Raw genomic sequence first — 72,089 nt, forward strand, 5'->3', positions numbered from 1 at the left:
AACTGGATCACATCATTGGGAGAATGATGTGATGGACAAGACCCAAACTATAAACGTAGCATATGATCGCGTCATTTTGTTGCTATTGTTTTCTGCGTGTCAAGTATTCATTCCTATCACCATGAGATCATGTAACTCACTGACACCGGAGGAATGCCTTGTGTGTATCAAATGTCGCAACGTTACTGGGTGACTATAAAGGTGCTCTATAGGTATCTTCAAAGGTGTCCGTTGAGTTAGCATGGATCAAGACTGGGATTTGTCACTCCGTGTGACGGAGAGGTATCTCGGGGCCCACTCGGTAATACAACATCACATACAAGCCTTTCAAGCAATGTGACTAAAGTGTTAGTCACGGGATCTTGTATTACGAAACGAGTAAAGAGACTTGCCGGTAATGATATTGAAATAGGTATACGGATACCGACGATCAAATCTCGGGCAAGTAACATACCGAAGGACAAAGGGAATGGTAAACGGGATTATATGAATCCTTGGCACAAAGGTTCAACCGATCAGATCTTCGTAGAATTTGTAGGATCCAATATGGACATCCAGGTCCCGCTATTGGATATTGACCGGGGAGTGTCTCAGGTCATGTCTGCATAGTTCTCGGTGACGTTTCGGTATAGTTGAGTTATAGGTGTTAGTGACCGAAGGTTTATTCGGAGTCCCAGATGAGATCACGGACGTCGGGTTTCCGGAATGGTCTGGAAACGAAGATTGATATATAGGGTTGTTTCATTTGGCCTCCGGAAATATTTCGGGTATTGCCGGCAGTGTACCGGGAGTGACGAATGGGTACCGGGTTTTTACCGGGAGGGGGCCACCCACCCGGGTGTGAACCTAATAGCCCATGGGTGGCGCACCAGCCCTAGGTGGGCTGGTAAGGCCAGACCAATAGGGCTATTTCGACCAAGAGAAAAAAAAATCAAAGGAGAAAGAAAAAAAGGAAACAAGAAAAAAAGAGGAGGTGGGAAGGAAGGAAGGGACTCCTCCCTCCAAACAGACTTGGAGGAGGATCCCTCCTCCCTCTCGGCCGGCGCCCTAGGGCAAAGGCCCACCCCTTGGCTCATCCTATATATACTCGAGGTTTATGGATTTTTGAGACACAACTTTGCCACGTGCAACCCTAAACCTCAACTTCGTAGTTCTTCCTCTAGATCGGTTTTCTACGAACCTCGGGCGGAGCCCTGCAGGAATAGATCATCACCATCATCGGCACGCCGTCACGCTGCCGGAGAACTCATCTACTTCCCCGTATCTCTTGCTGGATCAAGAAGGAGGAGATCGTCATCGAGATGTACGTGTGCTGAACGCGTAGGTGTCGTCCATTCGGTGCTAGATCGGGACGGATCGTGGGACGACGGTGATTTGAATCATGAAGCTATTCCACTACGTCAACCACGTTTCATAAAGCTTCCCGCTTAGCGATCTACAAGGGTATGTGGATCTGATCTCCCTCTCGTAGATGAACATCACCATGATAGGTCTTCATGTGCGTAGGAAATTTTTTGTTTCCCATGCAACGTTCCCCAAGAATAATTTGAACCGAACCAAAGAAAACACAACAATTTCGCTGAATTGATAAACATAGCAACATCGCACATGATCCTGCATCCAGCAGGAGGTTGCACGCCCGTGGCTAGAGATCTGATGGAGCCGACAATGGGTGAGGGCGCTGGATCTTGCCACGGACGACAGTGAGTGACATGCCGGAGTGCTCACTCGCGCCTTGAGATCAAGATGAACTGCACTAGAGGACAACCGGATCGCTAGTAACTCCAAGATGAACCTCGCCCAGGTCAACAAGGGAAAGGGTGGTCGCGCCATCGAGGCCAACCACCACGCTTGGGTTTGGTTACCGGGGGCAAGTCCCCTATTGTTTGTCTCCTGCAGGGGCAGATCCGGTAGGATCCGTCATAGGGGAGTTGATGGGGGCGGTTACGCGAGGGGTGGCATGAGGACGGGGGTGCGGGACTTGGGGACGTCGTTCCACAGGGTGTCGCGCGGCCGTGTACCCGACGATGATAGGGAGAAGGTGGCGGAGTAAGGGAGAAGAAGGTGGTGTCGGCGGGGTTGGCCGTGGCACTAGGAGGTGGTGCAGCGACTGACATATGTTGGGTGTCAAGGGCAGGGAAGGTGTGGCTCCGGTGGGGAAAGAAGCCGGACAGGGTGTGGCAGCACCGAGAGACGATGGAACAAGGTGTAGGTGGTTGCGGGAGGGAGGGAGGTGGTTGCCAGGAGGGAGGGGTTTGGTTTCAATTTTGTTTGTCTCACGCTACGTGGTGTTAGCAGAATAGGAGATTTTTGTTATTAGAATAAGGTCTTAAGAGGTGTTATTAGAGTAGATAAATCCTATATATATACACACGCACACGCACATAACATATTATTCTCATCCTGGGATGATAATAATATTCTAATCAAGGGATGAGAATAATATTCCGATCCCGCGATGACTCATCCGAGCAGTGGTAGTTGAACTTTCGTGGGTCCACCGCGACCTGCACACTCCATCTTCTCCCCGACGCCACTTGTTGCCCTCCTGGCCTTCACGTTCTACTGATGCGATGAACTACTTCACTTGGTGGACGTGTCATCCCTGCTAAACTTCTCGAACTCTCTACTCACGTGTACTATATATGCCTTCATGTTGTTTGTGTTAATATCGACAACATTTTTTTTAATGTTCGATGTTTATTTGAAAATGATTTTTGGTGCTAAAGTCCAACTAGGTTGTAGCCTAATCTGTGAATTGTAATGCTCTGCCCTGCTCAAACTATGTAGTGCTATAGCCTTTAACGGAGTTTGTTGTATGTGGGTGTGTTTTGTAATTTTCAAAAATTGTACTGCTACAGGGTGCAAAAGTGCAATTGTTCTCTTATGTACTGCTAAAGGCTGAGAAGTTCAAATTGAAATAACACAGAAGTTCGAAGTTTGTGAAAAAATCAGATTTTTTTCTCGTTATTAAAGACTAAAAGGAAGAAGTTTGAATAAAAAAGTTAAGAAGTTCAAATTAAACTCGTGATATTCCTTACAAGGAAAAACAGACCAATTTTATTTTCCGTGTTTTTATAATAAATACATAGAAGTTCAAAATTAATAAGGCGAGAAGGTCAAAATAAAATAGCGGAATAGTTCGATGTGTAAAGCAACCCAAAATAAAACAAAGTAAAGTTTGAGTACAAAAAGCTGAGAAGGTCAAGTACTTCTCGTGGTGCATTTTCGAAGGCTCCGTTTCGTGATAAAGGCACAACACATGATCTTGTTGTTTTCGAAACTGCTTGAAAAATGATAGGAATCATAGAAAACCATCTACATGAAATATGGTCGCATTTTCCGTATCTTTTGAACAGTATATTATTTGCCCCATTTCGATAAGGTTTGAAAAAACTACAACCGAAAAATGTGTTTAGCCATATTTAAAACTGACTTAAAACCACGAGGAACCGCCAAAAACAATCAACGTATAAAAGTTTCGCATTTGTTCAAGTTTTCCAATGCCATATCATTTTCTCCATTCTGAAAAACAGTTGAGAAATTAATGCAAAAATACAAACTTGGTATAGCTTCTGCCGTTTTCTAAGTTAGTTTTAAACCGTTCATAGTTGGGAAATCTTTTTATATGAAAAGCTGCACATTTTCATAAGATTTCCAACGTAATATCATTTGCGTTGATCCGACTAGCCATTTTCAAATTAACCTCGAAATTTGAACCCGGTTGTTCGGTTTTAGAAATTCCGCCATTTTTGAATTTCCTATTTAACCGTAGGGAATTTGGAAAAACTTTCAACGTATCGAATGAGGGGATTGGCAGCAGCTATTGAACACCATCTCATTTGCCTCTTTCCAACAAACGTTCTAAAAAAAGGATCGAAAATACAATTCACGTTTTTTGTATGAACAAAAATGGTTTTCAAAACTTTTCTTAAACAATGAACATTTTGACAAAAATTAACTTAGGCTATTACTAGGGTGTCCATAGCTTTCAAACGGTACGTGGTTTTAGCAGAATAGGAGATTTTTGTTATTAGAATAAGGTCTTAAGAGGTGTTATTAGAATAAATACATCCTATATATATACACACGCACATAAAATATTATTCTGATCCTGGGATGATAATAATATTCTAATCGTGGGATGAGAATAATATTCTGATCCTGAAATGACTCATCCGAGCAGTGGTAATTGAACTTCCGTGGGTTCTCGGCTGAACTTCTATTAAAAGTGTCCAAACGGGGATTGAGATATACCGTTTGAAAGCTATGGACACCCTAGTAACAGCCCAAGTTATTTTTTGTCAAAATGTTCATTGTTTATTAAAAGTTTTGAAAATCGTTTTTGTTCATACAAAAAACGTGAATCGTATTTTCGATCATGTTTTTAGAACGTTTCTTGGAAAGAGGCAAATGAGATGGTGATCAATAGCTGCTGCCAATCCCCTCATTTCATACGTTGAAAGTATTTCCAAATTCCGTACGGTTAAATAGGAAATTAAAAAATGGCCGAATTTGTGAAACCGAACAACCGGGTTCGTATTTCGAGGTTAATTTGAAAATGGCTAGTCGGATCAATGCAAATGATATTACGCAAATGATATTACATTGGAAATCTTATGAAAATGTGTAGTTTTTCGTATAAAAAGATTTTCCAACTATGAACGGTTTAAAAGTAACTTAGAAAACGACAGAAGCTATACCAAGTTTGTATTTTTGCATTAATTTGTCAACGGTTTTTCAGAATGGAGCAAATGATATGGCATTGGAAAGTTTGAACAAATGCGAAAATTTTATATGTAGATTGTTTTTTGCGATTCCTCGTGGTTTTAAGTCGGTTTTAAATATGGCTAAAAACATTTTATGGCCGTAGTTTTTACAAACCTTATCGGAATGGGGCAAACAATATACTATTCAAAAGATACGGAAAATGCGAAAATATTTCATGTAGATGGAGTTCTATGATTCCTATCTATTTTTCGAGCAGTTTCGAAAACAACAAGATCATGTGGTGTGCCTTTATCACGAAACGGAGCCTTCAAAAATGCACCACGAGAAGAACTTGACCTTCTCAGCTTTGCCTACTCAAACTTTACTCTGTTTTATTTTGGGTTGCTTTACACATCGAACTATTCCGTTATTTTATTTTGACCTTCTCGCCTTATTAATTTTGAACTTCTATGTATTTATTATAAAAACAAGTAAAATAAAATTGGTCCATTTTTCCTTGTAAGGAATATGACGAGTTTAATTTGAACTTCTTAACTTTTTTATTCAAACTTCTTCATTTTAGTCTTTAATTACGAGAAAAAAATCTGATTTTTTCACAAACTTCGAACTTCTGTGCTATATCAGTTTGAACTTCTCAGCCTTTAGCAGTAGATAAAAGAACAGTTGCACTTTTGCACCCTGTAGCAGTACAATTTTTGAGAATTATAAAACACGCCCACATACAACAGAGCCCGTTAAAGTCTATAGCACTACATAGTTTGAGCAGGGCAGAGCATTACAATTCACAGATTAGGCTACAACCTAGTTGGACTTTAGCACCAAAAATCATTTTTAAATAAACATCGAACATTAAAAAAATTGTTGTCGATATTAACACAAACAACATGAAGTCATATATTGTACAGGTGAGTAGAGAGTTCGAGATGTTTAGAGCATCTCCAACAGCCGCGCTACGCGCCGCGTCCAAAAAATGCATTTGCCGCGCGCGCTTCGGCTCTTTTAGCGCGGGGATAGGCGCCGGCTCCAACAGCCGCGCTATAATGCAGCGCGGGCGCGCCACTCCAGCGGTGCCCAAAAATGCAGCGCGCGCAGCAAGCACAAACAACATATAATTTCAAAAAATAGGAGAAAAACCATCAAACAAACAAAATAAATCAACAATAAATAGTTATTACAACTCAAACAAATAGTTTATCGTTCAGTACAACAAATACAATAAACACAACCAATAGTTCATGAACAATACAATACAAATAATGCAATCAAATCATGTTCTTTGTCGTCCATGCCATGCCCACCACTCTTCAATCAGATCCTTCTGAAGATCATTGTGCGTTGCGGGACGCCGAATGGCATGATAGGAGGCAACAAAACGGGCTACCCTTTCAGCCCTCCATCGCACTCGCACGGGATGTCCCAAGAGCTCATACTGTGAGTAGTCTAAATCTTGGCCACGCTCATTCTCGATAGTCTAAATAGGCGGTCGCGAGAGTGGAGGAGGGAGCGAGCGAGCGCGGGAGAGAGCAGTGGCGAGCGAGGGAGAGTCGCGCGCGCGCGAGCCGGCGCAGCAAATAACAGGCGCGGGATTGCGTTTCGGCCAGCGCGCTGAATTGAAAATGGCGCGCGCGCCGTTTTTGCGCGTTCGCTGGAGCTGCCCGCCGCGTCGCGCGCGCGCTAAAACGGCCTTTTTTACGGCACGGCGCTTGTATAGCGCGGCTGTTGGAGATGCTCTTAGCAGGGATGACACGTCCACCAAGTGAAGCAGTTCGTCGCATCAGTAGAACGTGAAGGCCAGGAGGGCAACAAGTGGCGTCGGGGAGAAGATGGAGTGTGCATGTCGCAGTGGCGCTCTGCTGCTCGTATCGCCTTGTATAGTGCAGCGATACAAGGAGTATGCAATATGAACGATCTCATATTGTTCTGCAATTCCATGTAGCTCATGTAATGTAAACAAAGAGTATAATTACACGGAGCTACATGGTATTGCGTTTTGCTCGATAGAATTCTTCTACTCTTGCCGACATATTACTTAGAAGCAGTTTGGTCAGGCAACAAGATTTGTTTTTGCAGAACAACATAGTTCACCTACTCAAGAAGAAATAAAAAACGTTGAGTAAGTCCATGAAACAACAACATCAACATAGTTCATGAATGCACATCACCTGCTCTTCGTTTCATCGGCCAGCAATGTACTCGAACGACCGCGTCCAATCCTTCGTCACCACCATCCTTGTCCCCTTTTGTGCCAGAAGCTTACCAACAAGGACACGTTGGACTTACGCGATCAACACACTGTAGTCGGACATTACGAACTACTGAAGAAAATGGTTTTCTACAAAATATTGAGAGAGATGGACAGGGAAGATGAGTTATCCGGTGGCTAGGCGGCAAGACGACATCAATCATGGAGGCACTAGTTTCGTAGCCCGTAGGCAGCGTGCGGTTGGCTGCGACAAGGGACAAAGACTTTTTGTCGCGCGGTTGCAGGATTCCGATGAGGGGAGGTTAGTTGGCGGCCGCTGCAGCGACGCCGCCAGATGGGGTGGTGCACTTAGCCGAAAGATGGGGTGGGCTCCCCGCGGCGCTGTGACGGCCGGATCCATGGGTAGGGGTGCTGCAACTACCGGTCCTGCGGGCAGGCTGGCGCTATGGCTGACGGCCGTGCGGGGCAGCAAGGTGGTCGGGGTGCTAGGGTGGGGCGGTGCGCTGTGATGGCCGGTCCTGCAGGTGAGGTAGTGTTGTGGCCAGTGGCAGGACGGGGGGACGCGGTGGCCTGGGTGCTGGCGCAGGGCGGTGTGCTTCAAACGGCCGGTCCTAGTCGTGCGGACATGGTGGGGCTATGGCCAGTGGTAGGGCAGGGCGGTGCGGTGGAAGGGGGTGCTGGGGCGGGGCGACGCGTTGTATTCTCTTGGCGGCGGGGCCCTAGGATTAAGCCGGCAGCAGGTCCACGGGGGGTGGAAAAGAGGGGTTTGGTCCATTTGATGAAATTACATTAGACCTGGTTCACTCACGAATGGGGACCCATGTGGGCATAGGTCCCGGTTCGTGAGGCCAGGTCGCCGGTCGGGCCTCGTGGTTCATTTGTCATGGTTCGTTTGTCACCTTCGGTCCCGGTTCCAGACACGAACCGGGGTCAATATGGGTCGCTCCGGGCCGAAAACCAGTAGTCCCAGTTTGTGGCTGGAACCGGGACCTCAGGTTGTACTTTAGTCTCGGTTGCAGGCACAAATCGGGACCAACGGTTGGCCTATACATACCCCCGCGATCAGAGCAGTGCACTGCTCTATTTTTCGGTCGGCCGTGGGAGAGCTTTGTGGTGCTTTATCTCACCTCCTATGCACATGAGATGTTCGATGAAATGCCCGAGCCACACTTAAGCTTTCTCCTTTAGAAGCTCCTTGTCGAAGCTCCATTTTGATCAAGATTTGTGTAGTTTTTAATACACTTTATTATATAACACACACAGATAAACCGTCAACAGATGTACGGTGACCGATGCACCTCCGAGTATATTAATGGCCTGCATAATTTTCTCGAAGCGGCTAAGGCAAACAAGCAGAATGGTTCCACGCATTGACCATGTATTGTCTGTGGGAATACGAAGGAATTCTCCGACTATAAAACCCTTCACTTCCACCTGCTTCTGAAGGGTTTTATGCCACACTATAATGTTGGGACCAAGCACGGAGAAAGAGGGGTTATGATGAAAGACAATGTAGTAGAAGAGGATGATGACAACTACCCGCCCCCTGAATACGGTGATGCTGTAATGGGGGAAGCTGAAGATCAAGAGGAACCAGACGATGTGCCCGATGATGATCTTCGTCGGGTCATTGTTGATGTATATAGAGAATGCGAAAGTGAAAGGGAGAAGTTGAAGTTCGATCGCAAGTTAGAGGATCACAAAAACTGCTAAAACGCAAGCACACACTGTTTAGATGACACCGACAATATATATTTGGACAAATGCAGGAACAATGTGTACCTGAGGCATCGTCGATTTCTTCCGACCAACCATCAATGTCGAAAGAAAGGAAAAATTTCAAAGGTGAGGCATATCACCGGAACAAGCCCGCTCTCCGTACTGGTGATCACATACTTGGTATGGTCCATGATTTAAAAGTAATCTTTGGAAAGGGTCCTGACGGATTATCTGTTCTGAATGACGATGCGGGACACGCACCCATGTGGAAGAAGAAATCTTTATTTTGGGACCTACCCTATTGGAAAGACCTAGAGGTCCGCTCTTCAATCGACGTGATGCACGTGACGAAGAATCTTTGCGTGAACCTGTAGGCTTCTTGGGAGTGTATGGGAAGACAAAAGATACTCTGGAGGCACGGGAGGAACATTAACGTGTGCATGAAAAAGACGACATGCATCCAGAGCAGTATAGTATGAACGTCCTGCCAGCTATGCTCTTACCAAAGAAGAGAATGAAATCTTCTTTGAATGCCTGCTCAGTATGAAGGTCTCGTCTGGATTCTCGTCGAATATAAATGGAATAATAAATATGGCAGAAAAAAAGTTCGGGAACCTAAAGTCTCATGATTGCCACATGATTATGACGCAACTACTTCCGGTTACATTGAGGGGGCTTCTGCCGGAAAATTTCAATTAGCCATTGTGAAGCTATGTGCATTCCTCAATGCAATCTCTTAGAAGGTGATCGATACAGTAATCCTGTTAACGTTAAGGAGTGATTTGGTGCAATGTATTGTTAGTTTCGAGCTAGTGTTCTGACCATCCTTCTTCAATATCATGACGCACGTCCTAGTTCATCTAGTCAACGAGATTATCGTTCTGGGCCCTGTATTTCTACACAATATGTTCCCCTTTGAGAGGTTCATGGGAGTCTTAAAGAAATATGTTTGTAACCGCGCTAGGCCAGAAGGAAGCATCTCCATGGGCCATGAAACAGAGGATAACATTGGGTTTTGTGTTGACTTCATTCCTAACCTTAATAAGATTGGTCTCCCTCAATCGCGGTATGAGGGGAGACTGACTGGAAAAGGCACACTAAGACAGTTACTGATGCCTTATCAAGCTTAATGGATAGCAGAATAAAGTGGAAACGGCGCACGCATATATAACTCATCAATTACATTACTTAACCTCGAGTAAGAGAAACCGAGTATACAGAGAAGACAACAACACTCACTTGAATTTGTAAGGAAGGAGTGTTTCCTTCTTGATTTGATGTATAAGTAACGACTTTAGCAAGTTCTCCTCGGTCTCTTTGGTTGAGTGTTGTACCGTCCATTCATTTACGACATCTTGTGTAATGAACCCAACGTCGAAGATTCCTTCTTTTCTGCATTCGACGATCTTCAATCTGCATAATATATATAGTGAGGATAATTATAGATACATGCAATGAACGAGCTGAGCTAGAGACTTAACAATAGAAGTAATACTTACAAACAGTAGAAAGTCAGGAGTTTCTTGTCGAGGGCCAGTTGATTGTATAACTGAAATAACTCCAAAAATTCAATAGGCATCACGAGAAGTCCAATGAATTCATGCTCTGCTTTCACTGCCACATACATAGTGTCTCTCCCAGACTCCCTGCAGGTTTTCATGTACCGGTCATGCAGTTTGTGCTTCATCGTTGTTAGAGGAGGACGATCAGGGGGGACGAGAGGCTTCCCGTGCACGTATTTTTATTGTTCTGTTACCTCAGCCGTTTGAAAAATTACATCATCCCCCAAGTAATCACAAGGATTTGTATCGGGCACCATCCCCGTAGGATTAGCGACGATATCGCTAGACACCTTGAGCGGGGGGCACGATTGCTTCTCCTGTTCGCCGAGCTGGGGACTTCTTCGTTCTGCTAACCTTGCATTAGTGGAAGTACTTCCCGGCAGTCGCGCTTCTGCATATGTCTTTTTAAGAAAGAGGTCATAGTTGGAATCCTGCGGAGGCGGTGGTGGACGCTTCACGGCATTGATAGTGGAGTTCACTTTCATTGGATCTAGATTCACCTTAGGAGGTGAAGTTTTCTTTGCAAAATGTTCCCTCAATTGGGCACGACATATGTCCTCGTTTTCCTCCGCAGTCGTCTCATATGGTATCTTTTCCAGAGGCTTGAGAGATGGAGCATATCTTAATTGCCTCCCGTCTCTGCTTGAACTGCTAGCCGCAGGAGCAGCGGCGTCTTTCTTCCATCGTTGCTGACGAGGTGGAGGAGGAGACGGACTGCTCTGATGTGCCCGAGGAGACGGAGCGGCGGCATCTGTCTTCCTCCGTTGCTGACGAGGCGGAGGAGGAGGCGGGCTGCTCTGACGCGCCGGAGTAGGCGAAGGAGGAGGAGGAGTGCCCTGACGAGTTGGAGGAGTAGGAGAAGGAGGCGGAGTGCCCTGATCACTCACCGGAGGAGGAGGAGGAGGAGGCAAAGTGCCCTCACTCGCCGGAGGAGGAGGAGGCGGAGGCGTTCAGTTTGGAAGCTTGATGTACTCCTTCTCCCATAGACATGTACTCCTCAGAGCACGAACAACCGATTCTCCCCTTAACCTGTAGGGCGGTCAAGCTCAAGCTCCTCCAACCCCTCCATTCCTTGATCCACCATCAGAACAGCATAGCCATGTGGAATCGGAAGTCAGTGAAAACTTTCGTTGGGTTGAGGAGGTGCAACAATGCCGACAACCGCCTTGAAAGTGAGGTTCCGGCATTTCGTCGCAAGCTCACAATGTTGAGCCTCCATGATAGTATGCACGGGGTAGCTAGGAGCCGTGAAGTCAGGCTGAACTGGCTCCGTGGAAGCCACGTTGCTTCTTTGCTGAGATGGCGTGGTACCTTGTGGGGTAGCTTCGTGCCACTAAGATGGTTGGTTGGCAGCTCGCTAGCTCTCAAGTTCCTCTAGCTTTTGTAGTCTTGCTTGAATCTTCTGCATGTCGCTCAGCTCCGCTTTCCTCTTTCTCTCCCGGCTTCCGTAACCGCATGTCTTGGGAAACCCAACCTTCCACGGAACAGAGCCTGGTGTGCCTCGTGTTCATCCAGGGTGGTCAGCATTCCCTAGGGCGTCAGTCAGCTCGTTCTTCTCTTTGTCGGGAATGAACGTCCCTTCCTGCGCTGCGGTGATATACTTCTAAAGATTCTTGATGGGTATTGCAAGTTGCTCGTCCGTCCAATGGCACTTCCCTATTTCAGGGTCCAAAGTTCCTCCAAAGTTCCCCCAACCCCGAAGAGCTAGTTCAATGTGTGTGGTTCGACTCCTTTGGCAATCAGGTCATTCTCAACTTTGTCCTAGAACGTCGGGCTTTGAGGTAGCCACCTGACCCCGTGTGATGGTGATACTTCTTCTTTGCAACATTGTTCTTGTTTGTCTCTGACATTTTCTTACTCTTGTCTGATGTCTTGTAGGCCACAAATGCGGGCCAGTGATCTCTTATCTTCTCAAATCGGCCGATGAATTCTGGAGTCTTCCCTTTGTCGACAATATTTGATTTCAACTGCTTGTTCCACCTCCTAAATAGATCTTCCATCTTCTTAAGAACAGATGCATTGTCCATTAGCTCTATAACTGGCTTATTCGGATCCTCCTCTGGCGGTAGGGTGAAATTTGCCTTAAGCGCGGTCCAAAGACCATCTTTATGTCTAACGGTGACATAATCACCTTGAGGGACGTCGTCGCTCTTTGGCTTATTCCATTGCTTGAGGCTGATCGGGCTGTTGTCCCTAACAATAGCTCCGCACTGAGCGGAAAATGGATACTTCGTCCGCTTGGGTTGAATCGGTAGGCCATCGCCCGTGAGTGCTGTGATCGTGAATCTTTCATCCTTGCGCAACCTTCTCTCGGGCCTCATCTCGTTACCGAAGTTTGGCTTGATCCCAAGGGCTATAAAAGAAGAAAGAAGAGATAATATATGTACATACCAAAACAATTAATGCATCAATTAGCTAGTAAGCATAGGCTTAATTAATATATATACCTCCCCGCACTTTGCAACAACTCCCTCCTCCGTTCGGTCGCCGGAGCCCTCATCATTTTGTTCTTCTTACTCCGGCATTCGGTCACCGGAGCCATCATGATCTTGTCCTTCCTTCTCTATTGTTCGATCACCTGAGCCGTCATCCTCTACTTCCGGACCATCGGTGTCGTTGAGATACGAGAAGACATCACCTCCGGCGAGGGTTATCTCCCCCAACAATTGTTCTTGTTCCAAGTCTCTTTGATTCATAGTTTCTGCAAATATTTCAGCTCCTTGTATGAATAACCGCATTACAAAAACTTCTATGTTTTAAACATGCACAAAAATTGTTGAATAGTTCATGGATGTACGTTATAATATATAATGCAATAGATCTCAAGAGGCAAAAAGGTTCTCTTTCAGTTACAACCAATAATCAACTTAATACATCTCCAATTTTTTCGAATATAATCTCGAATATACATCTCAAACTAATCACCAAAGAGCTGCCGTCATACTGAGGCGCGGGAGGTGGAAACCCACAGAGAAGGAACCATAACAGGATCATAGATCGCGTGAGATCCCTGAAGAACCTTCCAAGTATTGGAGAACCTGGCGTCCAGCGCAATGAAGTAGCGACGGACGTGCTCGTCCTCGTCCCTCACACGGCGAATTACCTCCTCCTTGGGGGTCGGCTGCCTCCGCACAGAAAGTGGCCCACGCGACCACCACCAAAGAAGCTCCGTGTGGACGAGGGAGCCTTATTCCTCACCAAGATGCGCACCCCAGAAGGTAGCACCTCCCAGTGCCAGCACGGCGGAGCCCAGTGCCGCACATGCTGGTGCCTCTCAAGCAGGTGGTCGCCACCGAGTCAACGAGGAGGATGCGTTACGGGCATCGGCGACACCGAGAACAATTTCTACAACTATTTAAAGTCCTACTATTTAAAGATAGCTTTTTGAACTGCAATGGCTAAAGATTTAGTGCAAAGAGGCCGAAAGTACGTACATTGCATGAAGTATGTATATCTAAGTATCAACGTAAACCTAACATTTCAAATGCAAGCAAAAGGTTAATTGTTACCGTTTTTGTTCAAAGTTCACTTTATACAAATACATAGGGTACAAACTACTTCTATACTTATATCTACATAGGTTTGTGATTTTTATTTAAGTATCAATGTAAACATAACAGTTCTGGTACTTACATCTACATAGGATACAAATTACTTATATACTTAACAACCTATGTACTACTCCCTCTATTCCCAAGTATACTTCTATACTTAGAGGTGAAAATTCCTAAAATTCCTAAAATTCTCAAAAAAAATTAAAATTCTAAAGATTCCTAAAAAAACAAACAAAGTTATATAATCCCTTCGTGAGACAACAAAATTCCTAAAATTCCTAAAACAAAGCTATGTGTACGTACTCACCGGGGGCGTCGACGGCGAGGCGAGGCGTGGCGACGGTGCGACCGGGCGATGATGAGGGCGAGGCGACGGGGTGATGGGGCAACGGCGAGGGCGAGGCGATGGGGCAAAGCGGCGACGACGAGGGCGAGGCGACGGGGCGACGGTGAGGGCGAGGCGACCGGGCGATGGCGATGGCGAGGCGAGACAACGGGGCGACGACCAGGCGAGGCTATGGGGAGGGCGTCGACAGCGAGCTCGGGCAGCCTGGCGGCATCGATGTGCTCGGCGTTGCCGGGGGGAAACTGAAACTAAAATCTAAAAAGACAAGCTTATATAGATAGAGCATTTATCGCGGTTGGTGGCGTCAATCGGGTCCCGGTTGGTGAGGCCAACTTGGACTAAAGGGTGGTATTGGTCCCGGTTGGTTCCTCCAACCGGGACTAATGGGGGGTATTGTTCCCGGTTGGTGCCTCCAACCGGGACTAAAGGGTGGTGCTCCCGCGGCCAAATTTTTAGTCCCGCCTCGCTAGTAGAGGTGGTTCACAGTTCTTTATAAGCTCCGCTGCCATTGCCACTTCGAGCTCCTCTCTATTGCATGCAGTACTTGCCTATCTGACGGCCTGTTGGGCTTGTTGGGCCCGCAGTGCTTCATCCTGGCACATTTACACATGGGTTTCTAGTCGTATCGAGGTCGTGGTTGCCTAGTAGGTGTGCAATTTTTTTGATTTTATGAAAACTTTTTTAGTTGACATTTTTTTATTCATTTTAGTTCATTGTTTTTATTAATGTTATATTCGATTCTTTTTAGTTCATTCTTTTTAGTCCATTTTTAACAAATAAATACTTTGGTAATTTGAATTCTTAGAAATTTGTGTGAATCACTAGTTTGTGAATAACTTTACTTTAATATTAGAGTTTTGAGTGATTCTTTTTTCTACTATTTAATATTAGTATGTTTTATCCTTATATTGAATTTGGTAATTTTTAGGTTATGTTAAATTGGTGTTTTAATCAAAAAAAGATTTTTTATTTTAGTTTGCTATTAAAGTTTCTAACAAAAAATTACTTTATGAAAATTGTTTTTGCTATTAATGTTCTGAACGAAAAATACTTTGATAATTTTAGTTGCATAAATTTTTTATAATTTTAGTCTAAAAAATAATAGAGGTTTAATTATAAATGCTTTTTAATTGATTCTTTTTGCTATTAGAGTTTTATAAAAGCTTTTTAGTTGTTTTTTTTTGCTATTGAAGAATATTACAGTTTTGTTTTAGTTGATCATAACAGAATATTTTAATGATTATTTTTAGTTCATTCTTTGTGCTATTAGAGTTTCATAAAAGTTTTCTAGTTCATTCTTTTTGCTATTAGTTCATTCTTTGAGCTAAATGACCCTTAAATTGAAAAGCACTACAAATGAATCTCTGGAAAGGTTGAAAGTTGGCATGGTATCATCATATCGCCCACATTGCATGTGTTAAAAAGTTGAGAGGATTACGGCAAAAACTGGATGCACTTCGTGTACAAATCGGACAATCTCTTTGGAAGTATCAGGGTTTCGTACGAAAACTCATCTGTTACAAGGGGATTTCATTTCTTGAACTTATTTGAACTCCAGACTTTTTATGTGTTCAAAATGCACCATTCAAAGCCACGTCATCAATTTTCAACCCTTTGTGACTTCATTTGGTATTTTTCATGCATTTACTGATTCATTGAGCTAAATGACCCTGAAATTGAAAAGCACTACAAATGAACTCTGAAAAAGTTTTAATTTGTCATGGTGTCATCATTTCACCCATATAGCATGTGCTAAAAAGTTCAGAGGGTTTCGGAAAAAACTGGATGAACTTCGTGTACAAATCGGACAATCTCTTTCGAAGTATCGGGGTTTCACATGAAAACTCATTTATTACAAAGGGATTTCATTTCGTAAACTTATTTGAACTCCAGACTTTTTGTGTGTTCAAAATGCACCATTCAAAGCTACATCATCAATTTTCAGCCCTTTCTGACTTCATTTGGTATTTTTCATGCATTTACTGATTATTTAAGCTAAATGACCCTGAAATTGAAAAGCACTACAAATGAACTCTAAAAAGGTTCAAAGTTGGCATGGTATCATCATTTCACCCACATAGCATGTGCTAAAAACTTGAGAGGGTTACCGCTAAAATTGGATGCACTTCATGTACAAATCAGACAATCTCTTTCGAAGTATCACGGTTTCATACGAAAAATCGTCCTCCAATCCCATGATGTCTCTTTTTCCTGAAAGAACTATGTGGCACTTTGGCTCATCGTATGATGTATTCGCTTCCTTATCTTCTCTTTTTCTCGGTTTGGTAGACATATCCTTCAAATAGAAAACCTACGACACATCATTGGCTAGGACGAATGGTTCGTCTGTGTACCCAAGATTGTTCAGATCCACTGTTGTCATTCCGTACTGTGGGTCTACTTGTACCCCGCCTCTTGACAGATTGACCCATTTTTACTGAAACAAAGGGACCTTGTAATCATGTCCATAGTCAAGTTCCCATATGTCTACTATGTAACCATAATATGTGTCCTTTCCCATCTTGGTTGCTGCATCAAAGCGGACACCGATGTATTGGTTGGTGCTCTTTTGATCTTGGGCAATCGTGTAAAATGTCTTCCCATTTATCTCGTACCCTTGGTAAGTCAATACAGTTGAAGATGGTCCCCTGGCCAATGAGTACAGCTCATCATAAACAGTGTTGTCACCCATGAGATGTTTTTGCAACCAACTGCCGAAAGTCCTCATGTGTTCATATGTAATCCAGTCGTCACACTGCTCCGGGTGTTTGGAGCGCAGAATATTCTTGTGTACATCGACATATGGGGTCACCAAGGTAGAATTCTGTAGAACGCTCTAGTGTGCTTGAGACCAAGAATGCCCGTCTATACATATTATTGAGTCCGCTCCTAGCATGCCTTTTCCAGTCAGTCTCCCCTCATACCGCGATTGAGAGAGACCAATCTTACTAAGGTCAGGAATGAAGTCAACACAAAACCCAATGACATGCTCTGTTTATGGCCCATGGAGATGCTTCCTTCTGACCTAGCACGGTTACGGACATATTTCTTTAACACTCCCATGAACCTCTCAAGGGGAACATATTGTGTAGAAATACAAGGCGCAGAATGACAATCTCATCAACTAGATGAACTAGGACGTGCGTCATGATATTGAAGAAGGATGGTGGGAACACGAGATCGAAACTAATAAGACATTGCACCAAATCACTCCTTAACCTTGGCAGGATTTGTGGATCGATCACCTTCTGAGAGATTGCATTGAGGAATGCCCATAGCTTCACAATGGCTAATCGAACGTTTTCCGGTATAAGCCCCCTCAATGCAACCGGAACAAGTTGCGTCATAATCACGTGACACTCATGAGACTTTAGGTTCTACAAATTTTTCTCTGCCATATTTTTTATTCCCTTTATGTTCGATGAGAAGCGTGACGGGACCTTCGTACTAAGCAGGCATTCAAAGAATATTTCCTTCTCTTCTTTGGTAAGAGCGTAGCTGGCAGGACCTTCATACTGCTATGGTGCCGTCTTTTTCATGCACACGTTGATGTTCCTCCCGTGCCTTCGGTATATCTTTTGTCTTCCCATACACTCCCAAGAAGCCTAGCAGGTTCATGCAAAGATTCTTCGTCATGTGCATCACGTCGATTGCACAGCGGACCTCTAGGTATTTCCAATAGGGTAGGTCCCAAAATATAGATTTCTTCTTCCACAAAGATGCGCGTCCCGCATCATCAGTTAGAACAGATAGTCCGCCAGGACCCTTGCCAAAGATTACTTGTAGATCATTAACCATATAAAGTATGTGATCACCAGTACGGAGGGTGGGCTTATTCCGGTGATCTACCTCACCTTTGAAATGTTGTCCTTTCTTTCGACATTGATGGTTGGTCGGAAGAAATCGACGATGCCCCAGGTACACATTCTTCCTGTATTTGTCCAAATATATACTGTCGGTGTCATCTAAATAGTGTGTGCATGTGTGGTATCCCTTGTTTTTTTGTCCTCAAAGGTTGCTGAGAGCAGGCCAATTGTTGATGGTTACAAACAACAACGCATGTAGGCCAAATTCCTCCTGCTCGTTCTCATCCCACACACGTACACCTCTTCCCTTCCATGGTTGTACAAGTTCATCAACTAATGGCCTTATGTACACATCAATGTAATTGCCCGGTTTCTTAGGGCCTTGGATGAGCACTGGCATCATAATGAACTTCTGCTTCATGCACAACCAAGGAGGAAGGTTATAAATACATAGAGTCACATGTCATGTGCTATGCTTGCTGCTCTGCTCCCCAAAAGGATTAACGCCATCTGCACTTAAACTAAACCATACGTTCCTTGGGTCACATGTAAAGTCGCTCCACTTTCTCTCGATCTTTCTTCACTGCGACCCGTGAGCGGGTTCTCTCAACTTCTCATATTTCTTACGGTCTTTTATGTGACATTGCATCAACTCACCATGCTTTTTGTTTCTGAACAGACGTTTCAACCGTGGTATTATAGCAGCATACCACATCACCTTGGTAGGAACCCTCTTCGCGGTGTGCTGGCCGTCAACATCACCAGGGTCATCTCTTCTGATCTTATAGTGCAATGCACCGTATACCGGCATGTGTTCAAATCCTCGTACGCACCATGGTAGAGGATGCAATCATTAGGGCATGCATATATCTTGTGCAGCTCCAATCCTAGAGGGCCTAGAACCTTCTTTGCTTCATACGTACTGCCGGGCAATTCGTTATCATTTGGATGCTTCTTCTTCATTATTTTTAGTAGCAAACTAAATCCCTTGTCAGATACACCATTGCCTGCCTTCCATTGCAGAAATTCCAGTGTGGTACCGAGCTTTTTGTATCATCTTTGCAATTTGGGTACAACCCTTTTTTGTGATCATCTAACATGCGATTGAACTTCATCTTCTCCCTTTCACTTTCGCATTCTCTCTGTGCATCAACAATGACCCGGCGAAGATCATCATCGGGCACATCGTCTGGTTCCTCTTGATCTTCAGCTTCCCCCATTGCAGCATCACCGTATTCAGGGGTAAGTAGTTGTCATCATCATCTTCTTCTTCGTTGTCTTCCATAATAAGCCCTCTTTCTCCATGCTTGGTCCAAACATTATAGCGTGGCATAAAACCCTTCTCAAGCAGGTGGAAGTGAAGGGTTTTAGAGTTGGAGAAACCCTTCGTATTCCCACAGACAGTACAAGGACAATGCATAAAACCATTGTGCTCATTTTCCTCGGCCGCTTAAAGAAAATTATGCATCCCTTAATACTCGGAGGTGCGTCGGTCATCGTACATCCATTACCGGTTCATCTACGTGAGGTATATAATAAAGGGTATAAAAAACCATTACAACACATCATGAATAGAGAAGTGACCAAATTAATAGAAATTAATCAACACATTAAAGCCAAAGTACAATAGTGACCAAAATAAATACATAACGTTCATACATAGTTCTCATTATTTAACAACATATAGCTCTCTACAGCATCTAATTACAACATACATTGAAACTACAAAATTTAAATGCAACAATAAATGTGATCATAACCGCAACTAAGGTACCAATTGATCCAACGGCATAATGATACCAAGCCTCAGTATGAATGGCATATTTTCTAATCTTTCTAATCTTCAAGCGCATTGCATCCATATTGATCTTGTGATCATCGACGACATCGGAAAAATTCAACTCCAGTATCATCTTCTCCTCTTTAACTCTTTGTAATTTTTATTTAAAGTAATTGTTTTCTTTTTCAACCAAATTTAACTCCCTAACAAGAATTTCTATGTCGGTTCGAATTTCTGGTTCACATACCTCCTAGATTAAAAAATCTATGTCACGTTTGTCAGCATAATTGTCGTAAACACTAAATAAAACAATAGTTATAGAAGATAATATATACCACATCCGAATCATACACAGGACGAAGGACGATGGAAGCGGATAACAAAATAATCGCACTATATAATAACAAACAAAAATAAAAGTAAGAAAATTACACAAGTTTCTACCTAAATCATACAAGTAAGAACATTTTATCTTAGAAAGAAGATAAGAAGAAGAGGCTAACCACGGTGGTGCTAACGGCGAGATGGATGCGGGCGATTGACGGTGGTGAGGACGGGGACGGGACAGGATGGACCACCAAACCTAGACAAATCTTGAGGAAAATGGAGCTTGGAGAAGGAGATTCGAGAGGAGAAAGCTTAAGTGTGGCTGGGACATTTCATCGAATACCTCATGTGAACAGGAGGTGAGATAGAGCACCACAAAGCTCTCCCACGGCCGGCCAAAAAAATAGAGCAGTGCACCACAAAGCTCGCAGGCCGGGGGTATATATAGGCCAACCATTAGTCCCGGGTTGTGGCTGGAACCAGGACTAAAGGAAACCATTTGGTCCCGGTTCTAGCCACAAACTGGGACAATTTGTTGTGGGCCAAGAGCGAGGTCCATTGGTCCCGCTTCTTGTCTGGAACCAGGACCGAAGGGGTCAGAAGAACTGGGACCAATGGCCCACAAGGCCCAGCTGGCGCCCTGGCCTCACGAACAAGGACCCGAAGCCCTATTTTCAGACCTGGACCGGTTCGTGAGTGAACTGGGACTAATGGGATTTCAGTCGTGGACCGAAGCCATGTTTTCTACTAGTGACCCGAAGACATATATTTTTAGGGGCCTATATTCTTTGAATAACTCAAACTCCTCAGTGACTTATAAGGCCTTTGTACACTCACAAACACATTAGTCTCTTAACCTATAAGTCTTCAATCCACCAAAATCACTAAGGGGCACTAGATGCACTTACAATCTCCCCCTTTTGTGTGGTTGATGACAAATAAGTTAAGTTTTCAACGGGGATAAAAAATATGAAGTGTAAGTATAGAGTTTGAATAACTTGAATGCAAGATATAGAGAAACTCCCCCTGAAGATGTGCATATTTGAGGAATTTGCTTTGGACTACAAATGCACACTGAGGATCTATACCCTGGAGATCTCTCCCTATATCTTATAATTCATACACGCATTTAACATATAGTATGAGGAATTTGTAATGCATGATGAAAAGTGTTGTCTGACGAATTTAAGCATGCAATGATTTAATCAAATTGAGGAAAAATGTTCAAAGGTATGAGACCGCCACCGAGATTAAGTTTACAACTCACTAAAGCAAATACTTTAGAAGAACGAGAGTTGTAACTTAATAAAAATTATAATATCCCATAAAGTAGACCCACTTGAAGACTAACTTAGATTTCTCCCCCTTGTCATCAAGTGACGAAAAGGGACAAAAATTGAGGACTAATGCCCCTGAAGAATATCAACTTGTTGATGGAGAAGTGCCAACATTGTTGGGTTGGTCGTCGTAGTTGGGCCTGCAACAGTGTCGTTGATACGTCTCAAACGTATCTATAATTTTTGATGATTTCACGCTGTTATCTTACTTTCTTTGTATGTTTTATGAACCTTTTTATATATTTTTGGGACTAACTTATTAATTCAGTGCCAAGTGCCAGTTCCTGTTTTTTTCGTGTTTTTGAATCTTTTCAGATCTCATTTTGGAACAGAGTCCAAACGGAAGAAAAACCCCGAAATGATTTTTCCTGAACGGAAGAAGTCCAGGGGGCTTTTGGTCCAAGCCACGTGCGCCCTAGGGAGCCCACAAGCTCCCACTCCGCCACTAGGGGGAGGCGGCGGTGGGCAGGCTTGTGGCCTCCCTGGCCGCCCCCTGACCTAGGTCTTTGGCTTATAAATTCCCAAATATTCCGCAAAAAATGAGGATAGCCTCGAAACTACTTTTCCGCCGCCGCAAGCTTCCGTTTCCGCGAGATCTCATCTGGAGACCCTTCCCGGCACCCTGCCGGAGGGGACTTTGGAGTTGGAGGGCTTCTTCTTCATCATCATCGCCCTTCCAATGACTCGTGAGTAGTTCACTTCAGACCTACGGGTCCGTAGTTAGTAGCTAGATGGCTTCTTCTCTCTCTTGGATCTTCAATACAAAGTTCTCCATGATCTTCATGGAGATCTATCCGATGTAATCTTCTTTGGCGATGTGTTTGTCGAGATCCGATGAATTGTGGATTTGCGATCAGATTATTTATGATATATATTTGAGTCTTTGCCGATATCTTTTATGCATGATTTGATATCCTTGTAAGTCTCTCCGAGTCTTGGTTTTGTTTGGCCAACTAGATCTATGATTCTTGCAATGGGAGAAGTGCTTGGTTCTGGGTTATGTCATGTGGTGACCTTTCTGAGTGACAGTAGGGGCAGCAAGGCACACATCAAGCAGGCATCAAGGGTAAAAAGATGGGGTTTTTATCATTGGTTTGAGATTATCCCTCTACATCATGTCATCTTGCTTAAGGTGTTACTCTATTCTTATGGACTTAATACACTAGATGCATGCTGGATAGCGGTCGACGTGTGGAGTAATAGTAGTTGATGCAGAAATTATCGGTCTACTTGTTTTGGACGTGATGCCTATAGAAATAATCATTGCAGAGATATCGTCACGACTCTGCACAGTTCTGTCAATTGCTCGACAGTAATTTGTTCACCCACCGTCTACTTGCTTTCATGAGAGATGCCACTAGTAAACACTATGGCCCCCGGGTCTATTCACATCCATCATTTACAACTCCGCTTTTACTTTGCTTTGTTACTTTGTTGCTTTCAGTTCTCAATTGGCAAACAATCTATAAGGGATTGACAACCCCTTCATAGCGTTGGGTGCAAGCTTTTGTGTTTGTGCAGGATCTTGAGATACTCCTCCACCGGATTGATACCTTGGTTCTCAAACTGAGGGAAATACTTACCTCCGTTGTGCTACATCATCCTCTCCGCTTCGAGGGAACACCAACGTAGAAGGATTCCTGGTATCGTCAACGTGCCCATTTCTGGCGCCACTGGAAGGTCTTTTGTGTAGTAGCATAACGGACATCAGAAGCATTTTTGGCGCCGTTGCCGGGGATACACAGGAAACATCAGTCATTAAGATCTTCATTCTCATCAGTGGAGTGAAATGAGGAATATCAACTTGCAACAAGTTGAGGAACTGGGATCTTCTTGAATTTCTTCTTGGGCTGGCCAAGGCCAATCAAAATCTTACTCGAACTCCATTTCAGCGAGTTCCTCACAAATCTTGAGGTGTGATAGGATCGCCCAAGTGCGATCAAATACTTCATGAACATAGTAGTGATTTTTCTTCACGACATTATGAGTTGCATTGAGGGTTTTCACAATGGCACCAAACTAACAATTAACTAACTTATGGTTTCGATCAACTTTCTGATGAAGACTAAGGAGAATCTCTTGGTTAGTCATCACCCGTGGGATAGTTGGGCTAGGAGATTTTGTTTTTCCTTCACACTCTTGTAATGTAGGGTCATCGTTGGTAGAATATGATGCTGCCTTACGAAATTGGCCATCCAGTGGCCGATATCCTTCATGAATTATATATTTTCCGTTGCCTTCGATTAGATCAAAAGGTTTCTTGAGGACTTCAAGAGGATGCAAGTAACTGAGCTGATTCGGATAATTAGCCAGATAGGGTATTGAGGATCTGGTCCTCATGAATGTCATTATCCATGGCGCATATATCTTCAGCTCAAATGGTGACAAGGCATTTGTGGCCAAAGTCCTCATAAAGGAGCCGTGAAGATTTATTGGGTTCCCATGAATGATGTGAAAGAGCATGTTCTTCATGATCCCCACAATATCTTCTTCAGAGTCATGACCTTTGATAGGAGTGAAGGTTTAATACAAGATTGTGTATATTATTCTGTGCACATATATCAATTCCTTCGCCAGGAATTGACTTGTTGGAGGCTTGCTAGGAGCCAAGGGCTTCATGAGTACTTCCGTTAGATGATTGGGCAGTTCCTTCTCATCATATAAACACCTCCTAAGGGAATTGGAACTCGCAGTGCTCGAAGTAATTCCGATGCTCGAGCAGTAAAATGAGTATTTTCGGTCATCCACTCCAAGACCCAAGAGTTGATGTCTTTGGGGTCACCAGAGATATGTAGCATGGTATAGGATTGAAGAATGATCTCTTCATTCCAGACATATATGTCGGTGCAGAATTGAAGTAATCCTCCATCATTAAGAACCTATAGAGCTAGGGTCAAGCATGGAATGTCTTCCATATCACCATGAGGAATTTGTCGATGGTGGAAGATCTTGTTCTTCTCTACTAGCGCAGCACCATAGAAATTAGCTGAGTTCTGGTCCAGAACCTCTTGCGCCTGATCCGAGTACTGTCATAAGGATTTGCACCAACAAAGAAGTGATGTTCATCATAGAATAGTTCTTTCTAAAACTTTGGCCTTTTGGAGTAGGGATGAAGAGGCTTTGGCTGAGGATTATGAACCTCCGGAATTTCAGCCACAACAACTGCTGACTGAAGATATGCGACATGCGGTTCCACAACACTTTCTTCACTTGGAGCAGGTGTAGCTTCTTCAACCACACGGCCCTCAGTCTAAGGAATATGTTGTGCAGTAGTGCTTTGTGGTGCATCAGTTTCTTCAATTTTGTCATTGTCATCGGCTGATGCGACTGATGCTTGCTCCTGGAGTTTGTCTTTCATTAGACCCATTTTTAATTTTCTCCAAAACTGAAATGGACTGAAGATCGAAGATCAGTGGAGTGGTGAGTGCGGTGTTTGGATCAGCTTGCTCCGAATAGTCATCATTGATGACTAGCGTTGTGCTTCCAATGTCCACATCTTCATCAAATTGTTCATCTTCCTTTTTATTTTTTTGTTGTGGTTGGGGAGATGAGGCTTGAGGAATTGAAGGCTAAGGTTGAGCTTCAATCTCTTCATCCAGCTGCTCTATGGAAGCAACATAATGATTTTCTTCCATTTCTTCATCCTCTTCAGGGATGACATTCTCAACAACAAAGGGCACAATCACATAAGATGGTGTAGTAGTGAGAGGAGTGACATCAATTGGAGAAGTTGAGGAACTCGTCAAAGTACTCAAGCATTTTCTTTTGAGGATCGTGCGGCTATTGATGCCTTTCTCTTATTGGCTTCTGATACGTCTCCAACATATCTATAATTTTTGATAGTTCCATGCTATTATCTTGTCAAACTTTGGATGTTTTGTATGCATTTTATATCTTTTTTGGGACTAACTTATTAACTCAGTGCCAAGTGCCAGTTCCTGTTTTTTCCGTTTTTTTGACCTTTTTCAGAGGACAATATCAAATGGAGTCCAAACGGAATAAAACCTCCGAAAATAATTTTTTCAGAACAGAAGATACGCAGGGAGCTTGGGAACCAAGGCAAAGAGTCCCGGGGGAGGCCACAAGCCCCCTAGCCGCGGCCTGGGGGCGCCTAGCAGGCTTGTGGCCCCCCCTCGGCTCCTTTGCCCTACTTCTTATGCCTATAAACTCCGAAAATATCTGAAACCACGGGAGAGAGCCACGAAAATACTTTTCCGCCGCCGCAAGCTTCTGTCTCCGCAAGATCCCATCTGGGACACGTTCTGGTGCCCTACCGGAGAGGGGATTCGTACATGGAGGGCTTCTTCATCGACACCATTGCCTCTCCGATGATGCGTGAGTAGTTCACCATAGACCTTCGGGTCCATAGCTAGTAGCTAGATGGCTTCTTCTCTCTCTTGGATCTTCAATACAAAGTTCTCCATGATCTTCATGGAGATCTATCCGATGTAATCCTCTTTTGGGGTGTGTTTGTTGAGATCCGATGAATTGTGGATTTATGATCAGATTATCTATGAATCTTCTTTGAGTTTCTTTTGATCTCTTATATGCATGATTTCATATCCTTGTAATTCTCTTCGAGTTGTGGGTTTTGATTGGCCAACTTGATCTATAGTTCTTGCAATGGGAGAAGTGCTTGGTTTTGGGTTCATACCGTGCGGTGTCCTCACCCAGTGACAGAAGGGGTAGCAAGGCACGCATCGTGTTGTTGCCATCAAGGGTAAAAAGATGGGGTTTATATCTATTGCGTGAATTTATCCCTCTACATCATGTCATCTTGCTTAAGGTGTTACTCTGTTTGTTTTGAATTCAATACACTAGATGCATGCTGGATAGCGGTCGATGTGTGGAGTAATATTAGTAGATGCAGAAAGTATCGGTCTACTTGTCTCAGACGTGATGCCTATATGTATGATCATTGCCTTAGATATCGTCATGACTTTGCGCGGTTCTATCAATTGCTCAACAGTAATTCGTTCACCCACCATAATATTTGCTTTCATGAGAGAAGCCTCTAGTGAACACTATGGCCCCCGGGTCTACTTCACATCATATTTTCAGCCCTACACTTTTACTTTGTTGCACTTTCCGCCTTCAGATCTCACTTTGCAATCAATCTTGAAGGGATTGACAACCCCTTTATAGCATTGGGTGCAAGCTTATTTGTTTTTGTGCATGTACTCTAGACACTTGCCTTGATACTCCTACTGCATTGATACCTTGGTTCTCAAACTAAGGGAAATACTTACTGCTACTGTGCTGCATCACCCTTTCCTCTTCAAGGAAAAAACCAACACAGGCTCAAGAGGTAGCAAGAAGAATTTCTGGCGCCGTTGTCGGGGAGCATCATGTCAAGAATAGTCTTCCTTCAACGTGTCAATTTCTGGCACCGGGGACTATTCTAAGTGAAGCTTATCCAAGTAACTGTCACAAACTCATCTCTTGCATTTACCTTTTTTGCCTCTCGTTTTCGTCTCCCCCACTTCTGAAAAACAAAAATAAAAAAAAATATTTGCCTTTTTCGTTCACCGTTTTCTCTCGCTTGCTTTTTGTTCGCTTGTGTGCTTGTCTGCTTGCTGAAGTCAGCATGACTAAAAACATTAAACTTTGTGACTTCTTGAATACTAATAATAATGATTTTATTAGTACTCCGATTGCTTCCGTCACTAGTGCGGAATCATATGAAATCAATGCTGCTTTGCTGAATCTTGTTATGAAAGAGCAATTGTTTGGCCTTCCTAGTGAAGATGCCGCATCCCATCTTAATACCTTCATTGAGTTATGTGATATGAAAAAGAAGAAAGATGTGGATAATGATGTGATTAAATTTAAGCTATTTCCGTTCTCATTGCGAGATCGAGCAAAAACTTGGTTTTCGTCTTTGCCCAAAAATAGTATTGATTCTTGGAACAAGTGCAAAGATGCTTATATATCCAAGTATTTTCCACCAGCTAAGATTATCTCTCTCCGTAATAATATCATGAATTTTAACCAACTATATCATGAACATATTGCACAATCTTGGGACATAATGAAATTGACGATTAGAAATTGTCCCGCTCATGGCTTGAGTCTTGGGATGATTATACAAATCTTCTATGCTGGTTTGAATTTTGCTTCTAGAAATATCTTGGATTCCGCCTTCGGTGGAACTTTCATGGAAATCACATTAGGAGAAGCCACAAAACTCCTAGACAATATCATGACAAACTATTCTCAATGGCAAACTGAAAGGTCACCTACTAGTAAAAAAGTGCATGCTATAGAAGAAATTAACTCGTTGAGTGCTAAGATGGATGAGTTAATGAAATTGTTTGCTAGTAAAGGTGCTCCTTTAGATCCAAATGATATGCCCTTGTCTTACTTGATTGAGAGTAGCAATGAAAGCTTGGATGTTAATTTTGTTGGTAGGAATAATTTTGGCAACAACAATGGTTTTAGAGATAACTATATTCCTAGGCCTTTTGCTAGTAATCCCTCTAAAAAATTTGGAAACTCCTACAAAAATGCTTACGGAAATTACAATAAATTACCCTCTAATCTAGAGAGTAATATTAAAGAGTTTATCAACTCGCAAAAGATTTTCAATGCGTCCATAGAAGAAAAACTACTCAAAATTGATGACTTGGCTAGGAGCTTTGATAGAATGTCTCTTGATATTGATGCTTTGAAAGTGAGATGTTCTCCTCCCAAGATCAATATGGATCAAACTTTGAAAGCTACGCGTGTTTCCATGAATGAGAGTAAAGAAAGAACCGCCCAAATTCGTGCTAGATATGAATGGCTTTAAAAGGCGTGTTCTCGTGATGATAATCACGAAGATCTTAAAGTGCTTGGTGTGACTCCCATTGTGTCCTTGTTTTCTAATGTCAAACCTAATGATGATGGGGCTGGATATGAATCCAATTTAGTTGAGAAACGCCCCAATGATTCGGAGTCTACCTACCTTGATGCTAAAAGCATTGAAAGTGGAGTAGAGGATATCAAAACTTTGAGTAGTAATGAAATTACTACTTTAGAGTTCGAGGAATTCAATTATGATATTTGCGCTTTGATTGAATGTATTTCCTTGATGCAATCCATGCTAAACTCTCCACACGCTTATAGCCAAAACAAAGCCTTTACCGATCATATCGTCGATGCTACGATGAAATCTCTTGAAGAGAATATTGAGTTCGAAGTTTCTATACCTAGAAAACTTCATGACGAGTGGGAACCTACTGTCAAAATCAAAATCAAAAACTATGAATGCAATGCTTTGTGTGATTTGGGTGCTAGTGTTTCCGCTATTCCCAAGTCTTTATGTGATGTTCTAGGCTTTAATGAGTTTGATGAGTGTTCTCTTAATTTGCATCTTGCAGATTCTACTGTTAAGAAGCCTATGGGAAGGATCAATGATGTTCTTATTATTGCAAATAGGAACTATGTACCCGTAGATTTCATTGTGCTTGATATTGATTGCAATCCGACATGTCATATCATTCTTGGTAGACCTTTCCTAAAGACTATTGGTGTTGTCATCGATATGAAGGAAGGGAATATAAGATTTCAATTTGCATTAAAGAAGGGCATGGAACATTTTCCTAGAAGGAAAATAATGTTGCCTTATGAATCCATGATTAGGGCTACTTATGGTTTGAGTACCAAAGACGACGACACGTGATTCTATCGCCTTATGCCTAGCTAAGGGCCTTAAACAATAACGCTTGTTGGGAGGCAACCCAATGAATTTATCTTTCGTTTTTGCTTTCTGTTTTGTTGTGCCCACACCATCATAATTCGGTTATGATTGTGTCTTTTGTGTTTCTTTCTGTGTTAGAGCCAAGTAAAACCTTTATTACTAGTTTTGGTGATGGTTGTTTGATCATGCTGAAAAAGACAAAAACATTTCGCTCACGAAATTATTTTCGTTCCTATCCATAAATAGATTTTGAGTTTATTCTTTTTTCTGCTGGTTTATATGCCAATTTCCCGAATTGTCGTAATTTTTCAGAATTTTTGAGATACCAGAAGTATACGAAGTATAGAGATTGCTACAGACTAGTCTGTTTTTGACAGATTATGTTTTTGTTGTGTTGATTGCTTATTTTGATAAAACTATGGATAGTATCGGGGGGTACTATCCATGGAAAAGTGAGAATACAGTAACCTAACACCTATATAAATATAAATCAAGTTTTCTACAGTACCTAAGAGGTGGTGGTTTGTTTTCTTATGCTAATGATGTCACGAGTTTCTGTTTAAGTTTTGTGTTGTGAAGTTTTCAAGTTTTGGGTGATGTTCTCATGGACGATGAGATAAAGAGTGGAAAGAGCTCAAGCTTGGGGATGCCCAAGGCAACCCAAGCCAAATTCAAGGACACAAGAAAGCCTATGCTTGGGGATGCCCCGGGAAGGCATCCCCTCTTTCGTCTTCAATCCACCGGTAACGTTACTTGGAGCTATATTTGTATTCACAACATGATATGTGTTTTGCTTGGAGCATCATGCATTATAGGAGTCTTTTCTGTTTGTTGTGTCACAATCATCCTTGCTGCACACCTTTTTGAGAGGGACATGGACTCATCTTGAATTTGCTAGAATACTCATTGAGCTTCGCTTATATCTTTTGAGTTAGGCAACTTTGCTCTAGTGCTTCACTTATATCATTTTAGAGCACGACGGTGTCATATTTTGGAGAAATAAGAACTCTCGATCTTCACTTATATCTTTTTGAGAGTGCTCTCCCTGAGTCACTTGGTAGTTGGCGTGTGCCATGAAAGAGTCCTAAAGATTATAGGCATCCAGAGAGGATACAATAAAAACTTCCATATTCATGTGCATTGATTAGTAAGAGAAGTTTGATTCCTCTCAATTAGTTTCGAGACATGGATTTGGTAATATTAGAGTTATGTTAGTAGGGTGTTGTGAATCTAGAAATACTTGTGTTGAAGTTAGTGATTCCCGTAACACGCACGTATGGTCAACCACTATGTTAGGAAGTCGGCGCATAATTGATTTATTGATTGTCATGCTTTGTGTGGCGGTCGGGATCGCGCGATGGTTTACACCTACCAACCGTTCCCCTAGGAGTATGCTTTAGCACTTTGTTTCGATTACTAATAAAACTTTCGCAATAATTATATGAGTTCTTCATGACTAATTTTTGTCCATGGTATAGATGCACTTTCACCTTCCACCGTTGCTAACTTCTCTAGTGCCACGCAACTTTCGCCGGTTGACAAAACCACTATATACCTTCCTCAAAACAGCCACCATACCAACCTATCATGGCCTTTTCATAGCCATTCCGAGATATATTGCCATGCAACTCCCGCCGTTCCGTCTTATGACATGTGCCGTCACTTTCATATTGCCATTGCATGATTGTAAGATAGCTAACGAGATATTTCAAGATCATACACTAAGCTAGATCGTTGCACATCCCGGTACACTGCGGGAGGCATTCTCTATAGAGTCATCATTGTTCTAAGCATTGAGCTGTGAGTAAATAAAAGTGTGATGATCATCATTATTAGAGCATTGTACCATGTGAGGAAATAAAAAAAATGGAAACCGGCCAAAGACCCAAACAAAAAAAAATCAGAGAAAAAGAGAGGAGGGACAATGTTACTATCTTTTTCCACACCTATGCTTCATAATAGCACCATGTTCTTCATGATTGAGAGTCTCTTATTTTGACACTTCCATATACTAGTGGGAATCTTCATTATATGACTTGGCTTGTATATTCCAATGATGGGCTTCCTCAAAATTGCCCTAGGTCTTCGTGAGCAAGCAAGTTGGATGCACACCCACTAGTTCTCGTTTTGAGTTTTCACACACGTATAGCTCTAAGTGCATCCGGTGCATGGTAACCCCTACTCATTCACATTGATATCTATTGATGGGCATCTCCATAGCCCGTTGATACGCCGAGTCAATGTGACCATCTCCTCCTTTTTGCCTCACAGCCTCCACCACACTGTATTTCACCTGTAGTGCTATATCCATGGCTCACGCTCATGTATTGCGTGAGAGTGGAAAAAGTTTGAGAAAGAAAGAGTGCGAAAACAATTACTTGGCCAAGACCGGGGTTGTGCATCATTTAAATTCGTTGTGTGGGGATGATGGGGCATAGCGAGACTATATGATTTTGTAGGGATAAATTTCTTGTGCCTTGTTATTTTGAAAGTTCATGATTACTTTGCTAGTTTGCTTGAAGTATTATTGTTTTCTTGTCAATAGCAAACTATTGTTTTGAATATTATGGATCTGAACATTCATGCCACATGAAAGAAGTTACAAAGGACAAATATGCTAGGTAGCATTCCACATAAAAAATCCAGTCTTTATCACTTCCCTACTCGAGGACGAGTAGGAGTTAAGCTTGGGGATGCATGATACGTCTCCAACGTATCTATAATTTTTTATGGTTCCATGCTATTATCTTGTCAAACTTTGGATGTTTTGTATGCATTTTATATCTTTTTTGGGACAAACTTATTGCCTCAGTGCCAAGTGCCAGTTCCTGTTTTTTCCGTGCTTTTAACCTTTTTCAGACGAGAATATCAAAAGGAGTCCAAACCGAATAAAACCACCGAAAAGAATTTTTTTCGGAACAGAAGATACGCATGGAGCTTGGGAACCAAGGCAAAGAGTCCCGGGGGAGGCCACAAGCCCCCTTGCCGCGGCCTGGGGGGGCGCGCCTAGTGGGCTTGTGGGCCCCCGTGGCTCCTTTGTCCTATTTCTTCCGCCTATAAATCCCCGAAAAATCTAAAACCATGGGAGAGAGCCACGAAAATACTTCTCCGCCGCCGCAAGGTTGTGTCTCCGCAAGATCCCATCTGGGACACGCTCTGGTGCCCTGTTGGAGCGGGGATTGAGACACGGAGGGCTTCTTCATCAACACCATTGCCTCTCCGATGATGTGTGAGTAGTTCACCGTAGAGCTTCAGGTCCATAGCTAGTATCTAGATGGCTTCTTCTCTCTCTTGGATCTTCAATACAAAGTTCTCCATGATCTTCATGGAGATATATCCGACGTAATCCTCTTTTGCGGTGTGTTTGTCAAGATCCAATGAATTGTGGATTTATGATCAGATTATCTATGAATCTTATTTGAGTTTCTTCTGATCTCTTATATGCATGATATCATATCCTTGTAATTCTCTTCGAGTTGTGGGTTTTGTTTGGCCAACTTGATCTACAGTTCTTGCAATGGGAGAAGTGCTTGGTTTTGGGTTCATACAGTGCGGTGTCCTCACCCAGTGACCGAAGGGGTAGCGAGGCACGCATCGTGTTGTTGCCATCAAACGTAAAAAGATGGGGTTTATATCTATTGCATGAATTTATCCCTCTACATCATGTTTTCTTGCCTAAGGCGTTACTGTGTTTGTTATGAACTCGGTACACTAGATGCATGCTGCATAGCGGTCGATGTGTGGAGTAATAGTAGTAGATGCAGAAAGTATCGGTCTACTTGTCTTGGACGTGATGCCTATATGTATGATCATTGCCTTAGATATCGTCATGAATTTGCGCGGTTCTATCAATTGCTCGACAGTAATTCGTTCACCCACCGTAATATTTGCTGTCATGAGAGAAGCCTCTAATGAACACTATGGCCCCCGAGTCTACTTCACATCATATTTTCAGCCCTACACTTTTACTTTGTTGCACTTTCCACCTTCAGATCTCACTTTGCAATCAATCTTGAAGGGATTGACAACCCCTTTGCACCGTTGGGTGCAAGCTTGTTTGTTTTTGTGCAGGTACTCTAGACACTTGCCTTGATACTCCTACTGGATTGATACCTTGGTTCTCAAACTAAGGGGAATACTTACTGCTACTATGTTGCATCACCCTTTCCTCTTCAAGGGAAAACCAACGCAAGCTCGAGAGGTAGCAACTTCCTTCTCAACCGCTTTGGTTTTCTTTACTTCTGATGCAGAAGGAAGAGTGATTTTCTTCTTTTTTGAGACTTTGGTGGTGGAGCAGTTTCTTCAGGCACAACTGATGCAGTCGTCCTGGTAGGATAAATTACTTCATGTACAATATTTACTTCAGCTGGCCTGGTAGGTTCATCAGCAATAGGTTCTTCATCTGAGTCATCATACAGTTCAACAATGTAGCCGGCCTGAGGAACTAATGGTTGCGCTTGGGCATCAACACTCTTGTTGTAGTGTGCTACTACTGTAGTAGCTGCCTTGCCGATCCTTGCTCAGGTTCCCTTCCGATAAGCATGGTAGATAGTATATTGATCAATGAGGTTTTCAATCTCAGTTTGAGTGGGGACAAGTTGTTCTGGCATCAAAGAGAGAAGGTGTTTCTGTAGCTTCTCCTTTTGAATCTTTGCGCGTTGAGCTTGTTATGCTTTCTGGGATTTCAATTTTTCTTCATTGATGAATGTTGTCACCATGTGGCTAGGTCTAGGTGGAAGCTTCAGATCATCAATGGGTGTGTTGGGATCTTTGTACCAAAGATCAATGAAGTCCAGCACCACCTTTGGATCTAGTGCGAGGGGAATGCTAGAGCATTTGGCCATAGTAACTCTTTCTTGCTTATTTCTTATGATAGGAGCCAATTCTTCATCATTTGCTTCATCTTCCTATGATGCAGAGGGTATATTGAGGACTTTGTTGGGGCTGAGCCTTGTTCCTCGTCGAGTAGTCATCTTTTTCTTCACAATTCCACTTGAAGAACTATGTGCACAGCCAGAGGTAGACGGTCCTGAGGGAATTGGAGTCCCTGATGGATGTTGATTAGGGTTGCAGTGGAGGTGAAGACTTTGCTGCAGTTGAGGATTTTGCAGAAGTTGAGGATCTTCCAGCAACAACTTGAGCTGGGTGAGGATTTTGCTGTGATGAAGGAGTTGTTGAGAACTTTGGTTTTACTCTTGTTTTCTTCATCATGTCCTAGTTTGGTGTTGATTCAGTAGCACAGTCATTAACAGGAGAGTAGGAGGCAGCAAGTGCTGCAACAACAGTTTCCTCATTGAAGGTCTTCACACCTTGTTTAGTAACTTTGCGGAGTTTTGCAAGATACTTTACCTTTTCCTCAAGATAGTCCTCAATGGTTGCCATGCTCGAGGTATGTGCAATTTGTTCATCCCTCAGAGGTGGTCTTTTGCACGGAGGCTTCAAGGAGAATTTCTTCATATATTTCGGAGTGACATATCTCTATTCCCTCCACTGCTTAGCCCATCTTCGTTCAATTTTCTAAAGCTGGATTTTTCGCTTCTCTTTGGTTTCCTTTTCGTAAATCTCCTCATCACGTGTGCAGTATTCAGCATATAAGTATCAGGGATCTCAAAAGCAGTGTTGGTCTCTGGATTCTTCCCACCTTTGTTCTGTTTCTTTTCCTCAGACATTTTCTTCACTTGAGAAATTTGCCGAGGAATTCGAATTCTTGAGGAATCTGACGAAACAGGCACATTTTCTTCAAGAAATGCTACAAATGAGTTAATTGATGAGAACCAAGTGATTCGTCAGCACACACTTTGTACCTGTGAACAGAGTATAGGTGTGAAGAATTTGAAGAGGTAATATGCATTGTGAGAGTTGATGAATTTCAAAAATTACTCAAGTTGAGGAATTTGACCAATACTACTTTGAGGAATTTCGGTAAGTGTTCTTGTCTTGGGTTCGAACGTTGTGCAGATCCAAAAATTTACACTACAGAAGAATCTCGTGAAGAATTTAGCAACTTAGAGAAATTCATCAAGTGTTCAACATATACAAGTGTCCATGTGAGGAGTGTGCTGAGGAATAACAAGATTTGCAGATTGTAGTGAATCAGAAAGATTTATATGGCAGTAGAATTAGATTTTAATTACCCTAGAGTAAGAACACGAAGAACACGATGGACTCAGGAGGTAAAAATGGAAGCTCGTCGGTTTACATATCCAGTGCCCTAACTTGGAGCCTGAAGACGGCTACGGCGGCAGTGGAGGAAGACGATCCATGGCCGGTGTGAGTTCAGCAATGATGATGTCTAGGCAGTGAAGTTGTTCCTCACCGGCGACGAGGATTACATGTGGAGGCGCAAGGTTTGAGCTCGAGCTGGGAGATGAGAGCGAGAGGAAGAGGTTTTACTGAAGGGAGTAGGGGGCTATTTATGTTGGAAATATGCCCTAGAGGCAATAATAAATTAGTTATTATTATTATATTTCCTTGTTCATGATAATCGTTTGTTATGCATGCTTAAATTGTATTGATTGGAAACTCAAATACTTGTGTGGATACATAGACAATAGACTGTCCCTAGTGAGCCTCTAATGGACTATCTTGTTGATCAAAGATGGTCATGGTTTCCTAACCATATATATGAGATGTCGTTTGATAATGGGGTCACATCATTAGGAGAATGATGTGATGGACAAGACCCAAACTATGAACGTAGCATATGATCGTGTCAATTTATTACTACTGTTTTCTGCATGTCAAAGTATATGTTCCTATAACCATGAGATCATGCAACTCCCGAACACCGAGGAATACCTTGTGTGTATTAAACATCACAATGTAACTGGGTGACTATAAAGGTGCTCTACAGGTATCTCCAAAGGTGTCTGTTGAGTTGGCATTGATCTAGACTAGGATTTGTCACTCCGTGTGACGGAGAAGTATCTCGGGGCTCACTCGGTAATGCAACATCACAACAAGCCTTGGAAGAAATTTGACTAAAGATTTATTTACGAGATTTTGTATTACACAACGAGTAAAGAGACTTGCCAGTAACGAGATTGAACTAGGTATAGAGATACCAACGATCGAATCTCGGGCAAGTAACATACCGATGGACAAAGGGAATGGTATATAGGATTAACTGAATCCTTGACATGGAGGTTCGACCGGTAAAGATATTTGTAGAATATTTAGGAGCCAATATGGGCATCCAGGTCCCACTATTGGATATTGACCGAAGAGTGTCTCGGTCATGTTTGCATAGTTCTTAAAACCGCAGGGTATGCACAGTTAAGGTTTGGTGACGTTTCAATATAGTTGAGTTGTGTATATTGGTAACGAATGTTTTTCATAGTCCCGGATGAGGTTCGGGACGTCACGAGGTGTTTCAGAATGGTCCTGAGACGAAGATTGATATGTAGGAAGAGGGAATTTGGGCTCCGGAATGGTCTCGGGCAATTCCGGTAGCGTACCGGGAGTGACGAATGGGTTTAAGGGGACCATCGGGAGAGGTCCACCCACCCAGGGGCCACATGGGCCTAAGAGGTGGCGCACCAGCCCTTAGTGGGCTGGGAATCCAGCCCCTAAAGGACCTTGCGCCAAGACATGGGAGGAGGCCAAGTGGGGAGGGAATCCTACTAGGAGTAGGACTCCACCTCCCTTGGTGGAGTAGGATTCCTCCTTTGGGGCGGCGGCCAATGCCCTAGAGGAAACCCTTGGGTGCCCGAACCACCCCTTCTTCCGCCTAAATATAGTGTAGGGGAGAGAGGGCAGAAAAACCTTAATCCAAGGCGCAACCCTCTCTCCCTTTCTCTAGTTCTTTCGTCCTCTAGATTGGTTCGGCAGTGCACGACGAAGCCTTGCTGGATCAGCTCCACCACCATCGCCGCCACGCCATTAGTCCGTCGGAGAACTCAGCTACCTCTCCGCCACCTCTTAATGTATCAAGAAGGTGGAGATCGTCATCGAGCTGTACGTGTGCTGAACACGGAGGTGTCGTCGGTTCAGCACTACATCGGGATGAACCGTGATAGGATCGCGGGAGGAATCGTGATGAGATCGCGGGACGGACTGCGATTTGGATCACGAAGATGTTCGACTACATCAACCGCATTATATATGCTTCTGCTTAGCGATCTACAAGTGTATGTGTATCCAATCTATCCTCTCGTACATGGTCAACACCAGGGATAGATCTTATGTATGTGCCTAGGAAATTTTTTGTTTCCCATGCAAGGTTTCCCACAGTGGCATCGTGAGCAAGGTCTATGCGTAGATGACATCTCGAGTAGAATACAAAGGAGTTTGTGGGCGTTGATATTTAGATTTATGCGCTCCTTACTCTTTTCTTGATTTATTGGTATTGTTGTATGAAGCGGCCGGGACCAACCTTACTCGTACGCTTACAAGAGACGGGTTCCATCGACTAACATGCAACTTGTTGCATAAAGATGGCAAGAGGGTGTCTTTCTCGCCTACTTTAGTTGAATCAGATTTGAAAAAGGCGGACCTTGGAGAAGGTTAAATAACAACTTGTGTATCACCGTTGTGGTTTTGGGTAGGTAAGAATCGTTCTTGCTAGATACCCATAGCAGCCACGTAAAACATGCAACAACAAATTAGAGGACGTCTAATTTGTTTTTGGAGGGTTTGATGCCATGTGATATGGCCAAAGACATGATGATATGTACTTGATGTATGAGATGATCATGTTGTAATAGTTAAATATTGACTTGCATGTTGATGCACGACAACCGGCAGGAGCTATAGGGTTGTCTTTAATTATTTTTCGTTTGGTGATGCTTTACGTTCTTGCTAAGAGGTAGAAATAGTAGTACAAGCATAGTTGGCACGACAACCTCGATGGCAGCACGATGATGGAGATCATGATGATGGAGATCATGGTGTTGTGCCGATAACAATGGAGATCTTGCTGGTGCTTTGAAGATGGAGATATAAAAGGCACAAGTTCATGGCCATATCATGTCACTTATGATTTGCATGTTATGTTCAACCTTTTTATCCACCTTGTTTGCTTAGGACGATGGTAGCATTATAATGTGATCCCTCACTAAAATTTCAAGATAAAGTTGTGTTCTCCCCGAGTGTGCACCATTGTGAAAGTTTGTCGTTTTGAGACAGCACATGATGATTGGGACTCATAGACTCTACGTTCACATACAACAGGTGTAAGACAGTTTTGCACACGCCGAGTACTCGGATTAAACTTGACGACCTTAGCATGTACATACATGGCCTCGAAACACAAGAGACCGAAAGGTCGAACATGAGTCGTATAGTAGATATGATCAACATAGAGATGTTCACCATTGAAGCCAACTCATCTCACGTGATGATCAGACTTGGGTTCGTGGATTTAGATCATGAACCACTCGAATGACCAGAGGGAGGTCAATTTGAGTGGGATTTCTTAAGTAATATGATTAATTGAACTCATTATCATGAACATAGTCAAAATGTCTTTGCAAATTATGTTGGGGATGATTAGCTTGCGTTGTATCTCCCCTGTTTTTGATATTTTCCTAGAGTAAACTGAGTTGAAAGATGATAGTAGCAATTATACGGACTGGGTCCATAAATTGAGGATTGTCCTCATTGCTTCATAGATGGCTTTTGTCCTTAATGCACCTCTCGGTGTGCTACCCCCGAGCGTCATGTGTGGATGTTGCGAACATCTGACATACAAATTTTGATGAGTACGTGATAGTTCAGTGTGTCATGCTTGATGGCTTAGAATTGAGGCAAGACATCTTCAACGTCACGGGACATATGAGATGTTCTAAGAGCAGAAATTAGGATTTCAGGCTCGTGCCCTTGTTGAGAGGTATGAAACCTCCGAAAAGATTCCTTTCGTGCAATGTATGGGAGAAAAACTGAATCATTGAGAATGTGCTTAGATTGTCTGGGTGCTATAGTGGCTTGAATCGAGTGGGAGTTGATCTTTCAAATAAGATAGTGATTAACATAGTTCTCCAAAGGCAGTGCACCAAGCTACTAGAGCTTCGTGATGAACTATAGCATACCATGGATTAACAAGATGATCCTGAATTATTTGTGATGTTTGACACCGCGAAAGTAGAAATCAAGCAGGAGCATCAAGTGTTGATGGTTAGTAAAACCACTAGTTTCAAGAAGGGAAAGGGCAAAAAGGGATACTTCATGAAATGGCAAACAAGTTGCCGCTCAAAAATAATAAACCCAAGGTTGAACCTAAACCCGAGACTAAGTGCTTCTAAAATGAGGGGAACGGTCACTGATGCAGCACTACCCTGGATAATTGGTAGATGAGAAGGCTGGCAAAGTCGACAAATGTATATTAGATATACGTGATATTGATCTATACCTTTCTAGTACTCCTAGTAGCACCGGGGTATTAGATACCTGTTTTGTTGCTAAGTGTTAGTACCTCAAAATTATAGCTACATAATAAAAGGATACTAGCAAGGGAGAGGTGACGATGTGTGTTGGAAGTAATTCCAAGGTTGATGTGATGAAACATCACACACTCCCTCCACCATCAGGATTAGTGTTGAACCTAAATAAATGTTATTTGGTGTTTGCGTTGAGCATGGAGATGATTGGATCGTGTTTATTGCAATACGATTATTCATAAAACAATAATGGTTACTGTGTTACTTGAATAATACCTTCAATGGTCATGCAACTAATATGAATGGTTTATTGAATCTCGATGGTAGTGATACACATGTTCATAATATTCATGCTAAAAAGATACAAAGTAGTAATGATAGTACCACTTACTTGTGGCACTGCCTCTTAAGTCATATTGGTATAAAACATATGAAGAAGCTCCATCGTTATGGATCTTTGGACTCACTCGTTTTTCAATCGTTTGAGACATGCAAACCATGCCTATTGGTGTAAACGCATGAAGAAACTCCATGGAGATGGATCACTTGGACTCACTTGAGACATGAAAATCATGCCGCATGGGCAAGATGAATCAAGACCTCGTTTTCCAGTGATGGAACGAGCAAGTAATTTATTGGAACTAATACATTTTGATGTATGCAGTCAAATGAGTGCTGAGGCACGCAGTGGATATCATTATGTTCTTACTTCACTCATGATTTGAGTATATATAGGTGTATTTTCTTGATGAATCACAAGTATGAAATATTGAAAAGTTCAAGGAATTTCAGGGTGAAGTTGAAGATCGTCATGACAAGAGGATAATATGTCTACGATATGATCGTGGAGCTAAATATATATCTGAGTTGCGAGTTTGGTAAACATTTAAAGACAATGTGAAAATTGTTTCATAACTCATGCCACCTGGGACACCATAGTGTTATGGTGTGTCCAAACGTCATAGCCGCGCCCTATTAGATATCGTGCATACTATGATGTCTCTTATCGAATTACCATTATCGTTTTGGGGTTAGGCATTAGAGACAACCACATTCACTTTAATAGGGCACCCCATAGTTCCGTTTAGATGACATTGTATGAAATATGGTTTGGAGAAATCTAAGTTGTCGTTTCTTTAAGTTTGGGGCTACAATGCTTATGTCAAAAGATTTCAGCCTGATAAGATCGAACCTAAAGTGGATAAATGCATCTTCATAGGATACCCAAAACAGTTGGGTATACTTCCTATCTCAGATCTGAAAGCAAAGTGTTTGTTTCCAGAATTGGTTCCTTTCTCGAGAAAGAGTTTCTCTCAAAAGAATTGAGTGGAAGGATGGTGGAACTTGATGAGGTTTTTGAACCATCACTTCAACCAAAGAGTAGAAGGGTGCAGGAAATTGTTCATGTCGCGCCTACACCAGTTAAAGTGGAAGCTGATGATGGTGATCATGAAGCTTCAGATAAGTTACTACCAAACCTCATAGGTCAACAAGAACACGTACTTCTCCAGAGTGGTACGACAATCCTGTCTTGGAGGTCATGTTGCTGGACAACAATGAACCTAAGAACTATGGAGAAGCGATGGTGGGCCCGGATTCTGACAAATGGCTTTAGGCCATGAAATTCGAGATATGATCCATATATTAAAACAAAGTGTAGACTTTGGAAGAACTACTTGATGGTCATAAGGCTGTTATGTACATATGGATCTTTAAAAGGAAGGCATACAATGATGGTAAATGTCACCATTTAGAAATCTCAACTTGTCGCGAAGAGGTTTTCGACAAGTTCGAGGAGTTGAAACACGATTAGACTTTCTCACTCGTAGCGATGCTAAAGTCTGTTGGAATTATGTTAGAAGTTGCTGCATTTTCGATTATGAAATCTAGCGGATGGTTGTCAAAACATTGTTTCCTTGACAGTTTCCTTGAGGAAAGGTTGTATGTGACACAACCAGAAGGTTTTGTTCATCCTAAGGATGCTAAGAAGTATTTAAGCTCCAGTGATCCTTCTATGGACTGGAGCAAGCATCTCGGAGTTGAATTATACTGTTTGATGTATGATCAAAGCTTTTGGGTTTATAAAAAGTTTGTCACAAACTTGTATTTCCAAGAAAGTGAGTGGGAGCACTATAGAATTTCTCATGAGTATATGTGGTTGACATATTGTTGATGAGAAATGATATAGAATTTCTAGAAAGCATATAAGGTTGTTTGAAAAGTGTTTTTCAAAGGAAAACATGGATTGAGCTACTTGACCATTAAGCATCAAGATCTATAGAGATAGATCAAAATGCTTGATAAAACTTTCAATGAATACATACCTTGACAAAATTTTGAAGGAGTACAAAATAGATCGATCAAAGGAGTTCCTGCATGTGTTGTAAGGTGTGAAATTTGATTAAGACTCAAAGCTCGACCATGGAAGAAGAAAGAGAAAGGACAAAGGTCGTCCCCTATGCCTTAGCCGTAGGCTCTATAGTATGCCATGCTGTGTACCGCATCTAATGTGTGCCTTGCCATGAGTCTGTCAAGGGGTACAAAGAGTGATCCAGAAATGAATCACTAAACAGCGGTAAAAAGTTATCCTTAGTAACAATTGGACTAAGGAATTTTTCTCAATTATGGAGGTGATAAAAGAGTTCTTCGTAAAGGGTTACGTCGATGGAAGCTTCGACACTAATCCGGATAACTCTGAGTAGTAAAACGGATTTGTATACTGGAGCAGCTGTTTGGAATTGTTCCTAGTGATGCAAGGTAGAAGCATCTACAATATGACATAGAGATTTATAAAGTATACATGGATCTGAATGTTTCAGACCCGCTGACTAAAAACCTCTCTCACAAACAAGACATGATCAAACCCCAGAACTGTATGGGTGTTAGAATCATTACAATCACATAGTGATGTGAATTAGATTATTGACTCTAGTGCAAGTGGGAGACTGTTGGAAATATAACGTAGAGGAAATAATAAATTAGTTATTGTTATTATAGTTCATTGTTCATGATAATCGTTTATTATCCATGCCAGAATTGTATTGATTGGAAACACAAATACATGTGTGGATACATAGATAACACACTGTCCCTAGTGCACCTCTAATGGACTACCTCGTTGATTGAAGATGGTAAAGGTTTCCTAACCGTAGACATGAGATGTAATTTGATAACGGGGTCACATTATTAGAAGAATGATGTGGTGAACAAGACCCAAACTATGAACGTAGCATATGATCGTGTCAGTTTATTGCTATTGTTTTTTGCATGTCAAAGTATCTATTCCTATGACCATGAGATAATTTAACTCCCGGACACCGAAGGAATACCTTGTGTGTCTGACACATCACAACGTAACTGAGTGACTATAAAGGTGCCCTACTGGTATCTCTGAAGGTGTATGTTCGGTTGGCATGGATCAAGATTGAGATTTGTCACTTCGTGTGACAGAGAGGTATCTCGGGACCCAATCGATAATACAACATCACAGCAAGTCTTGCAAGCAATGTGACTAAAGAGTTAGTCATGGGATTTTGTATTACAGAATGAGTAAAGAGACTTGCCAGTAATTAGATTGAATTAGGTATAGAGATACCGACGATTGAATCTCGGGCAAGTAACATACCGATGGACAAAGGGAATGGTATACTGGATTAACGGAATCCTTGACATAGAGGTTCGATCGATAAATATCTTCGTAGAATATGTAGGAGCCAATATGGGCATCCAGGTCCTGCTATTGATTAATGACTAGAGATTGTCTTGGTCATCTCTGCATAGTTTTCGAACCCGTAGGGTCTGCCCACTTAAGGTTCGGTGACGTTTCAGTATAGTTGAGTTATGTATGTGGGTGACCAAAGGTTGTTCGGAGTCCCGGATGAGATCCCGGACATCACAAGGAGTTCCGGAATGGTCCAGAGACGAAGATTGATAGATAGGAAGAGGGTAATTGAGCTCCGGAATGGTTTCGGGCATTTTCGGTAGTGTACCCGGAATGACGAATGGGTTCTGGGGGTCCATTGGGAAAGGTCCATCACCCCAGGGGACACATGGGCCTAAGAGGTAGCGCACCAGCCATTAGTGAGCTAGGAAACCAGCCCCAAAGAGCCCTTGGGCCAAGAGGTCGAAGGAGGCCAAGTGGGGAGGGAATCCTACTAGGAATAGGACTCCACCTCCCTTGGTGGAGTAGGATTCCTCCTTTGGGCGAGGGCCAAGGCCCTATGGGAAACCATTGGGTGCCCCAACTACCCCTCCTTCCTCCTATATATAGTGGAGGGGAGAGAGGGAAACAAAACCGTAATCCAAGGCGCAGGCCTCTCTCCCTCACTCGAGTTCGTTCCTCCTCTAGATTGGTTCGGCGGTGCACGTCGAAGCCCTGCCGAATCAACTCCACCACCATCGCCGCCATGCAGTTAGGCAGTCGAAGAACTCAGCTACCTCTCCTCCCCGTCTTGCTGGATCAAGAAGGCAGAGATCGTCATCGAGTTGTACGTGTGCTGAACGCGGAGGTGCCGACCGTTTGACACTAGATCGGGATGGATCATGATGGGATCACGGGACGAATCGTGATGAGATTGCGGGACGGACTGCGATTTGGATCGTGAAGATATTCGACTACATCAACCGCGTTATATACGCTTCCTCTTAGCAATGTACAAGGGTATGTGGATAGAATCTCTCCTCTCGTAGATGGTCATCACCATCGATAGATCTTATGAGTGCGTAGGAATTTTTTTGTTTGACATGCAACGTTCCCCAACAATTTGTAGCTCAGGTGAAAATTGTAATTGCATGTAGTGCCCTTAGTGATTTTGGTGGTTTGAATACTTATAGGTTAAGAGAGTAATGTGTCTGTAAGTGTACACATGCTCTATAAGTCGATGAGTTTGAGTTATACGATGAATATCGACCCCTAAAAACGCATGTCTTCGGCTGAAGACTTCGGACTTACTGTGACGCCCTCGATTTAATCGTGCGCTAATCATACACGCAAATGCGTACGATCAAACCCAAGGACCCACGGGGAGATATCACAACACAACTCTAGACACAAATAAAATAACATCAGCTTCATATTACAAGCCAGGGGCCTCGAGGGCAAGAATACGAAACCTCGATAAACACACGAGTCAGCGGAAGCAACAAATATCTGAGTACAGACATAAAACATGGGGTGCCTTAGAGAAGGCTAGCACAAAAGATACAACGATCGAACGAGGCGAGGCCTCCTGCCTGGGAACCTCCTAACTACTCCTGATCATCAGCGGCCTCCACGTAGTAGTAGGCACCGTCGGGGTAGCAGTCGTCGGCGGTGGGGTCCTCCATCTCCTGGGCTCCATCATCTGGTCGCAGCAACGGATCAAGGGAACAAGGGGGAGCAAAGCAGCGGTGAGTACTCATCCAAAGTACGCGCAAGTCTTACATCAGAACTATTCTAACTATGCATCAGTATCAAAGAAGGGGGGGTGTATATGTGGACTGACTGCAGCAATGCGAGAATAGAGGGAGAAGGCCTAGTCCTATCGAAGACTAGCATCTTCAGGGTCTTGCAGCAATAGACGAGAGTAGAACAGGGGTAAAACATAATAGTCATATTGTTGCAGCAATATTAAAGTGAGGTCACGCCTAACGATCCTCCCTCGACTCCCTGCGAGGAAGCAATCCCGAGGCAAACTAAATCCAGTTAAGTAACAATTGTAGTTGTATAAGATCGGGGCACAACTCCAAGTCGTCCTGTAACCGTGGACACGGCTATCCGAATAGTTAATTTTCATCCCTGCAGGGGTGTACCACATGTCCCATCACGCTCGATAACACTCTGGCCGGACATACTTTTCTGGGTCTTGCCCGGCCTCGGAATATCGACACGTCGCAGCCCCACCTAAGACTAATCAGAGAGGCCAACCCGCCGGTCTAAATCCTAAGCACAAAGGGTTCGTGGGCCCAGTTCCCCTTCACGCTCCTGCACGTGGCGTGGGCGGCCGACGTCAGTCCTAGCATCCCTTAATCACAAGCGCGATGCATCTCGGGACCACTCGGGCGCGCGCCGCTACATTGCTGGCATCTGAAAAGTTTCGGCTGATACCGCGACGCCGAGTACCCATAATTCTTCCCGCGTAGCCGGTTAGTGCGAAAAGTTCTCCGACCAACCCAGATCAAATACCCAAATCCATTAGCATTTTAATTAGGCCAACAACACAGTCTCGCGGGAATCCACCCGTCCTACAACTAATCACCCATAATCCCAGTAACATGGTCGAGTAACTGTGTGGTCGTAACATCGGGGGGAATCCGAGGTATCACCCTCATTGGATTCCGAACGATGTACCCGTCAAGGTGGGCTTAGAGGAATCACCCTCGAGGGTCCCACACTCGCGGGGTTGCACGACAGAGGCGTCATCGGGAATGGTGAAAGAGGAATCACCCTCGATAACCACGACCGACTAGCTATACTACAGAGATATCATCAGGAGTACTTAGCGAGGTGTCACCCTCGGTACCCGATAGTATCCCTGTAGCGTCGTACAACGAAGGGGGTGAACGTGCTGTGTCGGGTCTGGCTCATCGATCAGAGATCGAGATTTGAAAACAAGCGGGGCAACTGATCTACGGGGTCAGAGGGGATGACTGCTCCACCTATACTAAGCATATTTAAAGTACAGGACTGAAAGTAGCAGTTCATCAAAAACAGGCTATGCATCAGATATAAGAGCTAACTACAAGAGTAGCAAAATACTAATGCAAGCAGTAGGAAGAAAGACATAGGCGATATAGGAATGATCAAGGGGAGTTTGCTTGCCTTGCTTCTCTGCGGCAAAGGACTGATCGGCAGGGTCGTAGATGTACCCGGCAGAGTAGCGTCAGTCTCGGGTTCTACCGGTAAGAAGAGGGGGAAGAAACAATAAATAATAGCACCGATGCAACACAAAGAACGACATGGAAAGATGCAGGCTAGACATGAGCTACCGCAGCAACATCCGTCATAGACGGGTGGGAAGAATATCTGACGATATTTTCCGGGTCTCGGGCTACTACCGGTTATACTGGAAACGATGGAAAAGTTCCATGTTTGCTATGCTAGGGACGCGTGACAGACGAACGGGCCGTGTATCCGGGTTCGTCTCGTTTTGCTGATCATCTTTCATGTTGAAAATATTTTGATCTGACTTACGGATTATTTAATATTAATTTTCAAAGTTTTATTAATTATTTAGGAATTAAAAACATATTTAAATGATTTAATAAAATCCTATTATGACATCATCGCGATGTCATGCTGACATCAACATTTGACTGGTCAACTGACCAGCGGGTCCCGAACGTCATAGGCACAAGTTTTATTTAAGATTAATTATTAATTAATCAGATTAATTTAGCGGGGGACCCACGTGTCATACTCTAATTATGTTAATTAATTATTCTAATTAATATATCTATTTATTTATTTAATAAAAACATTATTTTTATTTTTATTTTAACTATTGCGTGGGGCCTCCCTGTCATAGACAGCGGGTGCGTTGGCCCCACCTGTAAGTGACCTAAGGCCATTTACTCACTCATACAAATGTCGTATTCCTCTAAATATCCATATACGCAAATACATACATCGCATCTCATACATACATACATACATACGCATCTAATACATCATTTGCTTTTATTTCTTTTCTCCCAAAACTCTCATCTCCCTCTGTGTTAACACAGAAACAGAGAACTCTCTCTGCTCCAACTCAACCTAGAAGAACACAAACTTCACTCCTTCCTACCGGAGTCTACCGTCGACGGATCGAGGTCCCGTTTGCCGGAACGGAACCGGGACGGCGAGGAGAACGTCATGGTGGGAGGAGCCCGAGGAGGGGCTCACCGACATTGACGAGACGGCCCGATGAAGCCGGAGTTCGCGCGAAGGTGAAGGTGATGACGGTGACGCGGTTCCGGTGAAGACGGGCGTGCCGGCGAGGAGGAGCCGACCGGAGGTTCGCCGAGAGGGGCCCCGGTGAGGAGGGGCCCCTGGAGATGGAGCCGCTGACGGGGAGGGGAGACCACCGTAGAGAGGGCCGCCGGAGATGGACCTCCCGGAAGGGGCCGGCCGACGAGATGGGGAGGGCCGAGGCCCCTGCCGGCGGGTGGAGGCCGAGGGGGGGGGGGAACTCGCCGGCGGAGAGAGGGGAAGGGCCGCCGGGGGAGGAGGAGATCATGAGGTGGGGGGCCGCCGGGGGAGGAGGGTCGGTGGAGGGAGGCCGTGGGGGGCTGTCGGCGGGAGGAGGAGAGGCCGCCGGCCAAGGAGGAGGCAGGAGGAGGGATCTGGGGCGACGGGAGAGGAGGGCTCGTGGGAGGGAGATGGGGCGAGGGTCACGGGAGAGATGGGGAGGGGCCTGGCGTCGTGGGAGAGAGTCACGGGATGGGGTTCTCTCGTGGGCAGGGAGTGTTGGTGGGGGTGGGGGGAGAGGACCGAGAGAGGGGGGGGAGGTGGCGCTGTCGTGGGGGTGGGGCCCCCCCACGAGGGGGAGGCTGGCGGCGGCGTGGGAGGCGAGTGGGGGGGTGGCGGCGCTCAGGAGGGGAGGGGAGTAGCGAGAGGGGGTGGGATTGCTCGCCAGGGGGCTCTAGGGTTTGGCCGGTTGGGCCCCTTGGCCCAGCCAGGCCATGGGGTGGGGGTTGTTTCTTTTTGTTTTTGTTTTTTTTGTTTTTTTGTTTCGATTTGTTTTATTTTGCCTTGTTTATTATTTCTTTCTTTCATTATTTATTTTTCTAACTGATTTTTCTTTTTAAACACTTTCTTTTATTATACTTTATTTTAGAATTTATTATATATACTTTTAATTTTCTCTTTCATATACATATTCCTTTAAATATTTATAATGAACTTATAAAATACTTTTCTTTTGTTTTCAAATTTGGAATCCGGACAAACTCGAATCAACGCGGGTCTGAGATGGGAATTCGATGACGTGACATCATTACCGGTTGATCACTGTAGCTTAATTACAATAATTACTGTTGCAAAAGTCGAGGATGTCACAATTCTCCCCTACTAACAAGAATCCTCGTCCCGAGAATTAAGAGGTAGAGGGAAAGAGCCCAGGGTATTCATCACGAAGATGATCCTCGCGATCCCAAGTGGCTTCATCTTCAGAGTGATTTGACCACTGCACCTTAAGGAACTTGGTGACCTTGCGACGAGTCTTACGTTCAGCTTGGTCGAGAATGCGGACCGGATGCTCTTTATAAGAGAGGTCTTGTTGTAGCTCAAGCATATCGTGATCCACTGCTCGAATAGGGTCCTTGAAGCAGCGACGGAGTTGAGAAACATGGAAGACATCGTGAACCTGGGAAAGGTTCACCGGCAGTTCCAATGGATAAGCCACTCTTCCACGCCTTTCGAGAATAGTGAAAGGACCAATATAACGAGGAGCTAACTTGCCCTTGATTCCGAAACGGTGAGCACCTCTCATTGGTGTGACACGAAGATACGCCTTTTCGCCAGGTTGATAGACCATATCTTGATGATGACGGTCATACTGACTCTTCTGACGAGACTGAGCAGCCTTCAGATTCTCATGAATAATGCGGACTTGATCTTCGGCATGTTGAATAATATACGGACCGAAGAGTGATCGTTCCCCAGTTTCTGACCAATTCAGAGGAGTTCGACACCTTCGCCCATACAATACTTCGAAAGGGGCCATCTTCAGACTAGCTTGATAGCTATTGTTGTAAGAGAACTCGGCATACGGGAGAGATTCCTCCCATTTCTTACCGAAAGAAATGACACAAGCTCGAAGCATGTCCTCGAGAATTTGGTTGACTCGTTCAACTTGTCCCTGGGATTGAGGATGAAACGACGTGCTGAAGGACAGATGAGTCCCCATAGCCTTCTGAAAACTTTCCCAGAATTTTGAAGTGAACAAGCTGCCACGGTCCGAACTGATTACCAACGGAATACCGTGAAGTGAAACAACTCTTGACATATAAAGATCTGCCAGCTGACTAGCATTAATCGTTTCTTTGACGGCCAGGAAATGTGCAACTTTGGACAGTCGATCAATGACGACAAGAATAGCATCATTACCTTTCTGAGATCTGGGAAAACTAGTGACGAAGTCCATTTCAACGTGGTCCCATTTCCACTCGGGAATAGAGATAGGCTGCAGTGTTCCAGCAGGCCTTTGGTGTTCTGCTTTGATACGCCGGCATATATCACATTCTGCCACATAGCGTGCAATGTCTTGTTTCATATTGGGCCACCAGAATCTTTGCCGGATGTCTTGGTACATCTTGGTACTACCCGGGTGAATAGACAATGGTGTGTCATGAGCTTCTTCCATCACCTTCCCAGTCATCCTGAGATTTTCCTTCTTATTTGGGACGAATAGGCGACCCTTGAAATACAAGGCGCCACCTTCATCAACAGTGAAAAAGGAGGGTTTACCCTTCGCAATATAGCTCTTAATCCTGTCGACATCATCGTCAAAGTCTTGTAGATTCTTTATGGAGCTCACAAGATCTGGTTCAACCACTAGGTTACTGAGGGAACCCTGATTAACAACACGAAGGTTCATCCTTTGAAACTCTTCAGGAGGGGGAACAAGGTAACCCTGAGGAACAATGTGGAGGTTCAGCTTACGGAATTCCTCTTGCAGACGATCATGAACCTGATGAACCTGGAGGTGGTTGCAGTATGACTTGCGACTTAAGGCATCAGCCATTACGTTAGCCTTGCCAGGGGTATATGATATACTACAGTCAAAATCTGCTATACGCTCCATCCATCTTTGTTGGCGCAGGTTCAACTCCGATTGATTGAACAAGTACTTCAGACTTTGATGGTCGGTGTAGAGTTCACAGCGATTACCAACAAGGTATTGTCGCCATTCCTTGAATGCATGAATAACTGCGGCAAGCTCGAGATCATGAACTGGGTAGTTCTCTTCATGAGCACGCAGTTGACGTGAAGCATAAGCGATCACCTTGCGATCCTGCATTAGGACACAACCTATTCCTTGACGAGAAGGATCACAGTATATGACGAAGTCCCTTTTCGTATCTGGAGGAGCAAGTACTGGAGCGGACGTCAGTTTGTCCTTGAGCGCCTGGAAACTTTCCTGGCATTTATTAGTCCATTCATACTTAACACCTTTGTGAAGCAGGTTGGTTAAGGGCTTCGCAATCTTGGAGAAGTTCTCGACGAATCGACGGCAATAGCTGGCGAGTCCGAGAAAACTTATGACTTGCTTGACATTCTTCGGGGGAGTCCAGTCAAGAATAGCTTGAATTTGTTCAGGGTTGACCGCAATACCATCCTTGGAAATCACATGACCAAGGTAAGTCACTTCGTCTAGCCAGAACTCACATTTGGAATACTTCGCATAGAGTTTATGCTCCCGAAGCTTATCCAGTACAAGACGAAGATGCTCAGCATGCTCTTCTTTGTTCTTCGAAAACACCAGAATATCATCCAGATATACCACGACAAATTTGTCGAGGTAGTCCATGAATATATAATTCATCAATCGAGAGAAGGTTGCCGGTGCATTGGTTAAGCCGAAGGACATGACGGTGTACTCGTATGATCCATATCGAGTAACAAAGGCGGTCTTTGGAATATCCTCCTTGCGAACACGGATCTGGTGGTATCCCAATCTCAAGTCGAGCTTAGAGAAGACGGTGGAACCAGCAAGTTGATCATACAAATCATTTATCCGAGGGAGAGGATATTTGTTTTGAATAGTGGCCTGGTTGATAGGACGATAGTCTTGAACCAATCGATTTGTCCCATCCTTATTCTTAACAAAGAGAGAAGGTGCTCCCCAAGCAGAGGAACTCGGACGGATGAACCCCAGACGAAGCGAGTTGTCAATTTCTTGCTTAAGTTCAAGGAGTTCATGTGGTGGCATTTTATAAGGACGCTTGGCAATAGGAGTGGTACCGGGTACCAAGTCAATGACAAACTCGACAGCTCGAGCAGGGGGAATCCCCGGAAGTTCTTCTGGAAAGACATCTTGGAATTCTCGGACCACTGGTATGTTTTCAATGCCTTCCAGAGGCGACGCATTTAATGCATTCAAAGCATACAGTCGTGCCTCAGCATTACGGACGAGATGCGCATGGTAGCTTACTAGTTCATCTGAAGGGTGTAGGAGGTGGGCGGTCTTGGTGGCACAAACGATCGATGCCGTATGAGCTTTCAACCAGTCCATCCCCAATATGAGATCAATGTTGGATGACTTTAGTAGGATGGGGTTGGCAAGGAATTCTAATCCTTCAATTTCAACTGGAACATGGGGGCAAACCACAGAGGTTCGGCATTCGCCCCCAGGGGTGTTTACCACTATCGGGATGTTCATCTCTTCGCTCCTAATGTCATGCATGTATGCAAAAATTTCCGACATAAAGGAATGCGATGCTCCTGTATCTAACAATACAGAAGAAGGTACTGAGTTAACGAGAAGTGTACCCATCACGGTAGCAGGCTGGTCTTGAGCTTGACCCATATCAATGTTGTTGGCCTGACCACGAACATAAGCAGGCTTAGTGTTGAAGTTGCGGTTCTGGTTGTTGCCACGGCCAGTTGCGGGAAGTGCCAGCTGATTCAGATTCTGCATGCAGTCTCTAGCACGGTGACCTGGACGGACACACTTGAAGCACAGCCCGTCCTCAGGACAGGAAGGAGGAACTCGAGGCGGTGGATCTGGGAGCCTTGGCTGCCTAGGTGGTGGAGGAGGCAGGCGAGGTGCAGCATAGGACGGCCTCGGAGTAGGAGCAGGTGCATGGTACATGTTGTTGGGAATCCAGATCTTCTGCTTCTGTGCAGATGAGCCCGAAGATGAGCCCATGTCACGGTTGCGCTTGCTGCTATCTTTGTATTCCTGCAAACCAGTCTCAACCTGAATAGCCTTGTTCACGAGGGTGGCGAAATCAGCATAGTCCTGAACGAGGAGTGTCAGCTTGATATCAGGGTGGAGGCCTTCACGGAACTTCTCCTGCCTGCGTGCATCAGTCGCAATGTCTTCTTCAGCATAGCGAGATAATTCCAGAAATTCCCGCTGATAAGCATCCACAGTCTTGTTGCCCTGGACCAAGTTGTGGAACTCACGCTTCTTCCGGTCCATGATTCCCTGGGGAATGTATCGAGCACGGAAAGCAGCCTTGAACTCTGCCCAAGTGATGATAGTTCCATCGGGCTGAGAGCGCCTGTGGCTGTCCCACCATTGAGCAGCGAGACCCTTCAGAAAGTAGCCGGCAAAGTTGACATAGCTCGCCAGGGGCACATTGGCAGACTCCAGCTCATAGGAAATGTCACGGAGCCAGTCATCAGCATCAAGAGGCTGAGTTGAGCTGTGGTAGATCGCAGGGTTGAGACGACAGAAGTCTTGAAGTGTCACGCCTTGTGGTTGGTTCATGTTCGGCCTTTGGAACTGATCCATGAGCCCTTGCATAAACTGGCGGTTCAGCTCAAACTGTTGGATCATCCCCGCCATATACTCAGGAGGCGTGGGTGGTGCATCGTTGCAGGGCCACGCGGGCGGCCAGCTGGTCTAACCATCCTGTTAAATATTTAGCAGGGGTAGTTTAGCTTAATGTAATTGAAAAGGCATCGCACGCATTCATGAAGTAATCAAGCATAACGACAGGGAAATGCGATAGATACTCCATAATAGTTGAGTTCGACATACAGACCCATACATAAGTACGATTACAGACTAACGATTACAAATTCGAAATTTGGCGATAGCCCGGACGCATTAGACGATACCCTGGACTCACTAGGCGGCGCGCAGGCACGCGGTGGAAGAGTACCACAACAAGATGTAGCGATAAGGCTACATCAACGTCGGAGAGGACGATCGAATCCTGGTAGCTGGCGGTGATAGAAGGTAGGGACAAGACCCTGTGTCCCGTTGTGACTCTGGTGAGGGTACCGCATCCAGTCGAGCAGCTGAGGTCCACTCGAGAGCTGGTGGTAGCTCTGTCCTGCTCGGCTCGCGGATGCGCATAGGTGGAACCCTCGGACAGTGTGATGGCTGCAGCTCTGTCAACGCGTTGTAAAGACGAGCGCGCGTAGCATACAGCTCCACAGTCAGAGCTCAGAAAGCACGATCCATTGCCTCAGTGTACTGCACCAGAATCCGCGCGTCGTAGCGACGCGTCACGTAGGGGGCGCAGACAGCGACGTAGGAACGGTCGTTGCGCTCCCGAACGTCAGAAGCGTAGGCAGTGAGATCAGACCCAGTCTCATCCCCAGCAGGAGCATGCGGGATGTATCTGAAAGGGCTCTCCTCCAGGTGAGGGTACGCTCCACGGAGACGGGTGATGGCGATGTAGGCCGCATCATGGACGGCCATCTTGACCGACACTCCAATACCACAGAACATGTGGCGCTCGAGGGTCTCGCCGCCCCTCTAGTCGAAGATGCGAACCTCAGCCTGGTACTGGTACTGGTTGTACTCGCGGAAATCCTAGAACACAGTGTACTCGGGGTACCAGCGATATCCCAGCCTGGTCAGGAGATCGACCAAAATGGCCGGGAACCCAGTCGTCTCAGTGGCCTGTGTCAGGCGCACGTGCTGTCTTGCGGGACGCATGTGAAAATAAGATTGACGGATGTCAATGACAGTGTGTGTAATACATATTCAGGAGAAAAAGAGTAGATAGTCCAGCGCTCCGTATTGATGTGATTCGAGAACCTAATGTTAGAGTTAGTAAAATCTTTGACCCGAAAGAGAAGAGAAAGTAGTGCCCAGAGTACAGGAAAGGAGTAAAAGATACTAATACCACCCAATTGAGATGTGGGCCCGTAAACCACAACATCAGTGTTAGTAAAGTTTTTTTTTCGAACACTAGACTCAACTTCGGCCAAGGAATTGGAAAGGGGGCTACCTACAGGCAGTTGTCTCTGATACCAACTTGTGACGCCCTCGATTTAATCGTACGCTAATCATACACGCAAATGCGTACGATCAAACCCACGAGGGCGAGGGGCCTCGAGGGCTAGAATACGAAAGCTCGATAAACACACGAGTCAGCGGAAGCAACAAATATCTGAGTACAGACATAAAACATGGGGTGCCTTAGAGAAGGCTAGCACAAAAGATACAACGATCGAACGAGGCGAGGCCTCCTGCCTGGGAACCTCCTAACTACTCCTGATCATCAGCGGCCTCCACGTAGTAGTAGGCACCGTCGGGGTAGCAGTCGTCGGCGGTGGGGTCCTCCATCTCCTGGGCTCCATCACCTGGTCGCAGCAACGGATCAAGGGAACAAGGGGGAGCAAAGCAGCGGTGAGTACTCATCCAAAGTACTCGCAAGTCATTCATCAGAACTATTCTACCTATGCATCAGTATCAAAGAAGGGGGGTGTATATGTGGACTGACTGCAGCAATGCGAGAATAGAGGGAGAAGGCCTAGTCCTATCGAAGACTAGCATCTTCAGGGTCTTGCAGCAATAGACGAGAGTAGAACAGGGGTAAAACATAATAGTCATATTGTTGCAGCAATATTAAAGTGAGGTCACGCCTAACGATCCTCCCTCGACTCCCTGCGAGGAAGCAATCCCGAGGCAAACTAAATCTAGTTAAGTAACAATTGTAGTTGTATAAGATCGGGGCACAACTCCAAGTCGTCCTGTAACCATGGACACGGCTATCCGAATAGTTAATTTTCATCCCTGCAGGGGTGTACCACATGTCCCGTCACGCTCGATAACACTCTGGCCGGACATACTTTTCTGGGTCCTGCCCGACCTCGGAATATCGACACGTCGCAGCCCCACCTAAGACTAATCAGAGAGGCCAGCCCGCCGGTCTAAATCCTAAGCACAAAGGGTTCGTGGGCCCAGTTCCCCTTCACGCTCCTGCACGTGGCATGGGCGGCCGACGTCAGTCCTAGCATCCCTTAATCACAAGCGCGATGCATCTCGGGACCACTCGGGCGCGCGCCGCTACATTGCTTCGGCTGATACCGCGACGCCGAGTACCCATAACTCTTCCCGCGTAGCCGGTTAATGCGAAAAGTTCTCCGACCAACCCAGATCAAATACCAAAATCCATTAGCATTTTAATTAGGCCAACAACACAGTCTCACGGGAATCCTCCCGTCTTACAACTAATCACCCATAGTCCCAGTAACATGGTCGAGTAACTGTGTGGTCGTAACATCGGGGGGGAATCCGAGGTATCACCCTCATTGGATTCCGAACGATGTACCCGTCAAGGTGGGCTTAGAGGAATCACCCTCGAGGGTCCCACACTCGCGGGGTTGCACGACAGAGGCGTGATCGGGAATGGTGAAAGAGGAATCACCCTCGATAACCACGACCGACTAGCTATACTACAGAGATATCATCAGGAGTACTTAGCAGTTCATCAAAAACAGGCTATGCATCAGATATAGGAGTTAACTACAACAGTAGCAAAATACTAATGCAAGCAGTAGGAAGAAAGACATAGGCGATATAGGAATGATCAAGGTGAGTTTGCTTGCCTTGCTGCTCTGCGGCAAAGGACTGATCGGCAGGGTCGTAGATGTACCCGGCAGCAGCGTCAGTCTCGGGGTCTACCGGTAAGAAGAGGGGGAAGAAACAATAAATAATAGCACCGATGCAACACAAAGCACGACATGGAAAGATGCAGGCTAGACATGAGCTAACGCAGCAACATCCGTCATAGACGGGTCGGAAGAATATCTAACGATATTTTTCGGGTCTCGGGCTACTACCGGTTATACTGGAAACGATGGAAAAGTTCTATGTTTGCTATGCTAGGGACGCGTGACAGACGAACGGGCCGTGTATCCGGGTTCGTCTCGTTTTGGTGATCATCTTTCATGTTGAAAATATTTTGATCTGACTTATGGATTATTTAATACTAGTTTTCAAAGTTTTATTAATTACTTAGGAATTAAAAACAGATTTAAATGATTTAATAAAATCCTATTATGACATCATCGCGATGTCATGCTGACATCAACATTTGACTGGTCAACTGACCAGCGGGTCCCGAACGTCATAGGCACAAGTTTTATTTAAGATTAATTATTAATTAATCAGATTAATTTAGTGGGGGACCCACGTGTCATACTCTAATTATGTTAATTAATTATTCTAATTAATATATCTATTTATTCATTTAATAAAAACATTATTTTTATTTTTATTTTAACTATCGTGTGGGGCCTCCCTGTCATAGACAGCGGGTGCGTTGGCCCCACCGGTAAGTGACCTAAGGCCATTTACTCATTTTATTAATCACAAATACATAACCATACAAATGTCGTATTCCTCTAAATATCCATATACGCAAATACATACATCGCATCTCATACATACATACATACATACGCATCTAATACATCATTTGCTTTTATTTCTTTTCTCTCAAAACTCTCATCTCCCTCTCTGTTAACACACAGACAGAGAACTCTCTCTGCTCCAACCCAACCTAGAAGAACACAAACTTCAATCCTTCCTACCGGAGTCTACCGTCGACGGATCGAGGTCCCGTTTGCTGGAACGGAACCGGGACGGCGAGGAGAACGTCATGGTGGGAGGAGCCCGAGGAGGGGCTCACCGACGGTGACGAGACGACCCGATGAAGCCGGAGTTCGCACGAAGGTGAAGGTGACGACGGTGACGCGGTTCCGGTGAAGACGGGCGTGCCGACGAGGAGGAGCCGGCCGGAGGTTCGCCGAGAGGGGCCCCGGTGAGGAGGGGCCCCCGGAGATGGAGCCGCCGACGGGGAGGGGCGACCACCGTAGAGAGGGCCGCCGGAGATGGACCTCCCGGAAGGGGCCGGCCGACGAGATGGGGAGGGCCGAGACCCCTGCCGGCGGGTGGAGGCCGAGGAGGGGGGGAACTCGCCGGCGGAGAGAGGGGAGGGGGCGCCGGGGGAGGAGGAGGTCGTGAGCTGGGGGGGCGCCGGGGGAGGAGGGTCGGTGGAGGGAGGCCGTGGGGGGGGGGGGGCTGCCGGCGAGAGGAGGAGAGGCCGCCGGCCAGGGAGGAGGCAGGAGGAGGGATCTGGGGCGACGGGAGAGCAGGGCTCGTGGGAGGGAGATGGGGCGAGGGTCACGGGAGAGATGGGGAGGGGCCTGGCGTCGTGGGAGAGAGTCACGGGATGGGGTTCTCTCGTGGGCAGGGAGTGTCGGTGGGGGTGGGGGAGAGGACCGAGAGAGGGGGGGAGGTGGCGCTGTCGTGGGGGTGGGGCCCCCCCACGAGGGGGAGGCTGGCGGCGGCGTGGGAGGCGAATGGGGGGGTGGCTGCGCTCAGGAGGGGAGGGAGTAACGAGGGGGGGTGGGATTGCTCGCCAGGGGGCTCTAGGGTTTGGCCGGTTGGGCCTCTTGGCCCAGCCAGGCCACGGGGTGGGGGTTGTTTTTTTTTTTGTTTTTTTGTTGTTGTTTTGTTTTATTTTGCCTTTTTTATTATTTCTTTCTTTCATTATTTATTTTTCTAACTGATTTTTCTTTTTAAACACTTTCTTTTATTATACTTTCTTTTACAATTTATTATAAATACTTTTAATTTTCTCTTTCATATACATATTCCTTTAAATATTTATAATGAACTTATAAAATACTTTTCTTTTGTTTTCAAATTTGGAATCCGGACAAACTCGAATCAACGCGGGTCTGAGATGGGAATTCGATGACGTGACATCATTACCGGTTGATCACTGTAGCTTAATTACAATAATTACTATTGCAGAAGTCGAGGATGTCACACTTACCTTGAAGAATTTGATCGCAAAGAAATAGCGATGAAAGTGATACTCCTCATGAAGATATTGAAGATGAGGAATTCGGTGGTTCCTGAAAAAAAACTGTGTGATGACTTTGAAGCGTGAAGATTTACTCTTTCTGTTTCATTTTCTTTATTCTTGAGTCATAGGAACACCATAGTGTTAAAGGGGTCGAAGTAATACTACGGAATGGATTTCCTCATGATGCTCAACCCAAGCCTAAACCTACCAAAGCCTCAAAGTGAGGAATATGAGAGACATGAGGACTTTCACTGTTTAAAGTTCCGACCGTTGCCACGACATGCACCACCTCAGTGATCTTATCCACCCAACGATCACATTATTTAAAGGCATTTATGTCAAATCATGTCAGGATGCTACCAAGCTATAAATAGCCGCCCCACAACCACTAGTTGGTTGGCTGCTCTGAGAGAAACTGACACTTGTCATTTAGAGCAACCCAAATTCCTCAGAGTCTTCGAGAGAAAATCATCAAGTGAGGAAATACCCCAAACGCCAAACCCCAAACCGAAAACCAAGTGATTGCGCATCATTGAATAATTTGTTCATGTGTGGAACTGAAGCCTTTTACCTTTGAGGACTGTGCATCCTCCAGACGGTTAGGCGTCATGGTCTAGAGCATCGAGTAGTCAATTGTCGATCGCCGGGTGACCGAGTTTGTGAGGGTTTGGAAGTCTACCCTGAAGACTTACCATGAGTGTTGGGCGAGGACTGTGTGTCCTAAGCTCAAGGATAATACGGTAGGGATTGTGTGCCCCAGGACTGTGTGTCCTTTGGTTTCAATACCAAGCCACTGCAAACCAGACGTACAACTGTCACAACAGTTGGAACTGGGTCATCAACAACTGTCTTCATCGTGATACGGGTTCTATTTGTTCAACTCTTTCATTTTCTAAGAATTGTATGTTCAAGACTTTCATCTGTGTTGTTTGAAGAATTTTGTCTGAAGACTTTCTCTGAATTTCCTCAACCTCAAATTCTTCATTCGAATTAATCTTCTCCTGCGTTTTGTGTACCTGCGTATTGTGCAAAAGAATTCTCATAATCTTCACCAAGTAATCTGCTGTAGTAGTCTTTGCACTTTTGATCCTGCGCTATTTCCGCTGCACGTAATTCATCATTGAGGAATTTCCTCACAAGGAATTTCCTCAGCGATAAAATTCAAAAAATCGCCCATTCACTCCCCCTCTAGTTGATATAACACACTTTCAATTCGTATCACAGCAAGGTACTCCCTTGTTGTGTGTGATTTTGGTTTAACCACCTGGAGTTCTAGTTATGTCGATTGCAGTTATGATCAAGGTTACTGCAGGATGTCCTACCTTCGAAGGAAAGCACTTTGCCTACAGGAAGAGCAAGATGAAAATGCATCTTCACACTATTGACAATGATCTCTAGTGCATTGTGGAACATGGTATTCCCTCCATCACTGCAAATATCTCTTCCTCTGATGTGAAGAAATTCAAGCAACTTGATTCTCAAGCGAAGAATACCATCTGTGGCCATCTGAGCAAAGGTCAGTATGGCAGAGTGAGTGCTTTGGACACAACTAAGCTTATTTGGGATAGGTTGTCCAAAGTCAATGAAGGAATTTCAACTCAATGTGACTCTCGTGTTGATGCTCTTCGCAATCTGTTCAATCGCTTCAAGAGGCCTGAAAATGGAAGCTGCCAAGATACCTTTGATCGCCTCACTGACATCTCAAATGAACTGCAAGCACTGGGAGCTCGAGACATCACTCACCATGAAGTTGTGAAGAAACTGCTAAGATCTCTTGATCCATCATTTGATACACTCGTTCTGATGATTCAAGAAAGAGGAGACTATAAGGTGCTTGACCCTGTTGATTAACTTGAAAGACTCAATACTCATGAATTCCAACAGGAAGAAAAGAGCGATCTATATGGACCAAGGCTACTCAAGACCTCGTGCGCTGAAGGCAAAAGCAATCTCCTTATCTAAAGAAGAAGACTCAGATTGCAGCATTGGTGACCCTGAAGAACTTGGACAGGAGCTTGCAATGCTCGTGAGGAAATTCCAGAAGTTTACAAGGCATGGCCAGTTTGGTAAATCTTCAAGAAGAGATATGAGGAAATCAGAATCTTCATCTGAGGACTTCAAGAAAAGAACTTGCCACAAATGCAAGAAATTTGGTCACTATATTGCTGATTGTCCTCGCTGGGTGACGGAACCAAAGAAGAATAAATACAAGGATGAAAGTTCTGATGACTCGAAGAAAAAGAAGAAATCTTCAAAATCCTCATGCTCAAAGTCCTCATCGCACAAGAAGACTAGTTTCAGAATGGCTCGGGCACTCATTGGCAAGGAAATGGATTTTAAGGAAGAATCTGAGGAATGTGATGAAGAGGAAGGTTCTTTAAAAGACTCAGAGTCTGGTGTGGCAAGTCCTGCACTGGTACCACATTCGTAAGCAAGTCATTCTTCAACCTTGAAGAAAATGACAATGCTACCTACACTGATGACTATGCTAATGACTTCGCTCCAACCTATTGCTTCATTGCAAATGGTTCAAAGGTACCGAATGACACTTCCTTCTCTAATTCAAATGACTATGAACCTGATGATTATAAAAAACCCACTTACAGTAAACTTGCCAATAGTACAACCAAACAACAAAGTGCCATTGAAAAGCTTGAAAAACTACTAGACAAAAGCGATGATCTGTTGAATGATGAAATGAATCGTACTCAAATCCTCACTGAAGATGTGAATAGTCTTCAATCTAGATTTGATAGTCTTCAAGATCATTATGACACACTCTTGGCTAATCATGAGAAACATTCCTATGAAATTCTTCAAAGGAAACTTGACCTTGAGAAGTTGAAGATGTCTCATGATGATCTTCAAATGGAAAACGATTCATTGCTTGCTAAACTGATCAGTGCCACTCAGGTTGAATTCACTCCACCATCTCTCAAATGCATCGAGCGTGAAACTATCAATTCTTCACCAGAATCATCAAATGCTTCCATCGCTACAAATTCTTCAACTGCTCTTGTGGTATCAAATTCCTCATTTGAGGAAACCACAAATGCTACTAATGAAAATGCAGGGCTGAAGGAATAGTATGTGACAGGCATATACAAAATTCTCAAAGGTCATCAAACCCTTTGCGGTGTTCTCAAACAACAGATCTTGAACATGAACCCGAGGAAAGAAGGAATTGCCTTCAAGAGGAAATTGAATGCTGATGGATCATACTGGAAACCTGAGCAGTATCCCAAAACCTCATGGGTTGCTGCTAAAGGTTGTCCCGTCGATCCATACACTCTAACAGCCTTTTGATGTGAATTATCCTATTCCTTAGATGAGTCAATTGACTCCAACTATAAACTATTCAAAAATCAATCTGTTGAAGTATTTGCTCGATATGTTGGAACTAACTACAGGAATGGACCACACCTCAGGAAAATATGGGTCCCCAAAAGTTCCCTGGAAAATCTTCAGGTGAATGTCCTCATGACAACACCTGTGAAGAACGTGAACCCCAGATCAAATTCCTCAGGTGTACCTAAGTCTTCAGAGGATCAAAATCCTCAAATGGTCAACACTATACTCTTACTCATGCTAATGCTTCTGATATGCAGGGAAATTACAAGGGATATGAATATGAGCATTGTTCCTCAAATCATTATGTTCATAAATCCTCAAAGAACTTCTCTGCCTATTCATTTGAGTACTCTAATCCCCCTACTTTGAAATGAAGTGCATTAGCTTCGATGCCTCCTTTCTCATATGGTGCTCGCCGGATGATGAACTCTTTCCCGCCCCTTCACATGTGGATTGTGAAGAAAATTGAACTAATCACTTCTGCAGGTCAGATCTCCAGATGAAAATCATCATGTGAAGAATTTGCTGGAGACCTGAAGAAAATGGTTGATTGCACACAAGCTAAAATTGATGAAATGATAACATTTCACACGTCCTGAAAATTACTGTTTATGATGAAATTCCTATATGATGAAATTGAAATCATATTCTTCAAGTGTGAAGTATATGAGATGGTAAGCTGTACTAATTCATCTGCATGATGACAAACCCAAGAATACTGAGTGGGTTCTTAACAGTGGTTGCACAAACCACATGTGTGGTGATAAAAGCTTGCTGATGAATATTCCACTGACTCCATCACCACTAAAGCAAATCACTTATGTTGATAAAGGTAAAAGCAAGGTATTGGGACTTGGCAATGTGCCTATTTCCAAGGACATGGACAAAGTGATGCTTGTCGAATCCCTTGGGTTTAACCTCATGTCAGTCTCAATGCTTTGTGATCTTGATATGGTTGTTATCTTTGCAAAATATAGATGTGTAGTCATCATGTAATATGACAGATCCAAAGTCTTCGAAGGATTTGAGAGAGGAGATTTGTACATTGTTGATTTTTCCACAGGTCCTCAACCAGCCACATGCTTACTAGAAAAAACCTTAGAAGGTTGGCTATGGCATCGAAGACTTAGTCATGTAGGCATGAGGAATTTGCACATGCCGGTGAAGAAGAAGTATGTCATTGGGATCGAATCATTAAAATTCCCCAAGGAACACCTCTGCGGTGCTTGTGAGTCTGGAAAAATGACCAGATCCAATCACCCTCGAAGACTATCATGACTACTGCTCGTCCGTTTGAATTGCTTCACATGGATCTATTTGGACCTACTCATTATGCTACTCTAATCAATGCAACATCCTTATATGGCTTTGTCATCATTGATGACTATTTTTGATACACTTGGGTACATATCATATTGTATAAAACTAAAGTGCACGAAGTCTTCAAACCATTTTCCTCAAGGGCCTAGACGAACTTTGGCGTGAAGATCAAACACATCATAAGTGACAACGGGACATAATTCAAAAACACTAGTCTTGATGATTATCTTGATGAACTTGGTATTACTCACAAATTATTTTCTCCTTATAATCCTCAACATTATGGCGTCGTTTAACGCAAAAACAAGACTCTAGTCCAATAGCACAAACTATGCTTGAAGAATATCAGGCACCTCATCGTTTTTGGCCTCAAGCAATCAACACTGCTTCCCACATCATCAACAGGGTATATCTTCACAAATTCCTCAAGAAAACCTCATATGAACTTCTCACTGACAAGAAACCCAATGTAAGTTATTTCAAAGTCTTCGGTGCAAAATGGTGGATTAGAGATCTTCACCATAGTTAAAAATGTGCACCTAAAGCACATGAGGGTTTTATGCTTCGTTACGGAAAGGACTCGCACACCTACAGAGTCTTCAACATGTGTCACAACTTGGTTGTTGAAATTGTAGATGTGTGGTTCGATGAAAATAATGGATCGCAAAGAGAGCAATTGCCTCCCGTGACAGACAAATTATCTCCTGAGGAAGCTATCAAGTTCAAAGCTACTGAAGACATCGTTCCTACTGAGGAAATTGCTGAAGAAATCATTCCCAGCACTGATGAAATTCAAGAAGGGGCACCTAAGGAAATTGCTCTAGATCAAATTCCTTAGCCCAGACAAAATCCTTAACCAGCTCAGACAAGGATTGCAAATGAAGTAGAACTTGACAAAATCCTTGATGACATCAATGCGCCAGGTCCTCTCACTCGCTCAAAAGCTTCACATCTAGTTACCTTTTGTGGGCATTCCTATTTTCTGTCTAACACAGAACCCTCAAAAGTTGCTGAAGCCTTCCTGGAACTTGAATGGATTCAAGCCATGCAAGATGAACTTCTTCAATTCAAGCTAAATGACGTATGGGAACTCGTCAAACGACCAGATCCTCGCAAGCACAATATCATCGGCACCAAGTGGATTTTCTGAAACAAGGAAGATGAGGATGGTCAAGTGGTGAGGAATAAGGCACGGCTTGTAGCCCAAGGCTACACACAGGTTGAAGGAATTGATTTCGATGAAACTTTTGCACCTGTTGCTAGATTTGAAGCTATTCGAATACTACTTGGTTATGCTAATCATCATAAAACTACTTTATATCAAATGGATGTGAAAAGTGCATTCCTCAATGGTAAGCTTGAGGAAGAAGTTTATGTTGCTCAGCCCCAGGTTTTGAGGATCCGAAGCATCCAGAAAAAGTCTTCAAACTTAAGAAGGCACTCTATAGCCTCAAGCAAGCCCTCGGGCGTGGTATGATGCAAGCCCTCGGGCGTGGTATGATCCATTGAAGGAATTCAACATGAAGAAAGGCTTCAAACCTAGTTCACTCCATCCAACTCTTTTCACAAAATCTTATGATAATGAACTATTTGTGTGCCAAATATATGTCGACAACATTATCTTTGGTTGTACTGACAAACGTTACAGTGATGAATTTGCTTACATGATGAGTGAAGAATATCACATGTCTATGATGGGGGAGCTAAAATTCTTATTAGGTCTTCAAATTTGCCAACAACGTAAAGGCATCTTCATATCACAGGAGAAATACCTCAAGGATGTTCTAAGGAAATTTGACATGCATGAATGCAAAGGCGTCAAGACTCCTATGCCCACAAAGGCCACCTCTGCACTAACGAATATGGTAAAGATTTCGATCAACAGGTATATCCCACGATGATTGGCTCTTTATTGTATCTATGTGCATCTAGGCCAGATATAATGCTTAGTGTTTGCATGTGTTCTCGTTTTCATGCAAAACCGAAGGAATCGCACCATAAGGCTGTGAAACAGATTCTTCCATACTTAGCTCACACACCAACACTAGGATTATAGTACCCCAAGTGCTCAAATCTTCATCTCGTTGGATATTCTAATTCTGATTATACTGGTGACCGTGTGGATCACATGTCAACATCTGGCACTTGACATTTCCTCGGAAGATCATTAGTTTGCTGGTCCTCAAAGAAAAAGAACTATGTTTCTCTCTCCACTGCCGAAGCTGAGTACATTGTTGCTGGATCTTGCTGTGCTGAACTGTTATGGATGAAGCAAACCCTCAGAGACTACGACATCAACATGAAGAAGCTGCCCCTCTAGTGCAACAACGAGAGTGCAATTAAGATCTCCTACAACCCAGTACAACACTCAAAGACTAAGCACATCCGGATTCATCATCATTTTCTTCGGGACCATGTCCTCAAGGGCAATATCATCATCGATAATGTGAAGTCTAACAATCAGCTAGAAGATATTTTCACTAAGCCCTTGGATGAGAGAATGTTCTGCAAGTTGAGGTGTGAGCTAAATATAGTAGAATCTTCAAATGTTTTGTGAAAACATGCACACATCCTAACACTTATGCAAAATTGATGACTTAGATGTGCAACACATGAAGAATCGATTTTCTTCAATCAATGAAGAATATCACTCTTAGTGTGAAGAAATTAATGAAGACTTTGGTTCTCAAGGTCCAACGATAATAGTATGCGGCGCCTGAAATCATCATTCTTCTACGGTGTGTCACACCACCACCCAAGTTTGAAATTCTTCAAGCTATTTTTCTTCAAAGATTGAAATTCGTCAATCTGAAACTTTGTCAAAAAATCCTCAAGTTTTTCAAAACCTTCAAATTCTTCAAAACATTTGATGATTTTCATTTGCATATATATATAGACTGAGATTTCAAAGTCCTCAACATCATTCACATATAGCCCAGTCTTCAATTTGATATTTCATCTAAGTGAATGTGATTGGACACGACTCCATTCTATGCTAAGCTCAACCCAGTCTATTCGTTTCTTCATATGCATTCTACTTGACACTTGTTCAAAATCCTCACTGTGTCGTTGTCAGTTGAGGACTTTGCAACGACATCCTCAAAGATTCAAAAATCATTTTTATAACGTTACACAGTAACTGGACCCACTTCTCACGATCGGATAACCACGATCTCCACCGCTTCAGTCGTGGGCTCCACATATCATGCGGAGACGAATGGGCAAGGGCAGTTCGGTCCAAAAGTTTCAATCGAACAATTTTTCACCTGAGCTATAAATAGGCCCTTACCCCCATCGGTCAAAACTCTTCGTCCTCTCGTCTTCTCCGCTCGAGCTCAACCCTAGCGTCGCCGCTAGAAATCTCGACGCTAGTGAGGAAAAGCTTCGCTGCCTTGCCCTCGCTGTCGCCGGACTCGGGCCGGGTGCGGAAAGTCTTCTTCCGACGCCGCCGTAGCTGACTTCAGTTGCCAAGTTAGGGCGCTGAAGATTTGAACCGAGGAAGTTACCTCTTTTATTGCTCTAGTTTTTCGTGTTCTTTGCTCAGGGTAATTCAAATCCTATTTTACTGCCTTGTTTGATCTATTAATTCACTTTAGACTCGTGAAATCTGTTTTCCCTCAGAGTGTCTGTCAGCCATGCACACTCATTCCTCAAACACTTGATGAATTTCACTAAGCGACTAAAATTCTTCATGAGATTCCTCAATTGTGTAAATTCTCGAATCTGCACAACTCTGGAACCCAAGATGAGAATGCTTAGTCAAATTCCTCAACCCATTGGTCAAATTCCTCAACTACTAATTTTTTTCAATTTCTTAAAATCTGAGAACGCATATGACCTCTCCAAATTCTTCGCGCCTATATTCTGTTCACAAGTACAAAAATGTCAGCTGCTGAATCTCTAGGTTCTCATCAATTTAACTCATTTGCAGCATTCCTTGAAGAAACTTTACATGTGTCATCAGAATGTTCAAGAGTTCATATTCCTCAGCAAAATCCTTAGTTGAAGAAAATGGAGGATGGTCGGAAGCAGAAGGGAGGAAAGAAGCTTGAATAGAACACATCATTTGAAATACCTGAAGACATATATGTTGACTATTGCACTCCGGATGAGGAAATTCATGGTAAACAAACCATGGTGAAGCGCAAGATAAGGCTTCAGAAAATTGAACACACGTGGGCTAAGGAGTGGAAGGAGTACATATATGTTACTCCAAAGTATGCAAAGAAATTTGCCCTCAAGCCACCTTGCAAGAGGCCTCCTCGGGGTGATCAACAAGCTGCTCATCCCTCAAGTCTTGAAACTATTGAGGATTACCAAGATGAGAAGAGCAAATATTTGTCTAAGTTACAAAAGAAGGCAGAAGCGGCGGTGAAGAAATTCAATGTGGACTCTGAATCCGCTGCCACATCTTCAGTTGCTGAGGCCTCTGCTACAACAAATCCTCAGAAGAAGGCAGTGATGAAGAAACCCAAAGCCTCAGTGCCAAAAGAGCAAATGCCTCAGAAGGCTGCAACGGTAGTCAATTCATCAACAGCACCACAGTCTTCACCCCCACAACAGAAGCAGCTCATTAAGCACCAACCTGCTCAATGAAGTTCCTGAGTGCCGTCTGCGACTAGCTCTGTTGCAAAGTCTTCACCAACTTAATTGAAGACTAAATTGACTGCTGGAAGAGGCATCAGGCCAAGTCCTAGCAAAGCCGTCAATATTCCTTCTACATCAGAAGGAAGTGAAGAATTTGATGAGGAAACACTTCAAGCTATCATCAGAAACAAGTAGGAACGAGTTGCACAAGCCTCCGGTAGCTCCATTCCTCTAGCCATGGACCCAAAGGTTTTGCTGGATTTCATCGACCTCCGGTATGAAGATACAAACACCCCATTTGATGAGTTAAAGCTTCCCCCTAGTGTCAGCCATATGGTGGCCACTTTCATCAATGAGGCATAGTGGAAAGAGCAGCAAGCCAAGAAAGCAAAGGCTGGAAAACACAAGAAGGAGAAATTTCTCAAGCAGAATCTCCTCAAGCTGACGCGTGAAGCTCTTGTATCAACTCAGGCTGAACTTACAACTCTAACAGATAAGTATACAAGTCTTCAAACTGATCGTCAAGGCATCAAGGTGAATTTCATCAAGGCTGCATCAGCTGTAGTTGATGAATACAACAAGAGAACGACCCCTCCAAAGCAGCAAACTCCACCTCAGTCTAGCTACACTATTTAGATGCCTGAGGAAGATTAAACTAATGAACCTGCTACTGAGGAAATTCCTCAAGATATTCGAGCTGAAGAAACTGCTCCAGCTAAACAAACTGCCAGGCCTGACACTGCACCAGTGCCTGATAAAACTATTCATTCACCACAACCCTCAAAGGTGAACAAGGTGACTCCTTCTGCATTAGACGTGAAGACTAAAGCGGCTGAGAAAGAAGCCAAAAAGAGGAAAGCTTCAATAGCCTCAGAAACCTCACAGGCCAAACGCCTGAAGGTTATCGAGTCAAAGTCCTCATCAGCCCCGGTGGATGCTACTCCTGTGAATGTAGCACCATCATACTAGATCGTTCCCTTCGGAGTCAACTATGTCATTCCTGAAGATGATGAACAAATGGACGATGCTGAAGATGATGAAATAATGGATGAGGAAATACAGATAGATGACATTCCTCAGTCCACCACTCCTCCAAAGACCACCGAATAACAAGTGGGTGATGATGAAACTGGGTGCAACACTCCAGTAATTCATGATGATTTCTGGGAAGGAACTCATCCTCGCTCACCAAGGTCAATTCAAATTCCTCCGACCTGTGATGCAACTAAATCCTCACAGGTTCTGATGGGAAAAGCATCGGTGAGGAATCTGCTCAAGAATTAGTTGCATCAGCTGAAGACAATGCAACAACTAATACTGCAACTGCTTCCTCCAACACGCAAATTCCTCGAGCTGAGGAAAATCCTCAAACTGAGGAAAATGCTCCAACTGAAGAAAATGCTACTGCACCCAACACTGAAACCACTATTGTTGTGGTAAACACAAAAACAACAATGATAGTGGATACTCCTCAAGAACAACAACACAATCTTCAACCGCAGCAGAATCAACCCTTTTCAAAAAGGACAAAGTTTCAGAAAGAGGCATTCTATGAAGAACGCATGTACTTCACTGGCGAAAGTCCATATGATAAGCTTCGCATCAGACACAGGAAGTTTTGAACAAGAAATCAGCTGAACTATTATGCTTCAGTGCTCTGTGGGAGAAACAAGATATTTCAGCATACCCATATTCCTCGCTGTGATATGGAAGAAATACCTTGCTTTGCTGCAGTCCTCAACGTTCGTCACGAAGCTGGATTACTGCCTTTCTGCACTGACATCTAAGATTGGAACACTAACATCATTCTTCAATTCTACGCCGCACTTCACAGCTCAGGCGACCCAACGGATGTCAACACTTGGGTTTTGGATTGGATGACTCAGCACGCGCACTACAAAGGTCCTGCAACTAAATTGCTTCGAGCTCTTCCCAATCTCAATTCCCTCAAAGGATGCAGTTTCTGTTGTATGATGAACGTAAACTGCCCAACAGGCTGATGGAAGTCCTCATGGAGCTTTTGGCCAAGGACAAACCTCCAAGGACTCGATTTCTGGTACAGGACTTGAAGTATGAGCCAAGAGGAGTCTACATAATCCTGTCTTATGCCATTGCTCCTATCAAAGGATATGCTGGCGAAGAAGATGTCGTAGGCATCATGAAGAATATCCTGTTCAATGTCATCCATGGCATACCGATGAACCTTCATGATTTCTTCTTGAGGACTTTCACTGACAATGCCCTGTCGCCATTTGAATTGAAGATTTATGCACCGTGGATTATGAGATTCATCAGAAATAGGTCAGACATCAACTACCAAGCTGATTTTCATAATCACCTCGGATATCTGCCGGTGATCAAAGTCATCAAGAAATCATTTAGGTCTGTTGAACACAAAGGCAAATCTATAATTGATGATGGAAATTGGCCCCTTGATGGCCAATTTCGCAAGGCAGATTCATATTCTTCATATGATGACACTCCTACCCAAGATCCTCCAATCCCAACTGTCCCTAGAGTGATGAATAACAGAGAGCTACTCCTGAGTCTTCATCAAAAGGTCGATCACAATCACAAGTGGTTTGAACGCCAGTTTGGTGCCATTGTGAAAACCCTCAAGAGATTTAGAATGCAGTGAAGAAAAATCACTATTATCTTCATGAGGTGTTTGATCGAACCTGGGCTACCTTGGCTCATATGAAGACTAAAGAGGAACTTGAGGAATTGGAGTTTACTCAAGACTTCGACTGGTCATGGCCTCCAAAGAAGAAATTCAAGCCAATTCCAGTTCCTGGCTTGGAGCATAGTTCATTTTCTTCATTCCGCACTGCTGAATCAGATGAAGAAGCAGAAGACACTACGACTGTCCAAGGAAGAAGCCTCTTTATCAGCCAAGAAGTGAATTTCTTCAAAGGGCGTTAGTCCTTATTTTTGTCCCTTTTTCGTCACTTGATGACAAAGGGGGAGAAATCTAAAAGTTAGTCTTCAAGCGGGATCTATTTTGGGGATTATAAACATTATTAAGTTACAAAATCTTAGTTCTTCTGAAGTATTTTGATGTAATGAGTTGTAACTTAAGCCCAATTGTGCTCTGACTCTTTTGAACGTTTTTCTTTGCATGCTTATTCCTCAAAGTCTATTAATGCAGGCATGCTCAAATTCGCCAGACACCATTTTTCATCATGCATTTTCAAATTACTCATATTATATGTCAAATGTGTGCATTATTTAGAAGATACAGGAGGAGATCTCCATGATATAAATCATCAATGTGCATCTGCTGTGCAAAGCTAATTCCTCAAAATATGCACATCTTCAGGGGGAGTCTTTCGGTATCTATATTTCAGATTCCTCAAACTCAGTATTTATACTTCATATTTTTATCCCCATTGAAAACTTAACCTACTTGTCATCAACCACCAAAAAGGCGGAGATTGTAAGTGCATCTAGTGCCCTTAGTGATTTTGGTGGTTTGAAGACTTATAGGTTAAGAGACTAATGTGTTTGTAAGTGTACACATGCTCTATAAGTCACTGATAAGTTTGAGTTATACGATGAATATCGACCCCTAAAAATGTATGTCTTTGGCTAAAGACTTTGGTCTTACCTTGAAGAATTTGATCGTGAAGAAATTGGGCTAAAATTTATATTCCCCATGAAGATATTAAAGATGAGGAATTCAGTGGTTCGTGAAGAAATACTGCTTGAAGACTTTGAAGCGTGAAGATTTACTCTTTCTGTTTCATTTTCTTTATTCTTGAGTCATAGGAACACCGTACTATTAAAGGGGTCGAAGTAATACTACGGAATGAATTTTCTCATGATGCTCAATCCAAGCCTAAACCTACCAAAGCCTCAAAGTGAGGAATATGAGAGACACGAGGACTTTCACATTTGAAAGTTCCAACCGTTGTCGCGACACGTGGCACCTCACTGATCTTATCCACTCAAAGGTCACATTATTTAAGGGCATTTATGTCAAATCATGTCGGGATGCTCCCAGGCTATAAATAGCCGCCCCACCACCACTAGCTGGTTGGATTCTTCGAGAGAAACTGACATTTGTCATTTAGAGCAACCCAAATTCCTCAGAGTCTTCGAGAGAAAATCATCAAGTGAGGAAATACCCCAAACACCAAACCCCAAACCAAAAACCAAGTGATTGAGCATCACTGAACAATTTTTTCCTGTGTGGAACTGAAGCCTTTTACCTTTGAGGACTATGCATCCTCCACACGGTTAGGCGCCATGGTCTAGAGCATCCAGTAGTCAATTGTGGATCGCTGGGTGACCGAGTTTGTGAGGGTTTGGAAGTCTGCCCTGAAGACTTACCATGGGTGTTGGACGAGGACTGTGTGTCCTTAGCTGAAGTAGAATACGGTAGAGACTGTGTGTCCCGGGACTGTGTGTCCTTTGGTTTGAATACCAAGCTGCTCCAAACCAGACGTACAATTGTCACAACAGTTGGAACTGGGTCATCAACAACCGTATTCATCGTGATACGAGTTCTATTTCTTCAACTCTTTCATTTCCTCATAATTGTATGTTGAAGACTTTCATCTGTGTTGTTTGAAGAATTTTGTTTGAATACTTTCTCTTAATTTCCTCAACCTAAAATTCTTCATTCGAATTAATCTTCTCCTGCGTTCTGCGTACCTG

The sequence above is a fragment of the Hordeum vulgare genome, chromosome 6H (assembly GCF_904849725.1).
Source record: "Hordeum vulgare subsp. vulgare chromosome 6H, MorexV3_pseudomolecules_assembly, whole genome shotgun sequence".
NCBI classification, from domain to species: domain Eukaryota; kingdom Viridiplantae; phylum Streptophyta; class Magnoliopsida; order Poales; family Poaceae; genus Hordeum; species Hordeum vulgare.